Source organism: Cucumis melo, chromosome 1, assembly GCF_025177605.1.
Source record: "Cucumis melo cultivar AY chromosome 1, USDA_Cmelo_AY_1.0, whole genome shotgun sequence".
Classification (NCBI taxonomy): Eukaryota; Viridiplantae; Streptophyta; class Magnoliopsida; order Cucurbitales; family Cucurbitaceae; genus Cucumis; species Cucumis melo.
The window spans coordinates 9,312,237-9,384,325 of NC_066857.1; the positions used below are offsets into that span (position 1 = coordinate 9,312,237).

General features: G+C 33.4%; 2 protein-coding genes and 3 long non-coding RNA genes across 13 annotated transcripts in view; 1 reads left to right on the forward strand and 4 right to left on the reverse strand.

Moving 5' to 3' along the window:
• Positions 1 to 13,358: 13,358 nt before the first annotated feature.
• On the reverse strand, positions 13,359 to 15,796 carry LOC103500415 (F-box protein CPR1-like). Its single transcript, XM_008463710.3, has 2 exons — positions 15,604 to 15,796; positions 13,359 to 14,774 (listed from the first exon to the last, which is right to left on the reverse strand). Exon 2 carries the CDS (start codon positions 14,741 to 14,743, stop codon positions 13,502 to 13,504), a length of 1,242 nt encoding a protein of 413 aa, XP_008461932.2. The 5' UTR covers positions 14,744 to 14,774; positions 15,604 to 15,796; the 3' UTR covers positions 13,359 to 13,501.
• Positions 15,797 to 25,008: 9,212 nt separating this feature from the next.
• Positions 25,009 to 44,936, forward strand: LOC103500418 (uncharacterized). Of its 5 annotated transcripts, none has more exons than XM_008463712.3 (10): positions 25,009 to 25,160; positions 25,233 to 25,360; positions 27,523 to 27,667; positions 27,750 to 27,877; positions 29,022 to 29,093; positions 34,737 to 34,854; positions 34,929 to 35,035; positions 35,470 to 35,511; positions 35,613 to 35,825; positions 44,379 to 44,936. In XM_008463712.3, the coding sequence occupies exons 2-10, from the start codon at positions 25,241 to 25,243 to the stop codon at positions 44,421 to 44,423; spliced, it is 990 nt and encodes a 329-aa protein (XP_008461934.1). In that variant the 5' UTR covers positions 25,009 to 25,160; positions 25,233 to 25,240; the 3' UTR covers positions 44,424 to 44,936. The 5 variants fall into 5 exon arrangements, with proteins under 5 accessions (XP_008461934.1, XP_050946153.1, XP_050945654.1 ...); XM_051090196.1 differs by having other exon boundaries at positions 44,392 to 44,936; XM_051089697.1 differs by lacking the exon at positions 44,379 to 44,936 and adding an exon at positions 41,494 to 41,790.
• Positions 44,937 to 49,496: 4,560 nt separating this feature from the next.
• LOC107991889 (uncharacterized) lies at positions 49,497 to 52,546 on the reverse strand. Of its 3 annotated transcripts, XR_007824416.1 has the most exons (6): positions 52,265 to 52,546; positions 52,097 to 52,143; positions 51,705 to 51,771; positions 50,872 to 50,923; positions 50,063 to 50,515; positions 49,497 to 49,873 (listed from the first exon to the last, which is right to left on the reverse strand). It is a non-coding gene; the product is annotated as an uncharacterized LOC107991889 (long non-coding RNA). The 3 variants fall into 3 exon arrangements; XR_007824448.1 differs by lacking the exon at positions 49,497 to 49,873 and having other exon boundaries at positions 49,884 to 50,492; XR_007824381.1 differs by lacking the exon at positions 49,497 to 49,873 and having other exon boundaries at positions 49,884 to 50,515.
• Positions 52,547 to 66,563: 14,017 nt separating this feature from the next.
• LOC127151493 (uncharacterized) lies at positions 66,564 to 67,646 on the reverse strand. Of its 2 annotated transcripts, none has more exons than XR_007824850.1 (2): positions 67,519 to 67,646; positions 66,564 to 66,913 (listed from the first exon to the last, which is right to left on the reverse strand). It is a non-coding gene; the product is annotated as an uncharacterized LOC127151493 (long non-coding RNA). The 2 variants fall into 2 exon arrangements; XR_007824746.1 differs by having other exon boundaries at positions 67,468 to 67,640.
• A 3,175-nt stretch (positions 67,647 to 70,821) lies between these two features.
• The window catches only part of LOC103500416 (uncharacterized), a 2,627-nt gene continuing 1,359 nt past the window's right edge, over positions 70,822 to 72,089 (reverse strand). Inside the window, exon 4 of one of the 2 annotated variants that reach the window (XR_540057.2) lies at positions 70,822 to 71,371. This is a non-coding gene — a long non-coding RNA (uncharacterized LOC103500416). The other variant, XR_540055.2, reaches the window with a different exon arrangement.

The following is a 72,089-nucleotide window of genomic DNA, read 5'->3' on the forward strand; positions in this document are numbered from 1 at the left end:
AAAAGACAGATTTATTCCTGGGTCTGTGCTAACCTTCGTAATGCTTTTTTTTTATTTTTTAATGCTTTCTTTGCTCTATTTTTTTTTTTTTTTTGTTATGTATTGCTTTGTTCCATTTTTTTGTTTGTTTTATGTTTTATGTTCTACATGCATTTTTTTTTTGTTGTAAGGTTCTTTTTTATGTGTTTTTTTTCCTGTTCTGCATGCATTTCTTTGTTCTAAGGTTCTTTTTTTTTCTGTGTTTTTTCTGTAATGCATGCATTTCTTTGTTGTAAGGTTCTTTTTTTCTGTGTTTTTCTGTAATGCATGCATTTCTTTGTCGTAAGGTTCTTTTTTCTGTGTTTTTTCTGTAATGCATGCATTTTTTTTGTTGTAAGGTTCTTTTTTCTATGTTTTTTTTCTGTTATGTATTGCAAGATACACTTTTTGTTTTTTTTTTTTAATTTTTTTTACTTTTTTAAATCAAAGTTTGTAAATGATTTATACAGTTCTTAGTTTGTGTAGTCATAGAAGTTGAAGTTTATTCTAGTCAACGCCCATTCAAATCTCATTACCAGTTCTGTTAGAAATTCAAATTTCGGTTTAGTACTAAAACTATCATATTAAAAGAATCTTTGGCATTGGCATTGATTAATGAGACCATCCTTCAAAGGTGACAAGTTAACTTGGATGCTCATGAATATATTAAAAAAAATTAAAGTGATATATCGTTCATACTATAACTCTCCATGGCAGTGTTTTGTATGTATTAGATAATCTAGACATTGCTTCAATTCTCTTATTCTCACTTACTTTCTTATTATTATTGAAAAGCTTACTTCTTCTGGGGAAAAAAACAAGTTGGAATTGGAGTTACTATTGTTTTTAATTCATTTTTTTAGAGCGACATGAATTAAAAACATGAACCATTCCATTGGCTCAAATTTCATTAAGTAGTTTGCACTAGATAGGATACTGCCCATGCGTTGTGAATTTTTTATGAACCATGCTCATAATTGTTGCATCAGGTGAGAAAGGTGGATATGCTTGATGGAGTTTTCATTACCCGATCTGAAAAAGTGAAGGATAAGTAGTTTTGGATGGAAATGATATTGAACTTGTGTCGCAGTCCTGTGCCTTTATTAACCAAGTTTGTCTTCTTCACACTCACATACAAAGTTCGTTGCACACTCAAATCATTCAGTGGCTTATTCTTCTTTGCCTTATTTTCCAGAAATGTCATGTCAAGAACAAGGATATACGGAAGTTCCTTGATGGTATCTATGTCAGCAAGAAGGGAACCATAGTTGGAGCAGATGAGTGATCAATACAATTGTAGGTTATATTTGCACTTAGTTTCAAGAGTTTGTTCTCTTTCGGAATTGTTTCACGACTAATAGCTTAATTTTGTGAGTTTTATGACAGTTATTAGTTAAGGCACAAAAACAATGCTCAGTAACCCCTTTTTCACTCAATTTCTGCTTACGAATCTAATAATAATGATATAAGGTAGGTTATAATATTAGTTTGTTTTTATGGTATTTGTGAATATTGCATGAAACAATCCATGTATACATCATGCATAGTTTAAATGTTTGAGAATGTAATATTTTATACCTATTGCATGTTGTAATTTTACATATTACGTTTACATGGTTATTGTTTGTTAAAAAATATTTTTAGTCCATGATAAGATTATGATTTAGTTCATCTTTAATTTCTTATGATTTCTGTGATTGTTTATGTTTGGTTCTAGCTTATATCAATTATTTTAAGATTTATGTATAGTTTATGGGTTATTTATAATTTGTGTTTATAATTTGGTTGTTTACTTTCTATTAGTATAAGTTTTGTAATTGTTTTTATGATCTAAATGCTTTTATCAATTTACTTAAATATGTTGTTTTAACATATTATGTATAAGTATGTTGTAAAATTAACATTTTTGGTGTGTATTGTTATTAATTTTCCATAATATGTATATGTAATTTTTATTTGTAATTTTAATTATTGTACATTAACATGCATGTTTTGAATAATTATATATGGGTTCCATTGATTTTTGTATCATGTGCATAATATGATATTTATCTAAGTTGTCTTAGAATGCATGTTTGACATGTTTATTAAATTTCTAATATAAGTTAGTTTATTTGTTCTTTGTTATAGTTTTACCATGTCAAGTCTTACCAAATTCGAATTTCTAGCTCTTGATATCAATGGTGATAATTATTTATCATGGGTGCTTGATGCTGAAATTCATTTGGATGCCATGAATCTTGGAGAAACGATTAAAGAAGGAAACACAAATTCAAGTCAAGAAAAGGCTTCGACATCATCTTCATGAGGGACTAAAGATTGAATATCTTACGATAAAAGATCCCTATGAACTATGGCAAAGTTTAAAAGAAAGGTATGATCATCAAAAAAAAGTGTGATTCTTCCTAAAGCTCGATATGATTGGATGCACTTAAGGTTGCAAGATTGTAAATCAGTAAGTGATTATAATTCCGCATTATTTAAAATTTGTTCAAAATTATTGTTATGCGGAGAAAAAGTTACTGATGAAGATATGTTAGAGAAACCTTTTCAACATTTCATGTCTTGAATATGCTCCTGCAGCAGCAATATCGAGAAAAAGGTTTTAAAAAGTATTCTGAACTCATATCATGTCTTCTTGTGGCTGAACAAAATAATGAGTTATTAATGAAAAATCATGAATCTTGACCAACTGGAGCAACACCATTCCCTGAAACGAATGTTGTATTTTTAAATAATATTAATGGTCGAGGTCGAGGTCGTGGTCGTAATCGTGGCCGAGGTCGTGACCGGGGTAGAGGAAGAAGTAATTATACTTTACGTAGTAATAATCATTTAAATTTCAAGAAAACCACAAATGATGATCATAGAAGGAAGAATCCACAAAATAAGAAAATTAAAAGTGGTGAAAATCAATGCTTCTGTTATGGTATGAATGGTCATTAGACTCGTACTCGTCGTACATCCAAGCATTTAGTCGACCTCTATCAAGCCTCATTGAAGGAAAAAGGGAAGAATGTGGAAGTAAACTTTGCCTATCAAGATGATGTATTTAACCCTTCCAACATGACCCATTTGGATGTGGCGGACTTCTTTGAGTCTCCTAAAGAGAAAAATGATGTTAATGAAACTTATTGAGTTTAAAAGATATACGTTAAAATAGTTATCATGTTGAAACTAACAATAAAAATAATATAGAATATCTTTATATTACATTTATTGTTTCACATGAGAAGCGTATATTGGAAACATTCTCTGCCTTTTTTTCTGGATTATATTATACTCATATACGAGTAATTGAAACATATGCCACCATGAACCCGAAGTTTATGAATTTAAATATGTTTACTGTTTGGCATGATCGATTGGGTCATCCCGGGTCAATAATGATGAGAAGAATTATTGAAAATTCTCACGGACATCCACTAAATAACCAAAAGATTCTTCAATCCAATGAATTATCATGTATTGCTTGCTCTCAAAGAAAATTAATTATTAGGCCATCACCAGCCAAAGTGGGAGTTGAGTTACCTACATTTTTAAAAGGAATTCATGGTGACATATATGGACCCATCAATCCACCAAGTGGACCATTTAGATACTTCATGGTTTTAATTGACGCATCAAGTAGATGGTCACATGTGTGTTTACTATCAAGTCGAAACCTTGCATTTGCAAGATTACTTGCTCAAATAATCAAATTAAGAGCACAGTTTTCTGATTATACAATAAAAAACATTCGACTTGATAATACTTGTGAATTTACATCTCAAGCATTTAATAATTATTGCATGTCAACTGGGATAAATATTGAACATCCTGTAGCTCATATTCATACACAAAATGGTTTGGCAAAATCATTTATCAAGCATTTACAATTGATTGCTAGACCATTACTTATGAGAGCAAAACTTCCATTATCTATATGGGGTCATGCTAGTTTGCATCCAGTGTCACTTATATGCATAAGACCGACATCTTATCATAAGTATTCCCTAACACAATTAACTTATGGCCAGAAACCAAATATTTCTCATTTGCGAATTTTTGGTTGTGCAGTATATGTTCCAATTTCCCCACCACAACGTACTAAAATGGGACCTCAAAGAAGGTTAGGAATATATGTCGGATTTGAATTTCCATCAATTATTAGATATCTTGAACCCTTGATGGGGGATGTATTTACTGCACGATTCGCTGATTGTCATTTTAATGAGACAAATTTTCCAACATTATGGGAAAGAATTAAGAAGTTGGAAAATGAAATTGTCTGGAATGTATCGTTATTGTCTCATTTAGATCCTCGTACAAAGCAATGTGAACTAGAAGTTCAAAAAATAATTCATTTACAAAGTGTAGCAAACCAAATGCCAGATGCATTTACAGATACTAAGAAAGTGACCAAGTCATATATTCCAGCTGCAAATACTCCATCTAGAATTGAAATCCCAACTCAGCAAGTTGATACAATTAATGAATCAGAGCTGCGCCAAAAGCGTGGTAGACTAATGGGTTCAAAGGATAAAAATCCTCGAAAAAGAAAAGTAACCAATAGTCGGAATGACTTAATTGACAATAGAAACATTCAAGAAAAAGTCATGGACATGACTAGTGGTAAAAATGTTGAAAAGACTCTAGTATATAAAGATAACAATGATATCTCGATAAATTATACAATGACAGAAAAAATGTGGAATAGAATTAATGTAGTTGTAGACAACATTTTTGCGTATAATGTTGCACATAATATCATTCATGAAAATGAGGATTATGAACCTAAATCTGTTGACGAATGGCATAATAGAAAAGATTGGCCCAAGTGAAAAGAAGCCATCCAAGCAGAACTAAACTCACTCACGAAACGTAAAGTTTTTAGACCTGTAGTTCATACACCTAAAGGTGTAAAACCTGTGGGATTTAAATGGGTATTTGTGTGTAAACGAAATGAAAATAATGAGGTCACTAGATATAAAGCATGACTTGTTACACAAGGATTTTCTCAAAGACCAGACATTGATTATGAGGAAACAGATTCTTCTGTGGTGGATGCTATTACATTAAGATATTTAATTAGTCTGACTGTATGTGAAAATCTTGATATGCATCTTATGGATGTAGTTATAGCATACTTGTATGGATCTTTGGAAAAATGAAATCTATTTGAAAATTCCTAAAGGATTTAAGATACTTAAATCATATAATTCGAACTCTAGAGAATTATGTTCAATCAAATTACAAAGATCATTGTATGGATTGAAACAATCAGGACGAATGTGGTACAATCGCTTAAGTGAATATTTATTGAAAGAATGTTATCAAAATAATCTAATTTTTCCATGTGTTTTTATTAAGAAATCATAGTCAGGATTTGCGATTATAGCTGTATATGTTGATGATTTACATATAATTGGAACTCCTGAAGAGCTTTCAAAAGCAATAGAATATCTCAAAAAGGAATTTGAAATGAAAGATCTTGGTAAGACAAAATTTTGCCTTGGCTTACAAACCGAGCATTTAGTTGATGAAATTTTTATTCATCAATCGACATATACAGAAAAGATTTTAAAAAAATTCTACATGGACAAAGCACACCCATTGAACATTCCAATGGTGGTTCGATCACTAGATGTAAAAAGGAATATCTTTCGACCTCGAGAAAATAATAAAGAATTACTTGGTCCTAAAGTACCGTACCTTAGTGCAATAGGTGCACTAATGTATCTTGCTAATAACACAAGACCAGATATAGCATTTTCAGTAAATTTGTTAGCAAGATATAGTTCTTCTCCAACAAAAAGACATTGGAATGGAGTTAAGCATGTACTTCATTATCTTCGAGGGACAATTGATATGAGTTTGTTTTATTCAAATAAATCAAATTTTGATATAGTTGGTTATGCGGATGCTGGATATTTATCTGATTCACACAAAACAAGATCTCAAACAGGTTATCTGTTTACATGTGGAGGAACTGCTATATCTTGGCGGTCTGTAAAGCAAACCATGACGACCACTTCATCGAATCATGCAGAAATTCTTACAATTCATGAAGCTAGTAGAGAATGTGTATGGTTGGGATCAATGACTCATCATATTCGAGAAACATGTGGTTTGTCTTTCAGTAAAAATTTACCAACAATATTATTTGAAGATAATACCGCATGTATAGTACAAATCAAATGAGGGTATATAAAAGGAGATAAAACAAAGCATATCTCACCAAAACTCTTCTATACGCATGCCTTGAAGAAAATGGTGACATCAGTGTTCAACAAATTTCTTCAAAAGACAACTTGGCGGACTTATTCACAAAAGTATTACCCACATCAACATTTGAAAAGCTAGTGCACAACATTGGAATGCGACGACTTAGAGAACTCAAGTGATGTATCCATAATTGGGAGTAGAAATATTCCCCTCAAGGAATATGAATACTGCACCCTTTTTCCTTTGACTATGATTTTTCTCATTGGGTTTTTCTAGCAAGGTTTTTAATGAGGTAGTTATTAATGTATAAAAATGATGTACTCTTTTTCCTTCACTAGGATTTTTTTCCATCGGATTTTTTCCTAGTAAGGTTTTAATGAGGCATTTATTTTTATATAATATGGATATCTAAGGGGGAGTATTGTAAATATAATGATATATTATAAATGTAGATATCCATAACCTACATAGGTTACAATTTTCATATAACTCTCACATTCAATTCCATATTGTAACATTCATCCCATTGAATTCCATAATGTAACCTATATCATAATATGTTCTATAAATAGAGGAGTGTGGTGTCTTTGTAAGACATACCACAATTGAGTTCAATTGTCTTCTCTTCTTCCTCTCTTCTCTATTCTTCTTTTTGTTTGTTTCATTATCCTTTATTTCATAACATTATATATATTATTATCTTATTTTTTTTCTTATAATTATCTTCCTCATCAACTAATGCACTTTCTTTTTCCATTGTTCTTTGATATTTTGTTTGGGGTATGTATATTTTGCCTTTTTTTTGTAGGTTTGTCTTGTCTTGCCTTGCATAGACACTCACCATTACGTAATGTGTTCTTTATTTTCCTACATTTGTACATGGACCTTTGTGTTTTTAATTTCTTTGTTAATACATTCATTTTCTGTATATTATGATTATGTTATATTTGTCAGATTATTTGTTTTAACTTTTGAGAATACTTTGTTTGAAATTTAATTTGTAATATTGCTTTTTCTTTTTAAGTTAATTCATATTGTTCTTGTAATAAAAATAAAAGGGCTACAAATGTCTTTTATAAACAAAAAAACTCATTTGAAACCTCTTTTTATGAATAACAATAATCATGATTTTTTTATAGAAATAAATGGGATGAGTGTTACTAACTTTTTTCTTAAAAAAATTGCCTAAAAATAAATATGGTTGATGCGATATTGGCTTGTTATACAAAGAATAATAATATTTACTAAGTACATGAGATTTGTACAAAATTGAATTTTAAAAACGATTGGCTTTAACTTATTTTAAAAAAGCAAAATTAAATTTTAAATTTTAAATTTCATATAAAATTAAGTTTTTAAAATCAGAAAACGGATATGTCGTAAAAAATGACAAAAAAGATTAAAGAAGAAAGCAAATTTCTTCCTAGGATTTTTGTTACTTTGGATTTTAAAATGAAAGATAAATTATTACTAACTTCTTAAAGCGTTGGTAAATTTGCAACAAAGTAATATGTTAAAAGTTTTGTTTTTAAGAGGTAAATTGTAAAAGAAGATAATCTACTTTTTGAAAAGCAATTATAAATTAAAATCAAATAAATTTTACAACTTTTTTTTTTAAAAAAAAGACACCATTGTCTTTTCTAAAATCAACTAAATAAAAAAAAACTCGTTTTACTTCATAACTAAATTATGGGAAGAGTTGCACAAATGAAAAAACAAAAACAATTTCTTAAAACTTTTGTTTTTAAGAAAAAAAATTGTAAAAAAAGATAATCTAGTCCTTTTTTTAAAATTAATTTTAAATTAAAATTAAGTAAGTCTCACAAGTTTTTTAAAAAAAAACACGTCTTTTCTAAAATAAAAACTAAATCAAGAAAAATTTGTTCATGGTTAGATTATGTAGAGGAAAGAGTTACATAATTAAAAAACAAAAACAATTTTTTTAAAACTTTTGTTTTTAAGAAAAAAAAATTGTAAAGAAGATAATATTGTACTTTTTTAAAAGCAATGCTAAATAAAAATCAATTAAGTCTCGCTTTTTTAAAAAAAAAAAAAAAAAAGACACCCTTGTCTTTTCTAAAATCAAAACTAAATCAAGAAAATTTTCAAACTTCATGACTAAATTATATAGAGGAAAGAGTTACATAATTAAAAAAAAAAAAAAAAAGAACTTGAACCATCAAAGTAGATTGTTGTTGTGTTAGGAAACACAATGCTAGGAAACAAACATTATTAGGACTTCAGGAGGTTCGTGTACTACGAACTCAATTGTGTTTGTTTTGTTAGGAATCTATCTTTAATTAAAGTACTAAAATAGCATGGACATAGAACCAAACGAGTTGATTGCAATACTTACTGTCATTTACACAACACAACAATAGATGCTAATGTTCAATATGATTATGAGACTTAGAAACAGAAGAACAAAAAACCAATCACCATACTTAAGACACCAAATTAGGCAACTTAACTTTTTTCGTCTGATTAATGAAAGTGATATAGCTTGTTGAGAGAGTACATGAATGGATCAAAGATGTTTTACTATCTTGTGTACTATGTTAAGAACAAGAGGGGAATTGGAAGCCACTCAATATGTGGACTTTGAAAAGATGGTTGTGATTTTCTTGCATATTGTAGCACACGATGTTAAGAATGAGGTAGCTCGATGACATTTTGCAAGGTCTAGTGAAACAGTGTCAAGGCACTTCAACACAGTTCTTAGACTCCATGAAATCCTTCTTAAGCAACCTGATTCAGTGACCCATTCATGATCGCACAAGAAGTGGCGATGGTTTCAAGTGTATAATCTCCCACCACTACTTTACATTAGATATGTGCTTCTATGAATTGACAAATAAAATATCTTTTACCCCTTGACAGAATTGTCTAGGTGCATTATATGGTACACACATCAAAATGAATGTAAGTATGAGTGATCTCTAAGGGTCTAGAAAGGGTGACATTACCACAAATGTACTTGGTGTGTGTTCGCAAAATGGTGAGCTTATATTTGTCATGCCTGGATGGGAAAGGTCTGAATCTAATTCGAGGATACTTAGAGATGCAGTGTGACGACCTACTGGTCTAAAAGTCCTAAAGGGTAAGAAGATGCATTCTCTTCTCCCCACACAATGGTGTTAGACCATATGCTCATTTAATATGGCGTACCCTAATAATTCATTATAGGCGCAACATGGGCAGGTTACTACTACTTGTGTAATGTTGGTTATCTGAATGCTGAAGGATTCCTCGCTTCATACCGAGGTCAACGTTACCATCTAACTGAATGGTGTGGAGGAAATCCACCAAAATGCCCGAAAGAGCTATTTAACATGAGGCATTCCTCTACTAGAAATGTTATTGAAAGAGCATTTGGATCATTGAAGGGTCGGTCGGCCATTCTACGAGGGAGATCCTATTACCCCGTTGACATACAATGTAAAATAATAACGGCATGTTGCTTCTTACATAACTTGATACATAGAGAAATGGGTTCAGAGGCAACATTTGAGGAGCCACATTGGTGAAGGTGATTCAAGCAAGATGAACATTGAGAATATAAACTGTGTGGAAATGATTAATGCCTGGACTGAATGGAGGGATAATCTTGCAAACCAAATGTTTGAGGATTGGAATAATGTATGACTAGTATATGTAGTTTAGTTTCCTATATAATTTTGTTGTTTTATCATGATATGTACTTGAACTATTTTTTGTGTATAATTGGAGTCAGAAATATATGTGGGTTCATTCTAAATTATGAGAACTAAGTAATCTATATGTCAATCTATAGATTTTGTATCCATTGACTTCTATAAAATTCATGTGCTAATTTATATGGCATTGAAAAATTCAAAAGTCACTGAGTATCGATGGACAACCGTTGAGGATGAGATATTAGTTGAGTGCTTACTACAACTAGTGGAGGAAGGTGGCTGGAGGGCTGATAATGGAACATTCAAACCGGGATATTTGGTACAAGTACAAAAACTAATGAAAGAAAAAATTCCTGGAAGCAACATACAAGTGATTCCAAATCTAGAGTCGAGAGTAAAAATTTTAAAAAAGCACTACATTGCCATAGCAGAGATGATGAGACCAATGTGTAGTGGGTTTGGCTGGAATGAGAAACGAAAGTGCATTGAGGCAGAGAAATCTGTGTTCGATAACTGGGTTAAGGTAAGAAGATGAATATAATTCATACGTTCTATAAAAGTAAAATATAATATACTTACATATGTTAACTTCATGTATAGACACCCCAATGCTCGAGACTTACTAAACAAACTATTTCCTTACTTCTATGACTTGGAAATTGTGTTTGGTAGAGATAGGGCTACTGGTGGTAGATGTAAGACACCCGTTGAAATGGGCCTACAGACTACAAGAAATACTGAGAAAGATGACATGGACATTAATCTTGAAGACTTTGATATTCCAAATCCACATGGACTCGAGTCACTTTCGGGGGAGGACATGCTATCCACTCCAACAAGTATGACACATGATGCAGGATCATCTAGGCTAAGTAAGAAAAGACGGTCATATTCAAGGGACCTCATGGACACATTTCGCGCAAGTATACGAGAAACTTCCAAAGAAATTGAAAAAATTGTTGCATGGCAGAGAGAAAAAATGGAAATAGAATCATTCCTATACAAACAATTATATGCTGAATTACAGAATATTCCTGGAATAGATGTGGACAATTGTTTAATTGTAACCGAGTCTCTATCACTTGATCCCACAATGTTGCACGCATTTCTTGACTACTCAACAGAATGGAAGCATAAAAAAAAATGTTTGTGTATCTTAGGAAGGCAACCATAACCATAGCTAAATATAACTTTACTTGACTTTCACTTTTGTTTGACCCTTTGGTTATGCTTACTTTTGAAACAAACTAGACCCCTTGCTTAACTAAAACTTTTGTAAACCCCATCAAATTAAATGATTTGTTATATTTTGTAAAAGGATTGTAAAATTACTAATTAGAACAATCATGTTAATGCAACTTAGATCAAAATTATTGTTATTGAATGTTAAAATTTCTCATTTTTTTATTATTGTCATGAAAAATCGGTAGAGTAAAGAAATTGAATTAGAAGTACAAAATTTGAAAAGAAAAATTTAATTCAATAATTGATACATGATAAAATTTAGGATGTACAATTTGCAAAAAAAAAATAAGCAAGTTAAATCAAATCTTGCACAAACCCAGATTTTCAAATCCTGCACTCCAAACACAGACATTTCTCTCAAGCATCAAAACCCCATCAGATAAGTCCAGAGTCATTTAATTTCGAACCTGCACACCAAACAGCAGCTAAAGGAAAAATTGAGTGTTCTAGGGACAATAACGAGGTTTGGTCTTTGATGCGAGTTCATGTGTCCCTTTGAACTTTGTTTGTTAAAATGAAATGTTGTAAATACTTCTAGATACTTATTGTATGTCAAATGTTTTGTTTGAGGTGAATTATGGTAATTTATTCTGCCTAGACAAAAAAGTGACAGCGATAAACTTTAGAACAAGCGAATTTGGATGAATGGGGTTGGCTGATGCTCACGAGGCTTTCAGTATGTGTTAGGGTGGTTCAGGAGGACAATAAATCAGTGAAGTGTCCATTTTCACCGGTAAAATTCATCTACCAATTTTCTTAAAGGGTATTTTTAGACAAAGCACAAAGTTTAGGGATATTTTATATATTTTAACATTCTTAAATTATAGCTAACCTGAGAACAAGGTTTGAAATATTGATGTTGATAAAAATATTGAGATCCCGATTTTATGAAAATATCTGTATATTGATGGAAAGTTTGGAAAACTCTATAGAAATAGATAGAAATGATTATAACTAGTTAACAACTTTGAAAGATTGTTGCATATGTAAACTATAATTGACCATTTTAATCATCACTTTATGTAAAGTAAGACTATATTTAGATGTCTATTATAAATGTGTATATACGTTGATGCGAGAACATAAATTCAAAAAAGAAATGGAAAAACAATTACGACATAATATAAATTTTATAGAAAATAAATTACATAGGTGAGGTTTGCTAAAAAACAAAATAACCAATAACCCACCTTATTAAGAATTTAAATAATTTTCTTTATATATATATATTATATAAAGACAATATATTTGAGGGGACAACCCCTTGACCTATTCTAAATCCACTGATGGCTGTGATACTAGAGTGCTCGTGTGACATCTATGGGTATAAACCCCTTTTGACACCTGGCTTCTTGGTGAGCTCTTTCACATTCAAAATTCTTTGCTCTTTCACATTCAAAATTCTTTTGTAATTGCAACATCTTAGCGGTGTTTGAGACGAGGACTATGTGAAATTATAATAACCACCTCTTGCTACAGTAAATATTATTTAAAAATCTCCAATTAGATCTAGTAAACATTATTTCAAAACCTCCAATTAACTAACATTTGTACTCTTCTGCATTCATCTTATTTTTGTTATTTACTATAGTATTTACTATTTTCTTCTAAAATTAAAATAGCTTACACCACAAACACATATTATTACAACCCAAATTAAAATAATCTACACTTTAAATACAAACTATTATAACCCAACTATGATAACCTAGGACTTATTCCAAACGTCCCCTTGGTGATTATTGAAGATTAAAAAGCTCTTCTCATGCAGTTACCTTTTCACGGGGCTTCTCTACCTCTAGCCCCAAGGCTATTTTAGCTTTTAATTACATATCCTACACACTTATTTCTTTTCTTTTTCAGGTCCCACAACTGATTGGTTCCAACATGATGTAAAAATCGAGAAAAAAAATGCTATATGTAGATACAACGTAAAAAATAGGAAGTGTTTAGCATCTTAAAGCAGATTCATAACAGAGAAGAAAATGGATTATTGACGCCCAAAGACAGACATGGAAGAATTGAAGCCAAACAGAACTGGAAGAGGTGCTTCTTACCAAGTTTATCTTCCAATTTTATTTGGCTTCAAACGAAACACTTGACTAAACCAGTTGGATCGCCTAACTCGTCTATTACGAGTTAAGGAAAGCATGATCAGCTTGTCTCTGCTCATATTTTGGGCCAAAATATTGTTAATACAGAAACAAGTGAAAGAAAGGGACAACAAATTGGTGATCAGAAAGAATAATTTTTAAACTCATCTCAAAGTCTCATATACAGAACCTAAAAAAGAACAAGACATGCTTAATCAGATTAATATAGTAAATAATAATATCTCCCAAGATGCATCTTCAATGCAAACTGACTTTAGATTTCTAACTGCTACTCCAAGAGACCATGCTGTTGACATGAGGAAAAAGGAAATCTGATGACAAGCGGAGTCGTTTTTTATTCTCAACTTTAGTAATTGATCGCAATTCAAAGTCGTAGATGTAAAAAAAACCATCTTTTGATTTGAAAATGAGGTCTCCTCTTATTCTGAAACTCAAAAGTGGAACCATATCCATTCTGCAACCTATGTTGATGCTATGCTGTTTTATCCATACTTCCCCAGACAAGCCCTTCAAGATCCAAATATCTGTGTGGGTCTCCTTATGTGTGACATAGCTTAGAGAAGAGCCAATTTCAACAATTCCATCATACCTATTGCAACTGTTTGGAAGTGGTATCGTTTGAAACTTTTCATTCTCGATTTCCAATGATACGATGCAATTGCTGTGGTTAACTTGTGGGATCCAGTGGAGGGCTCCTATGGCTTCAACAGGTTTATATCCAAACCAACCAAAGAGACCAAAAGGAGGTCCATCTACAGCTCTCCACTTTTCAGTACCAAGAATAAATATCTCACAACTGATATACAATAATGCATCGCGAAACAAGTGAACGACCTTGTATCTGCCTGAAACATAGTCATACGCAAATCCATAAGATTCATTATGTGATGAATTCAAAGTTCCTGGAGGAAGAGCAGTCAGCTTCCTGGTCACTGGATTAATAACTATCAATCCCCCTATCTTCAATTTGTTATCAAGCAATATCAAACCATTGCAGGTCGCTCGAATCTGTCCAAAGCAACTTAAGCTGTACTCTCCTACATTGCTAATTCCATCTTGAAATTCTAAAAACTGAATGAATGTCTTTGAAGTGGGCTCCAAGTTATGGAACAAAGAGAGAGATTCAGAAGACTGCATATACTTTGCTTCAATTGAGAAGGTGTTTGATTTTCTAGAATGTGGGAGTGATGGAGTAAAATGGGGGGAAGTTTCTTCATAACGAGTTGGTGCATTGAAGATTAAAACTGATTCAGAACAACGGAAATGAGTCTCAACAAATGTCGGGCTGCATATGATATTGAACCAGTGCTTACAAACAAACATTGATCTATGAAGTGAGTCAAGTGGGAGTCTAATGAGGATATTTGAAACGCAGTCTTCATGAACATAGGGAATCAGAGACTCTTGCTGCTTCCTTTTCTCTTCTACATTCCTAACCAATTCACTTTTTTTAGCTGATCTTGACATACTTGCAATTCTTTTACAATTTGACTCCTCTTTCATACTTGATGTTTGCACACCTGAGAAATGTGGCCTGAGAACAAAGGAAAGAAGAACAACCTTTTTCATTATCATTACCCCCTAGTTTGCAAAACAACTTTTCTATCTGTACAATTTATACACCATGTTTCTAAAAGAACAAGAACTTTGAAACACGTGTACAACGACAAAAGATTAAATATACCATAACCTACCAGTATAGAAGTATAAGCTTTTGGGTTCATAATGGTATCAAAGTAGGATCCTAGATCCTAACCACTTTATTGTCATTCTTTTTCATTAATTAGCATCAATAGTCAAATGTTTAGTCTTATGCTAAAGATTAAAGATACCATAACCTACTAGGATAAGCTTTTGAGTTTACAACGGTGTCGAGGTAGCGTCTTAGCTCCGAACCAATTTAATGTCATTCTTTTTCATTAATAGTATCAATAAGTCACATGTTGAGTATTATACTGAAAATCAAATACGCTATAATCTATCCAATTGATTGTGGAGGTGATTTAAGTAGCACTGAACAGGAAAGTAACACATTGAACCTTGACTTGCTCCTTTTCCGGCTCACAGTTCTAAACAACAACAAAGGGAATCAAAACCGCTACAAATTACAGTTAAATTCCGATCCATCACAAAACGTTTTCTGAAGAACAACACAAGGGCAGGGAATTGGAACACAAGAGAAACAATTAATCCAAAATTCACCCCGATGACACACACCCACATCAGAGAAAAGGAAGAATCGGAAGGAAAATTCAGAAAGTAGAAAAAATTCCAGTCAAACGGCCGAAATCAAAACAACGAGTCAATGATCGAGAAAAAAATATCAAGAACCACCCAGTAAGAGAAATGAGGAGTATATTCACCTGAAAATAGAGGAATAGAAGAAGAAAGGCGTCGAGAAGAGGGTCTGATAAGGATGAACGAGTGAGAAGATCAATTCGTGCTGCCCAGTTGCTTTTATTGGAAGTTCGTCATAGATGTCCTCATGCGAATGAATATTATAATATTTAGGAATTGACTTGCAACGACCGATGATTTCACCTATTTCCTATTTCCTTTTTGGAAGAGAGAAAAAAAATAAAGAAAAAACAAGTCGGGTCCAAAATTGATAACCTTATCTTTCACTTCTTTTTTTTTTTTTTCCAGAGTTTAGTTGATAATAATTATTAAAGTTTGGTGCAAAATCCGAAAAGAAAAATTTTAAAACAATGTATTCTACTCAAGAAAGATGTATTTTATGCTTCTTTTTTTTTATATATTTATAAATTATAAAACAAATCCTTTTATCTACTAAAATTTAGTTGATAAAAAATTATTATCAATTTATTTATAAATATAATTTATATTTAAAAAATTAGTTAAATCATAAATGTAATCCATATGGTTTAGAGAAAGTAGGATTATAGTGGGCGTTTGAAGTGATGAGTAACTTATAATAGTTTGGGAATTATAATAGTATGCATTTGGATGAAGATTATTATAATTTGTGTTATTATAAGTTGTATTTGGGCAAAGACTATTATAATCTGGGTTTTTTATATATATACCGTACATGAAATACACATTTTTCTTCAATTGATTTTATTAAATCTTGTTAATTATGATGTTCATTCAATAAGCTTCAAACTTAGTTTTTTAGTTTTTTTTTATTCTTTTTTTTCTTTTTTATCATACTATCATTCTTTTATAACACAAATTGTCTTCTTAAAAAATATGCATTATGATGCATCTTTTCTTTGATACAAATTTGGTTCTTCATTCAAATTTTATTTTCTGTTGAATCTGTAGATTTTCAATAAAAAAAAAACAAATAGAATTAGATTTTTTATTTTTTTATTTTGGAAAATTATTCTGATTTATTTAGAAATAAAAGCTCAAAAAATTAAATTTTGATTCAATGGAAATACAAGTATAGTTTCATTTTACCCACTACACAACCAATTAATTATCAATACTTATTTTTATTATGTTTATTTATTTCTGTAGCAAGTATTGTCGGAAGTTGTTGATTATCCATTTTGTTTTTTTTTATTTTTGAAAACTTGAAATAAATTGATAAAATTTTGAATGGCCATTTTTTCTAAGTTTAGACAATTGATTTTTCATATTACGTTTAAGCGCATTAATCATTTAACACAAATTTTCTAAATTTTTGGAAAGAAAATTTTTCTAAAATATTTTTTCTAATTTATTTTTCATATGTAATTTTTACTAGGTTATTTTTGCAAATGTATTTTTTGTAATTTATTTTTCCTAACTATTTTTCCTACGTTAATTTTTCAAAGTGGATTTTCTTCTAATTTATTTTTCCTAACAAAATTCATTAGATGATTTTTCTTGTCGCATAGTTAAAATTTGTAAAATATATAATAACCCTTAAGTGAGTGAGAAATAGTGACAGAGGAGAAATTGAGGAGTAAGGAATAGTGACAAAGGAGAAAGGGAGAGGGAGAAATAGTAACAAAGGAGAAATAGAAGAAGAAGTAGAATAGTCTTAACCCTAATCTTAGGGATATAATTGATGGAAAAACGAGACATGCGCAGTAGAAGAACAGATCACAAATTACTCTGGATGCATCTAAACTAATTTAGAAGTTAACATGCTTAAAAAAGACTTAATTCAAACTAAATTACGGTTAAGGAACAAACTTACCTTTGTAGCTTTCCAATCCTCAAAATCACCTCATGATCACGAACCGAGACCACCATTAGTGTTGACTCGCTATTCTCCAGACTTAGAATCGAGTTGTGGGACCTATTAAGTGAAGGAATATTGAAAGAGGTGGAATTTTGAGGTGGAAATTAGGTTGAGATTGGGAGAAAAGTTTGGCAAAGTTTTGTAAAAACTAAAAAAATAAATTTTGACAAAAAATTCTCAAAATTTTGAAACTTGACTTGTAAATAAGTTTTGCATGTAATTAATTTATTAAATCTCAACATCTAATAATCCACTAATCATCAGTAGAACTTAGTGGACTAGATGTCTACATCTCATGTAATCACTTATCCCACTAAGTGTTGGTGGGATTATCCAACAAAATGTTGAATTTTTCCACTAACTTAGTCCAAGGGCATTTTGGTCATTTGACCATTAAAATCAAAGTCAAACTTTGACTTTTTCAAGTCAAAAGTCAATATTTTGACTTTTTATCATTTTCTCCGTTTTGACTAATTTCGACCTCCCGAGCATGAATCCACATTCATATCACATTTGAATATAAAACAGGTCAAAGTTTGACTTTTCAAAGTCAAAAGTCAACATTTTGACTTTTTACAACTTTGACCATTTATATCATTTTCGAGCTTTCGAATATGAATCAGTATTCGTATTTTTAATATTTAAATTGCATTTAAACTTAACATTCTATAATCGACGATTATATCACATATATTCATTGGTTTCTCTCTCTACCTAATTCGAACAATTCGAATTGTTCCTACATATTGTTCTAAGTTAATTCCATATGAGCTAGCAGAGGAACCTAATGGACCTACATACCATGGGCTCCAACGATTCGAGATTAGCTGGCTAAACCCTTTTAGATCGAGCTAATCAATGTTCGTTAACTAACGGATCATTCCACTAAAGTTTCATAATTACACTCCCCTCACTATAAATATATTTGTGTCCATTTGATATAACCATGATCAGTAAGTTAATCCTTCACAAGTTGTTTGTAACCTTGATTGGGTCAAAATACCGTTTTACCCCTGAAACTACATCTTGTTCCTTAAGTCCCACTGATCCACTATTAAACATTTGGTTTAAGGTCAAACCTTTTACACCGAATCCCTCTCGAGCCAATGAGAGGGTGGGATCCCTTGTTCAAGACTTGGATTCAGTCCTTAAGGAAATAATCTATCTACTAACCCTAAAGCAGGTAAGAGTGAATTTCGTCTTGCATCCTATGTCCCTAGCCATTCATCCGGTCTTACCCTTAAAATGGAAGGCTTATTGGGACAACATTGTTGAGCTGCCCTCACCTATGCAGATTTAAGGATAATAACGTTTGAATAGAAATTCATAGTTAGCTCAAGATTAAGATTAAGTTATCTAGGTCATCATAATCGAAATAGTCAGTTTATATAGTTAACAGTGTTATAACTTAAAAGTGATTATTTCACGGTTTGAGTCTTATGTAAACTCTTTACATAGGATGCCTCATCCCATGCTTTTACATGAACGATTCAGAATCACTTCGTTTATACTAACTACAGAGCAGGCTGCATCCATAGTGGTCTCGAAATAACGCGCTCAATCTTATTCATACAAGATAAACCGTTTGGGCTATAAACTCGAACTTGATCCACATTTATGTCTTTACGTAAAGTTCAAGTCTACACTAGATAATCTCGAGACCTTAGTTTATTGGATTCAAGATTATAGTATTCTATTTTCACTAATAAGTTATCAATAACCACTTTATTGAATAGAATATAATTTTAACTATAAACTACGAGTTTTAGGACACAAATTCCAACAATAATAACCCTTGGGCAAAACATGGAGCACTCCACTTGTAAGACCCGCACCTAAATTAATAACAAAGAAGTAAAATTTTGGCTAAGTGATTTGAACTAAGCGTTTTGAAGTAAGGTTAGGCAATAAGAAGTAGAGGACTAAGGTAGTTCACGAGGAAGACTTTTGAAGTTTAAGTACTACTATGCGATTAAGGCATTATGTGAGAAGAAGGACTAGGCAAGAAGAAGTAAGGAAACTTCTAAAAAATTTCTTAAGTTACTTAATGGGCCATGTGTAAAGATTAAGTTAAGCATGTTTAGGTTAAACCTTAAGCTTACACGTGCACCACTAAGGGTAGTAGCTGACGAGAGGACAAGGATTTAAGGAAGACTAAGCTCGGTTAAGAAGTAGTATAAATAGGGGTTAAGATCAAACCTTTAACTGTTGTTTTTCTACTCAATTTAAGAGGAAATCTAAGGAGTTGAAGTGCTGCCATTTTGTTTACATGAGAAGATGAAAGTAGAAGCAATTTAGGTTTAAGGTTTAGTTTGGTGAGTGTTTTCTTCAAGTATTTAAATGATTTTAAGCCTTATTTATTAAAGTGTTTATTGATTTGAAGTGATGATTTCAATACAAATGTTTCTAAAGAGATTTTTAAGTAAAGTCTATTCTATGTTTAAAGCATGTTTATTATGTTTTAAAGCATGCTTTGTGTTTCAATGATTATGAAATGGTGTTCAAACCATCAGGTACTTCCTGTTAATGAGCTAACTATTATGTGCACATAATTAATCAAGGCAACCATGGGATGAAAGGGGCTACATGGTGATGACAGGTCGGCTAATACGTTGAAAGGAGCCTATTAAGCTTAACGACCTGAGCAACAAGGACGAATCTATATATTCTCGAATGTTGTTGTTACAGTAATCTAAACTCGAATTTATGTGACCTAGCATAAATAATGGTCCGAGATCCTTGGCAAGAGGATTGTATGGTAACTAATGTGTGTTATGCAAAATGAAATGTTATTATTAATTGATGTTTCTATTTTATATGAAGTGGTATTCTCCCTGGTATAACGAAAAGGATTTCCTAAAACCTCACTGAGTGTTTAGACTTACGTTTTTAGATGTCATCTTCCAGGAGTTAGGTGTTAATTAAGAGGAGTTTGAAGGGCTTGCTAGGTGAGAAGGCTGCCAAGACGTTTTACCCTTTTAAATTTTAAGAGATGTGTGTATGTATTTGTTGTAAAAGTTGTTGTAAAACGCTTATCAAAGTAAGTTTTAGTTAGGTTCACTTCTTTTTGTTAAGAATGAATATCGCCTAAAAGTATTCGTAAAGCTAGGTTAAGACAGAGGAAAGTAATGAGGCGATTAAGTAAAGCTTAAGGACCTAAAGATTGAGTGTCTTTGGCGTTTAATGCGTTAGAGATACTCAAGTCACGTCGTGTCTCGCATGATGAGTTAGAAGGCTCGCGGGCGAGGTGTGACACCACTCCTTCATAATCTGAGGGCCAAACAACCCCCTAATCTTTACAGTTTGAAACCTCGTATATAATCCTTATTATTTGAAAAACCTTCGTAAATAGTTCATGTCAACATGATTGTTTTCTATGACTCCATCAAATCAAGGGAACTAAACTCTAATTATAAACCATATAGACTAAAATCTATATTTTTAAAATCATAGAGATCAATCTTGTAATTTAACTGAACATATTTATACAATAATATATTTTATAATACAATACATAATAGGGAAATTTTTGTAAATGTCAAAAAACACCAAACTATTTATGACCCGTATAACAAAACTCATAAAGTTAGTCATTTTTTAAATATTTTAGGTTTTCCCTTCCATATTTCTTCGATTCTTCTTCCTTCTGTTATTTCTTTCATCGTCCTGCGATTTCGTCTTTCTTTTTTCCTATTTTTTTCTGCAATTTCTTTCCATCATTTTTCTTATTTTTCAATTCTTTATTTACGTCGTTTAATCTTTCCATCGTTTTTCATATTTTCCTCTTTTTTTTTGCTTTTCCATCGTCTTTCTACTTTTCCTCTTCTTTTTTTAGTTGCGATTTTTTTCCATCATCTTTCTTCTTTTTCTTTTTTTACAGTATGTACAAAAAATAGCAAAATCTAAAAGATCGTGTATAAAGAATCTTGAAAAAAAATAATTTAGATTGGAGTAGCCAAATGCAAACGATCCAGTATAAAGAATCTTGAAAAAAAATCATTTGGATTGGAGTAGCCAAATGTAAACGATTGTGTAAAAAAAAGTAAACAATCGTGTAAAAAAGTAAACGGTCGTGCAAAGAAATCTAAATAATCGTGTACCAAAATTTGAAAAAAAAATCATTTAGATTTGGGTCCCCAAATCTAAATGATCAAATCTAAACAATCGTGTAACCAAATTTAAACGTAACCAAATTAAACGACCGTGTAACAAAATTAAACGATGGAATTGAAAAGATAAATTGTAGTCATATCTAAATGATCGCGTATCAAACAATAATCAAATCTAAACGATTGCAAATATATTACGCGTGCGTGGTTGACGGGACATTTTTGATATTTTACACGGTGGGCCTATAGGTTTTTTTCGTTTTGGAAATTATTTTATAGAGTGTAAATATTTGGGGAATCTGTGAAAATGGCAAATATAAGAATAGAAAATAGAAAATAGCAAATTGTTATTTTTTTTATTTATGGCAAAACTTTGCCTTGAATATTTTTCCACTTTTTTTTTTTGCCCGAAATTACCCTTTCACGGATGACAATTGTCCATATATAAATACAGTCTATTTTGTGAGATCAAAAAATCAAATAAAATATCACATATCACGATTACAGTGTATTTGTAAACACATCCACTTATGATAATTATTAACTAAATCAAAAAATTATTATATTTCTTGAGAGATCCCTAAACATATTCAATTGGTTTCAATATCCCCTAATTATCCTGATTTTTACCTTCAAATTAATCAAAAATAACTTCACGTATTTAATATTTTATCCAAAGTATTATAGATTCAAAATTATATAATGCAATAATTAATTATTATGATAAAAAAAATAAGAAATTAACGAAAAAGAGTTTTAAGTATTCATTTTTTTCCTTTTTGGGATTATACATTCAAAAGTGAATCCCTCCCTAAAATCATGGCAAAGATAATGAAATAATTAATTATTAACAAAAATATTAAAAAATTAACGAAAATTAATTTAAAAGATTCAAATTTTAAACGCACTTAGATACCGATCATTCTCTAAAATCATGACAAATTTAATGCAAATAATTATCTTTATTAAATTAGTTAAGTTTATATTCAAAATAATATTAACAAAAAATAATTTCAAATATTCAATATTTTCCTTTTTGGAATTATACATTCAAAAGTGAATCCTTCCGTAAAATCATGGCAAAGATAATGCAATAATTAATTAGTATGATGAAAAAGAATTTAAAAGATTCAATTTTTTACTCACCACATACCAATCCTTCCCTAAAATCATGGCAAATATAATGGAAATAATTATATTTAAATAATTATATTTGGTAAATGAGTTAACTTTAAATTCAAAATTCAAAATTCAACTCCTACCTAAAATCATGCCAAAATTCAACCTTCCACTCTCATTATTTTTTATTTTCTAAATTACTTACCAAAAAAACACACATAATAAATTAAGTTTACATTCTCTTAATTTTAACATTTCTATTTTCTAAATTATTTATGAAAAATCATTAATTTTGCATTGCTAACATTAGATTCCTAAGATTCTGCCATGTCAGTGTATTTGTTGAGATAAAAAAAATCAAACAAAATATCACATATCACGTATTTGTAAACAATAATTCTTAACTAAATAAAAAAATATTATATTGTTTGAACAATCCCTAAAGATATGTCATTAGTTAACATTCTCTAATTATTAGGATACAAAATATAGTGTATTAATTTTAGATTCTTAAGTTGAATTCCTAAAATTATGCCAAAGATAATGTACAATCCATTAATTTTAGATAATTTATTTTGTTGGGTGTTAAAGTTATTTAAGTTTGAAATGGTAAAGAAAAAAGAAAAAATATATATATATTTTATAATATTATAATATATATATAATATGAACTATATTATTATTATTATATATTTTTTTAAAACCCTAAATTCATCATCATCTTTTTCATCTCAGTCGCAGCCCCCCCACCCCCACATTCTCATCTTCTTCTTCTTCGAAATCACCTGGCTGCCGCCGCCCCTGCCTCTCTTCTCTCCATCGAGATCTCAGGTGACAATCTCCCTCCGTCCGTCGAAGCCGCCACCGTCACCTTAGTTCTCCGTCAAGCTTCTGTTCATCGTTAGCCCAAGCCGCACATCCCGAGTTGCTCCCCTTTTTGTCAGCCATCTCCTCTACGTCGCAACATTCGAATCTGAAGCGAGTGGATTGTGTCTGCTCCAACCGGTGTTTGTCCACGAAGCTCCGATCACTGTTGTCGCATCTCCACGAACGCAGCCGCCACCGTCACGATCTCCCATTCGCATGGAGCTTGTTGCACCATCCATTCTTCTCCGTAGCACGCAGCCGCACCAGGGCGTGCTCTCCTCGCCGTTGAAGAAGCCTCCGTCCTTGAGTAGTCATGCCCTAAGTGTGGGTGCATAGTTTGTATTAATTATAGGGTATTTGTGGATGTGAGTGCATAGTTTGTATTAATTACAAGGTATTTGTGGATTCTGTTACAAATGTATTTAGAAATCACATTTGTCAATTAGGTAGGGGCATTTAAGGCATTGTTCTCCCATTTATTATTTAAAAATTTTCTGTTTTGCTATTTTGTCAATTTAAAAATAAAATTGTCATTTATCCAAAGTAAATCTCTAATTTTGCTATTCTTCTTGTCGGCCCTAAATATTTTGCTGTTTTTTTATATTTTTTCAAAAGACCCCTACATAATACATATTATATTAAAAAATGAACCGAATTTATAACATTAATTACATATTGTATTCCTAAATGTTTCGATATGTATCTAATAAAATTAAGCATTTTAAATTTTAAAACTCAAATTTTGATATAATAAAAACATAAAAATAGATTTATTTGACAAACACATATTTGTTGAACCATGCAAATCTTGAAATATGAAACAAAATCTGGATCTACCAAACTGATTCTAAGGTAATTACCAATCTTGATTATAATTATGGGTTTGGGTTAGTTAAATCGGTAATAGTTCTTTTAACTTACAAAAGTGTGCATTTATTTTTTGGGGTTTTTTCTTGGTTTTTGTTTGTTTTTTATTTTTCTTAACATTTTGTTTTACCATTTAACTATCTATGTACTTTTCCAAAATTTTAACTATGTTTTACAAACATACATTTTAAATTATTTTAATAAAAATTGAATTTTTCTCTTAAAAAAGAAAAATACCCATTTTTATTTAATCATAACTTAGTATAAGAGTTTTGGTGGTTACTAACAACAATAATTATAATGATTAATTGTGTTTGTAATCTATCATAGTGTTGATATTCAATAAATTTAAGACGGTAGTTTTAATTTAAATTTTATATTTTTATTTTGGTTGGTAAAAAATTGATGCAAATTTTAGATATATATTTTTTAATTCTTTTTAAGCTTACGAGTATTTATGAAACTTTTTCGATAGTTAGAAAAGTATTTTTGAAATAAGACTTCAACATTTTTATCCAAAACTAACTTAGGGATATTTTTAAAACAAAAACTTTACTTTCATCAGAATATTTTAAAACCAAATTTATTAAAGTTTAAATGGGTTACTTTTTACCCAAACTAAGTCGGGTATTATTATTATTAATTTTTTTTTTTTAATTTAACCCCCCGTTTATTTTGTACAAATTTTATTCTATCCCAACCAAAAACTTGAAGAAGCTGATCGTGAAGCACAATAGTCACAAAGTCTACTGCTGTTCTTGTAAGTTGTGGTGACGAGTTTTCTTTCTTCTCTTCATTAACCTTTTAGCTGATTCCTATTCATTTCTCGTAGTGTTGAAGATGGAAAGAACACATGAGGATAGCAGCAAGGGTTTAATCCGTGTTCTCTTTTGTGGGTCTCATTTTCCCAGTTCTCATAATTATACCAGTGAATACTTGCTCAACTATCCATTTGTTCAGGTACGATGAATATTTTCCTTTCAATTTCTTTCTCTCTGTATACAAGTGATGTTCTTCTAATCAACCGATGGTTAATCAACTCATGTTTGGATTTTGAATCTTCTCTTCAGACGGTTCAACTTAGGTAATTGGGCAACAATATTTTAGAACTGGACTCCATTTTCAGTATTTTTTTTCGTAATTCTCTTCCTATGGTTTTTTTTTTGGATAATCCAGTGTTTTACATGTAGATTGCATATTCCTTTTATAATTCTCTAAAGAAGATTCGTTTTGTTGTTCGTGTAATTCTAGTGTTTGAACATTTTGCTATGATCCGCTTTTTTTATTCTTTGTATAGGAAGATTTTGGTTTGTTGCAGAAGCTATTATCTAAACGTTTGTTTTGTTTTTATATTTATATTTGCTCTTTTACTTGTTTTTAAGATTTATTATTGAATCAATTGTAAAGGTTTAACGTTAATTAACATTGTTATTTATATTGAAATCGTGGTTTATAAATATGTGGTGCTGGAAGAATAAGGAATTTAACGTTATTGTGGGTTCTTAGTTCTAATAGTTTTTAATTACTCTTTGATATCCAGACCAATTGGACAATTTATGCAACGCTTTGCTCCTCTTGTTCTTTTTAAGTTCTCAATGGAAAGTGCACGTTTCTTAAGGGAAAAAGGACATGTGAAAATACTTGAAAAGATTTTAGAGAATAGTCAATCAAACATCTTTTCATTAGAACATAGAAATATATTTTCAAAACGTTTCTCAAACTCCTATAGGGAGTTAAAAAGAAAAGAAAAGAAAAGAAAAGAAAAGAAAAGAAAAGAAAAGAAAAGAACAACCAACCCAACTGAACTTAACAAGCTCTCCAAACCTTAGGGAGCAACCAGAGATTCAGAACAAATCCAGCAAAAAATAAAAAAAAGAGTAAAAACTGCTTAGTACAAGATCCAACTCAGAACACCAATACAAAGGTACAGCAACATGAGAATCCACAAAGAAAGCTTCTCAATAACTAAGGTGAATCCTTATGTTTTATTTCATATAGATGATTCTAAAATCTTCAAAATGTAAAGATCTTCCTTATCTGAGGCAATAGAGGCAGGACAAAAGAATTTCATTATCCATAGGATGCACCTTAGCAAGCTTACTGTCTTCCGAATTGGAATGCTCATTTATTTATTTATTTTATATCTGTGAGTATTTGGACCAACTTACTAGCCTTGTGATTAATCTTGCGGGACAACCCACTTGACCCTACAATATTTGGTGTAAAGGAAATTTGTAGGAAATTAATTCCTAGGTAGATGACAACCATGGATTGAATCATTCGCCTCTTAGTCATTGGAATGCTCGTTATTAGAAAGAAGAAAGTAAGAAACATAACATCTCCAAAAGACTCTTCATCAACTCTCAAGCTTGGATGGCCATCATATTAACGAAGTTAGAATAAAAACAACTAACAGCAACATCGTCCTCTTTGAAAATCTCATCAGCATCTTTTTTCAGAGGTTTTTTAATGGAGTTATCATTTGGGGGGGAAGGGGGACCGAGCCCGAGCGTTTCTCGAGTGAAATGGAATGATGTAAAGTCCAACAAGAAAGAGATACCCAGACAAACTAAACGTAAAAACTATAATTCAGTGAAATCATATGTAGAGTGAATTATACCATGAGAAAGAGGAGGATTAACCTTTGAAATAAGAAGATTCACTTAGCTTTTGGAATCGAAAAGACCTAGTCGCAATCGCAACATAATTTAGATGTTGAGATAATCAAATTTATGTTGTATACACATTATAATTTGTAAAAATAAGAATGCTGCCACAATCTTTTGTTAATCATCTTTATTTATTTAGAAAGCAAGCATTCCTTGAGAGAAATGGAATGATGTGAAGTCCAACAATAAAGAGAGACGCAGACCAACTAAAAATAAAAACTATAGTTCAGTAAAATCATCTGGACAGTGAATTATACCATGAGAAAGAGGAGGATTAACCTTTGAATTACGAAGATCAGTTTTTGGAATCAAAAAGACCTAGTCGCAATCACAACATAGTTTAGATGATGAGATAATCAGATTTATGTTTATGTATATGTATTATAATTTGTAAGAATAAGAATGATGCCCTAATCTTTTGTTACATCATCTTCATTTTGTTAAAAATGGTAGGTTGATGTCGTTCCATGTGAAGATGTACCTAAAGTTATTAGCAACTACCACATTTGTGTTACTAAAATGATGAAGTTCGATTTTGATTTGATCTCTCGAGCAAGTCAGATGAAGCTCATAGTGCAGTTTGGTGTTGGCCTTGATGGTTGTTACCATGTCCTTTTCTTTTCAGCATTTATGTCCTTTGTTTTAAAAAATGAAATATTTCGTGAACTGGATAATTGAAGGTGTGGACGTTGATGCTGCCACAAAACTTGGAATAAAAGTTGCAAGGATACCAAGTGGAGTGACTGGAAATGCAATGTCGTGTGCAGAAATGGCTATATACCTAATGTTAGGCCTTCTTCGCAAGCAGGTAAAATTATATTTATTCTGGTAAATATCTTTTGCTAGATGTTATTAGTTAGTCTAGGAGAGTTGCTTGCTGTAATGTGAAAATCCCTTGTATTAGTCACTAACCTGAACTTTCTCAAAGTATATCAATAAGCTGTATAAACAGTTTCTCATTAATTCGATTTGTCATAAGCTAAGGTATAATCCCCTATTTAGAGAGTTAGTGGAAGCCGTAAGGTTTAGACTAGAGCCCCATCTCGAAAAGAAAGGGAAGGTGTTCACTGTGTTCCATGAGAGGGGTATGTTAGGCCCCCTGTTATTCATACTTACAGATGCAGGGGTAAAAAGGGGAATAATCAGATGACAACATGGCCAATGATGATAAGTGAGGGGAATAACCATTGAGGGACCCACCAGGTGGAATTGAGGTATTTAAGGAATGTTTTGGGATTGCTGAAGGTTACATTACATTTTGGGAAAACCTGCTGAATGCTTGTGGGAGAAGAACCAGCCTTCTCGAATTTGATGGGGAGTCTTTTCTTTGCTTTCCATAGATAATAGCTTACTGTTCTTATTTCTTTGCTCTTGAGTAAACACTGTGAACATTATCTTTTATTTCCATTTCAATATATTATCACAGAGTACTTGTGGCTGTTTCTCTATTCTTGTTGGGATTTTCTGAGTGGTAGGTGGAGTCCTAACGGGGGTACTATTGATTTTAGTTATAGGTATAAAAAATAAAGCAATACTTGGATGCATCCTGGGATGCACCAATCTTAGTGCATCTCAATCTAATCACTCACATTAAAAAAATTAAAAACTATTTAAAAGAAGACGTAAGAAAAAGTTTATCATATGGAAAATTATGATTGGATAATTAGATTGGATGCACAAATATGGCTGTAGCCTTTGGATTTTTCCTTTACTATTTTTTTCAAAAATAATAAAACAAAAAATCTAGTAGGTTTCTTGTTTGAATAATGGTTGGTCTGTTAATCGAGTTTATTTTAAATTGGGGGTTGTCTTCGTTTGCATAATCTATTTTGAGAATTGTGAATTTTACCTCTTCCTCTATGTCATGCTATTATCACTTTTCATTAAATGATTATTTTTTTAAAAAAATTACTCTTTAATTTCATTATATGTGTGTATGATGTGTTCCTCAGAAAGAGATGCAGATTGCAGTTGATCATAAAAAGCTTGGAGAGCCAACTGGAGATACACTCCTTGGAAAAACAGTAACTCTCACTCTCTCGTTCTCACTTTTCAGTCAACCAGAGAAGCTACAAATTCATAAATTTCCTGAATAATCTAAATTGATTAGTGGTAAAGCCTTTACGTTGTTATTATTGGAATTCCAAGGCCTTCATACTTTAGGCATAGGTTTAGGATGTCGAAAATTGTTGCAGTGACTACTCCCACAGTAAAACAAACTAATCAAGCTAACTACTGAGAGACTATTTAGCCTAAACTCAATAATCAACTCACTAATTCATTAATTAAGTCATGAAATAATTACAAAGATGCTCCAAATGAGCTTACTTCAATTCACCTTTCCCCACAAAAGTAGAAGGAAAAACTCAACGACAGAGTTTTCATTTAAAATTTGGACAACTAAACTTACAACCAAATTCTGTAGGTATGCATATACTGAAATCTATCTCATGATGCAAAATTTGGGAAAACTTTAGCAATAATAATAAACCGTTTTTAGTTTAACTATTTGAAATAACTCAATGACAGTATAGCGCATCTAAAAAATATCAGTCAAACTAGTTACAGGAACAAACAAAACCAAACTATTTATGGTACATACGAGCTTTCACATAATTACTGGACAAACTTATGACAGATGGTGTGTGTCTGCAGTACGCTTTTTTGAAAGTCAAGTTTTGCCTATATGAATAATAAAGGAAATAATGAGCTAATAATCCAAGTGATTTGTATTTATTATTGAAAGTAGAGAAAAATAACACATAAATTTAGTACCGGGGAGAAAAACCACAATATTTTTGTTATTATTTTCTGATAATAACAAATGATACAAAGGGAAACAAATAGATTATTACAGCTTTCACCCAAAATTCAGACCTAGTTTTCATACCCAAAACATTCCTTATTTATATCACATCTCTAGTAGGCCCTTAGGTGTTTCTTTACCTTTTTCCTTAGCTCTCCCTTGGCATATTCCGTTAGTTTCCCTTTTTACCCTTTCTTATATATATAGCCAGAGTGCCATTGACTATACCCTAGGGACTTGACAAAGGTAGTAAACCTATCAAACCATGCTATAAGTAACTGTTTCAGACCATATAAAGATTTTTTAAGTTTACACACCTAATGACTGAACTGAGCTTCAAACCCTAGGGGGCTCATGTAGACATCCTCCTCTAGGTCCCCATTAAGGAACACATTCTTAACATTCAGCTGATAAAGAGGCTAGTCTTTGTTTATAGCAACAGATAGCAGGACTCTGACAGTATTTAGTTTGGCAACTGGTGAAAAAGTTTCTGAATAACCAACACCATAGGTTTGAGTAAATCGTTTTGCAACTAACCTCACCTTGTGTCTGTCAAGGGTTCCATCTACCTTGTATTTAAGAGTAAACACTCATTTGCATCCTACAGTTTTACGTCCCTTACGTAGAGTGCAAGTCTCCCAAGTCTTGTTCTTCTCAAGGGCCCACATCTCTTCCATGACAACGTTTTTCCACTCGGAACATTCTAAAGCAATGTGGATATTTTTGGTATCACGGTAGAGTCAAGGCTGGCTGTGAAGGCTCTGAACTAAGGAGATAGGTTCTCACAAGAAACATAGTTAGCAATAGAGTGCTTAGTGCAGGACCTAGTACCCTTCCTTAGTGCAATAGGCACTTATTGATATTTTATGAACGTTCCTCCCTAATTTCATTTTCTTTCAACAACTCTTGCACTAACCTCATTTTCATCATTTATTGCCCTTTCCATCTAGGATGACCTCAGTATTAACAAGGTACATTACCTTGTTCACCTATATTTTAAGGAACAACTGTCTCAGACTTGTCACTTTCACTCATTTTGCTGTCAATATGTGAGTCAATAGAATTAGTCATACTTTGATCTCGTAGAGGTTCAGAATCTGGACCGGAGCTTGGCTGATTAGTAGGAGACCCAACTTCCTTTCTAAGATTCCTCCTATAGTAGGTTTTCCAAGGAACTTGGTTCGTAGGTAGGACTGTGTAGTGAGAATATGGGCTTGGTATGGTAACAAGAGTAGGACTAGTAGACTCTAAGGATATCACCCAGTTAGAGTTACTCTTTACTCTCACTCTCCCTTTGAAAAGGCTTACGGGAAAGAAAGGACGATTCTCAAGAAAGGTAACATCCATGGAGACAAAGTACTTACGAGAAGACGGATGAAAACATTTCTAGCCTCGTTGGTGCAAAGGGTAACCAACAAAAACACATGCCTGAGCCCGATAGGTAAAGTTAGATGGGTTAGGGCCATGGTTATGAACATAGGCGGTGCACTCGAATGCTCGGAGAGGAACATAAAAAATGAGGTGGGTACAGGGATAGAACTCTTAAGACATTCTAAGGGGGTTTGGAGATGTAGGACACGAGAAGACATTTGGTTGATAAGATGGATTGCAGTGAGAGCAACATCGTCCTCGCTCCAGAGATAGGAAGGAAAGGAAGTAGACAACATAAGAGAACGAGTGACTTCTAAAAGGTGACGGTTTTTACGCTTGGCTACCCCTTTTTGTTGTGAGGTGTAGGCATAGGAACTTTGGTGGACAATACCTTTGGAGGACAAAAACTTATTGAGGGTGTGGTTTTGGAACTCACGACCATTGTCACTTCGCAAAATAGCAATCTTTGTATTGAACTGCGTTTCTACGGTGTTATAGAAGTCCCTGAAGATAGAGGTATCTCAGATTTGTCGGAGACGAGAAAGACTCAGGTAAGACGGGTATGGTCGTCAATAAAAGTTACGAACCAGTGTTTCCTAGATGAGGTAGTTATCCTGGATTGTCTTCGATCATCATTGTGAACAAGTGTGAAAGAGTGGGTTGGTTTGTATGATTGTGAAGGAAAAGTAACCCGATGTTATTTAGCTCGAATACATACGTCACAAGATAAGGTAGACACATCAATTTTAGAAAAAAGACGAGGAAATAAATGTTTCATATATTGGAAAATAGGGTGGCTTAAAAGAAAATGCCACAACATGCTATCTTATTCAAAAGTAGTAAAATAGGAAGATAAATGACTAGTCCTAGAAATGCTACTAGAATAGGTGCCATCATCAAGGAGGTAGAGTCCCCTACTATGCCTGACAGTGCCAATCATCTTCCCCGAGCTCAAGTTCTAAAAAGAGATAGAATCAGGTAAGAATATTGCTTTGGAGTTTAACTTATGAGTAATCTTACTTATAAATAGCATATTATAAGAAATTATCGGCATGCAAAATATTACGTAAGGAGAGCCCTGCATAGGTAAAAATCTTTCCCTTTCTAGCAATGGGGGCTAAGGAGCCATTTGCAATTCTAATTGTTTCGTTGCAGCGCATGGAATATAGGACACAAATGTTCAAAGGAACCAATCAAATGATCACTGGCACCAGAATCCAGAATCCAGGGGTTCTTCCCATCAACATTAATAAGACCGAAAGACTAAGGTATACCTGATAGGACAATGACACCTAAAGTAGTGGGACTGGGATCGGTCTGGTTCCCTGTGGATTAGGTGGTTGAGAAGGTGAAGCAGACTTGCTCACATATGCTAGTCTTGTATTCTGTTTGTCGTTGGGAGAGCGTTTCTTACCTTGTAGGGGACGACCATGTAACTACCAACTTTGTTTTTTGGGTATGCCATTGTTTTTTCGTATGTCATTGTTTTTTGCAATGCTCACAAACAGGAACTGGTTTTCCATTGTGCTTGTCACTTCCACAGGTAGAAGACCTCACATTTAAAAGCAGTGGAGACAATAGTAGGAGTTGCCGAAATACTCATAGCACTTGTGCAACCCTCTTCGAGACAGATTTCAGCACAGACTTCCATCAAGGAGGGAATCGGTCTATGGCTTAGTATATACCCTCGAACTACATCAAACTTAGGCTTAAGGCAGGAAGAAAGTCATAAATCCTGTGAATCTCTTCAATTCTAGAGTATTGCAAACCATCACTAGGACTGCTCCAGACTGCATAGGTTCATTTCCTGCCAGGTAAGAGAAAGCTTATTAAAAAAGGATATGATATCCATGGTTCCTCGCATTCATGAACCTGCTTCCGCTTCCTTAGCGTGTATAGGTGAGAGGCATTCTGACGTTTGACTTATAGTTTCTGGGCTTAGTCCCAAATATCCTTAGCAATTGTACCATACGGTAAGGGTTTGTCGATCTGTGGCTTCATACTATTTATCAATGTGGATCGAGGAGAGAGTCCTCTCCCTTCCCGTACCGTTCCTGTGGGTCTCCCAGTGGAGGACGAGGCATTTATCCTGTCAGAAGACCAAATTTATGTTGTCCTTCAAGGACCACTTTTAGTGACTGAGACCATGAGAAATAGTTGCCATTTAATTTTTCCTTAGAAAAATATCCTGTAGATTGTGCCATTGTATTAGTCACATAAGAAGAGGATAAAGTGGAGAACGAGGCTACTGGATTCTCATAATATATCGGTACAAGAATGTTGGATGTCGTCCTTAAGGTAGCCTCAATTGCTGCAATTTGTTTTTGAAGCCCTTCCAATTGTTGAGCTATTCCCGAAGAAGAAAAGGAAGCTTGCACATTAGGGTTGGAATATGTTGAAGATTCACCAACCTCAAATGTTGAGTGAATTTGAGGATTCCTAACATTGGGGTGATAACTAAGGTCAGTGGGTGGCAGTGCATATAGATTCGATGGTAGAAGCGGTGGTGGCCGGCTAGAATTAGGTTGGTACATGAATCGGGGCGTAGGGAGCAATATAGGCCGCGGATGAAGAAGAGGGTTGCACAGAAGGGATGGTTGGCGATGTCTAATGAGGATGGACCGGCGCGTGGGCTGAGCGTGGGAGGTGTTTGGATGTGCGGACGACGGCAGAATTGATGGAATTACATTGGCCAACATTGTCTAAAGGTGGCGGAACCATTCGTCCATGGCAGCATTGATTCGAGCATCGACGGTGGCGCTAAAACCGCCGGCTGTCTCATCTGTTTGATTTCCATCACTATGTGTTGTATAGTGTTTGTTCAATGTCCCTCTCTGATACCATATTGAAGGTAGAGATAAAGAACACATAAATTTACGTGGAAATCTGAGTACCGGGAGAAAAACCACAATATTTTTGTTCTTATTACTTTTTGCTAATAACAAATGATACAAGGGGAAATAAATAGACTACAATAAGAAATAAAAAAAGGAAACAAATATTAGAATCATATCTTCCCCTTGGCCAAGCCCACTAAGCCTTACATTTATATGTAAAATATTATAAAGATACCCAACATCAAAAAATATCATTACTCAAAAGACCTTGCAAATGATGGAGGTGGAGTCATTAAGTTGAGCTACTAACTCCTACAAAAGTGGATAAAAATTGCTAATACTTTTGTAATTATCTGCATTTCAGAATTTGGGGTAAACCTTTACCTTAATCTGTACTTCAGGGAGATTGTTGGAACTATTTGGTGAAGTCAGTAGCACTAGTCAATGGCCCTCTCCAGTTGGTCAACATGACTTGTACTAAGGAAATAGTCGACTTTCAATGACTTTTATTGCATTGGGAGCATGAAGGATTCTTCTGTCTCGTCATAGATTTGAGTCCATCGCACCAGCGGCAGTGGCATAATATTGTCAATAAATTTTATTGAACTCATTTTTCTGTCAACCTTAAAAGAAATAAATTTCTATTTTTGTAGGTTTTCATCTTGGGCTTTGGGAACATTGGTCTGGAATTGGCTAAGCGCTTGCGCCCGTTTGGTGTAAGAATTATTGCCACAAAACGCAGTTGGCCAGAAAATTCTAGCCAGTTGAATGGTAATCATAGCAAAAGATGATACTTTCACCTTTTCATTTCTTACTCATTCTGGGGTCAATTCCATTTCATAAAGGTGCAAGTGAGGATCTTGTCGATCAGAAAGGTGCTCACGAGGACATTAAAAAATTTGCGAGCATTGCAGACATTGTTGTTTGTTGTTTGTGTCTCAATAGCGAAACTGTAAGACTGCATCTTTGGTTACTTTCTTCTTGCCTCTGCAGAAATGACCATTTGAGAAGCTATGTTTTTGGCATCATTAGATATAGATTGTCATTCTCCTTAATTATTTTCTGGTTCCCATCCCTTTAGATTGAATATCTATATGCTTCACTTCCATATAAAATAGCTGGATGCCCCCTCCCCTTTCACTCGATGACTTTTGTCAAATGATATTTGCATCTTTGGCCTTCTAAAAGCTTTCTGAGGTTTCCGTTTTGTTTTATTTTCTGGACGTTCTTTTACTGCAATTTTATGTTTGTTATATGGTTAAATTAAATCATTGTGGGATGTCAAGTACCAAGTTTTGTGACAACTCAACTTTCTAGTAGTGATTGTTCTGTTAATACCTTCCAGAAACAAAAGTGACTGATTCCCTCTAGTGATTCTACTTTCAGGTCGGTGTTGTGAACAAGTCATTCTTATCTTCGATGAGAAAGGTTTGTGGTTAAAGTAGTAAAATGAATGAACTACCAGAAACTCTCAATTGTAATGTTTACTTCATGTATTCATTATGCTTTAATTTAGTGTTTAATTACAGGGTTCACTTTTGGTAAATGTTGCTAGAGGTCGTCTTCTAGACTATCAGTCCACTCTACATTCCCTTGAGTCTGGTCACCTAGGAGGTTTGGGCATTGATGTTGCTTGGACTGAGCCATTTGACCCTGATGACCCTATTTTGAAGTTCAATAATGTGATCTTCACTCCTCATGTTGCTGGAGTTACTGAACACTCTTATCGGTCTATGGCTAAGGTATTCAATTGATATTTTTCTTAATAGTGCGGTGATAGGTTTGGTTCTTTATAATACATCATTTAAGCCTTTCCATAAGTTCCTTTACGTTAATATTATAAAGTTGATGCCTTTACGTTAATATTATAAAGTTGATGTAGTTCATGATGGAACATGAGATATGTGCAGTAGAAATACCGATCAATTTTTACCCTAATTGCATTTAAACTATTTAGAAATTAATATGCATAAAATTACCCAAATTAAATGAAATTAGGGTTAAAGAAAAACTATACCTTGGAAGCTTTCTAATCTTCGTAATCTCATTACGAACACGAACCCGGGACCACCACTAGTGTTGACCCGCTATTCTCTGGACATAAAATCGAGTTGTGGGACCTGATAAGTGAAGGAAATTGACAGAGATGGAAATTGGAAGTGAGAATTAGGTTTAAGATTTGGGAGAAAAATATCGATTTGGTATTTTTTTAAAAAAATAAATATTACCAAAATTTTCTCAAAAGTCTTCAAATATTTGAGAAAAATTCTTTAAATAACCTAATTACATGCAAAATCGCATGCAATTAGTTTATCAAATCTCAACACCTAATATTCCACTAACCATCCGTGGAACTTAGTGGCCTAGGTGTTTACATCTCATGTAGTCACTTATCCTACTAAGTGTTAGAGGAATAATCCAACAAAAGTTGGATTTTTTCATCAACTTTAGTCCAAGGGCAATATGGTTATTTGATCAATCAAGTCAAAGTCAAACTTTGATTGTTTCAAGTTAAAAGTCAACTTTTTGACTTTTTATCATTTTGTCTATCTTGACTAATACCTTTTGAGCATGAATCCACGTTTATTTTTCTGAATTCAAATCACATTTGAATATAAAGTCTGTCAGAGTTTGACTTTTCAGACTTTTCAAAGTCAAAAGTCAACATTTTGACTTTTTCCAACTTTGATCATTTTCATCAATTATGAGCTTCCAAATATGAATCCACATTTGTATTTTTAATATTTAAATCACATTTAAACATAAAGCTCTTTCTCAAATTGATAACCAACAGTTATATCATATATATTTGTCGATTTCTCTCTCTGTACCTTATTCAAACGATTCAAATTATTCCATCATATTATTCTAAGTTAATTTCGTATGAGCTAGTAGGGGAATCTAATGGATTTATAGATCATGGGCTCCAACAATCCAAGATTAACTGGCTAAACCCTTTTAGACTAAGCTAATTAACATTCGTTAATTAATGGTTCTAGTTTGATGTAAACTCTTTACATAGGATGCCCTCATTTTCATGTCTCTACATGAACGATTCAGGATCACATCGTTTGTACTAACTATAAAGCGGGCCACATCTATAGTGTCTCTGGAATAAGGCGTCCAACCTTATTCATATACTATAGACCATTTAGGATATATATTCGAATTTGATCCACGTTTATGTCTCTGCATAAAGTTCAAATCTACACTAGATAGCCTCAGGACCTTAGTTTATGATGAGTTTTGCTTTTTGATACTCAAGAAAATAAGGAATTTGTATCGACAAATGTCAAATTCTTAGAGAAAAACCACATAAGGAATCATCAAAGCAAGACTATGTGTTTTTTTTCTAAGAATGTGACATTTGTCAATATAAAGTCCTTAGTTTTTTTAGGATCAACAAGCAAAGCTCATCATAAAGCGAACCATGTCCAACAAGACTCAGTTTCTTCTTTTTGACTCACCGTTCTGCTTACGTGTACTATATGCAGAGAGTTGTGATTGAATTCTGTGCTTTATTAAATAGTCTTGGAATCTTAAGTTTACATACTCTCCACCTTGATCTGATCGGAGTTTTTTCATAGTTTTATCTAATTGATTCTCAACTTCAGTCTTATATTCTTTAAACTATTCAAGAGAATCAAACTTGTGATGCAATAGATAAATATGATCAATCCTTGAATGATTATCAACAAAATTGATGAAATATTTATACCCTCCTTGAACTTTGACATTCATTGGTCTAAAGAGGTTTGAATGTACGAGCTCTGAAGGTATTTTGGCTTTGAGACCTTTTCTAGTAAAAGATCTTTTGGTCGTTTTTTCTTTTTAAGACAAGACTCATATAAAGGTAAAGAGTTATCATCTAACTAATTTAGAAGTCTACTCTTAACCAATCCCCCAATCGTTTTGTGATTTACGTGACCAAATCTTAAGTACCATATATAGGTGTTAGAAGAAACCTTTTTGTCTTTTATGCTCAACATTTCAGTATTACAGACAAATTTTGCTCAAATTGGTCTTAACTTATATAAGTTGTTTATAAGTATTGTAGAACAAAATTGAATACCTTTTCTAGAAAGACGAACCCTTCATTAATTTCAAAAAATATTTTATACATTTGTTCTGAAATACAAGGGATAGCTATTAAAATTCTCAACTTTTGAGAAGCATACAAAACATCTTTAAGTATGATATATCTATCAAAACAACTCCTGATCTCCCATTGTTTCAGTCGAAACAACCTCTTCTGTTCTAAATTTTGAAGATGATCTCGCCTTCTACAAGCTTTCCAAGAACTAGTTTCTTGAAATAACAAGCAAATATGATTAGTGGCTTCTGAATCTAGTATGCAGGTTGAAGTATCATATTCTATTATGCACGTTTCAACAGCTAGTAAATCCCATTTACCTTGTGCTTCCTTTTCAGCTTTCTTCTCAGCAAGATACTTTGAGGAATTGCTTAACCAACGCTCGTTCTAGTTGTAGTGGTAACATTTATCTTTCACAATTTTCATTCCCTTTCTATTCTTGGGAGTCTTCTCCTTTCCCTTCTTCTTCATTTGTATAGGCTTGACTTTAGTTTTAGAGGACGATCCTCTTATAAACTCTTTTTCTGTGGTAGCAACGTTTGCTTCCACTTCCTTCCCCTTACCCATGGAAAAATTCTGGAATTTCTGGAGCTCATTTAGAAGGGTAGGAAATGATCAAAACAGAAGATTCCGACCACTTTTTAATGATAGAAAAAGGGAGCTGGTAGAATATAAAATGGAGATAGATCTTCCTAGTTATGACGAATCTGTAGAGAAGATCAATGAACTAAGCTCAAGGAAGAATACAAGAAGAAGCTCGTGGAATGTCAACACCAGCAATAAAACTAGCGCTGCACACTCTTCTTTTACTCAGTCCACTAAAGAGCAAGAGAAAGACAAGACTAGTGATCCAAATGGGAAGAAGACTGAAGTAATTCCCAAGAAACAAGCAAAGAATGTGTATCAAAGACCTAATCTGAGTAAATGTTTCCGTTGTGGACAAATCGACCATCTCTCAACTCTTGCCCTAAAAGAAAGACCATAGCCATCCTAGAAGAAGAAGACCTTGTTGAAGAGCAAAAAGAAGATAGTGATCAAGATGAAGAGATTCCAAAACCTGACGAAGGAGAAAGATTGTCTTGTGTACTTCAAAGAGTACTGATTGCTCCAAAAAATGACATTTCCAACCAGTAAAGGTAGTCTTTTCAAGACCCGTTGCACTATCCAAAGTAAGGTGTGCAACATGATTATTGATAGTGGCAATGGTGAGAACTTTGTTTTGTAAGAAGCTAGTTATTGCACTTAAACTGAAAATAGAGCCTCATTCTAATCCTTAGAAGATTGGATGGATCAAGAAAGGTGGAGATGCTCAGATTAATGAAATTTGCTCAGTTCCTTTATCAATTAAAGGAAGTTATAAGGATTAAATCGTGTGTGACATTTTAGATATGGATGTTTGCGATATCTTGCTTGGATGGCCATTGCAGTATGATGTTCAATCAATCCATAGAGGAAGGGAGAATACCTATAAATTCCAATGGATGAACAAGGAACTTGTCTTAATGACCCTTAGCAAGAAAAATGAAGGAGTCAATCCAATGAAGACCAATAGTCATCTCTTCATCATTGTAAGTGGAAAGAACTTAATTTATTAAAGATAGAGAATCTGACATATTAGGCCTTATTGTTGCAGGCCATCCTTCCACAGATTACTTTAATCATATACCACCAAGAGTGCAAAGATTTATTGAACTAGTTTCCAAGCATCAAAGAAGAGCCATCTGAATTGCCTCCTCTTCGAGACATTTGGCATATTATTGACTTGATTTTGGGCTCTTACCTTCCTAACCTTTCTCACTACAGGACGAGTCCAAAAGAATATGAAACCTTGCACCAGCACATCGAAGAGCTACTAAAAAAGGGACATATTCAGCCAAGTATCAACCCTTGTGCAGTCTTAGCCCTATTGACTCTAAAGAAAGATGGCAGCTGGAGAACGTGTCTTGACAGCGAACCACTTTCGCAACCCACTTCAAAAACCCTTCTTGATTTAGTCCTCGCCTTTTCATGCTCACAATGGGCCTTGACCCCATTCATCCCAACACCTTTAAGATAATTCAAATTGATCACGTGACTTCCTTTTTCCTACTCTGACCTATCGTAGAATGACTGACCAAGGAGTCGTTGATTTTGTACCATCTTCTGATGGTTTTTGAACCACGCCTTCCTCTCTCTAGCCGAAGAATGAAAACTCTTGGTAATTCACGATGCAACACACCGGAGTGAAGCCATTCTCCTTGCCTAAGGCCTTTGAAGCACACTTCCCTTGTCGAATTTTCTTTAAAGAAAGGGTCTTCTTCTTCTTCAAGACCACCACACCATGCCGCCAATGATTCTATAATCTCCCTCATTCGTAAGAAAGGGGAAACGTCAAGGGCTGTAACCCACCCCCCACCGAACACCTGCTTCCTCTCCTCTTCAATCACACCAAAGTCCCAGGGGTGAAAAGAGAAACCATCAGTTCTCCAAGCCAGATGAGTTTTTTGGCCTCTGAAATAGACCCACAATCTGATGAAGCTCTCAATTTCTTAATTATGATCGTCGATTGCCAGTCAAACAATCTAATGAAATTGAATAATGAGCTGCTTGGGTGCAGTTTGACGCCATGCTTACATAGTTTGACGCCATATTGATTAAATAACCTGGTGGGCTGCACAAAAAAGGGTGAAAAAATGTGTGCATGTAACAAATATTGATCGGATGTGTGTGTGTGTGTATATATAACATTTGCCATTTGACAAATATTGATTAGATAACTTGGTTGGTTGCACAAAATGGATGCAGTTTGACAAGCACCCAAGTATTTTTCTATAAAATATATACATAAATAAAGAATGGAATTGAAACTTTAACTCATAAATTAAGGACTAAAGTACTAAATTATATGTTTAACCTAGATTAAATATATTATAGCTTGAGAACATCCCATGTACCTTTAATTGTTTAGGATTTTTAAGTTCTCACACAGGAAGGAGTTTTTATTAATTCTGACCTGTTTGCTTTGTGCATTTTGATTGTGATAGGAATCTACTGTTTATTTATGAATGTGATGGTATGGTAAACTGGTTCAATGTAAAAGTTTTGGTTTTAAGGAATGCTGAAAGTATCACATAACAGTATCTTTAACACCAATTCTGATACAAGTTGTTATCACTTATGTAGTATATACTTCTAAATTCGTAGTCTTGTAGTCAATCTCATTAGATATTATAGACCTCGTCAACATTTCTTTGTATTATTGAATGAAGATGATGGAGTAGCATATAGTCGTATAACCAATTAACAGAGGATTGATATGCTCTCTACGCGAACGGCAGGTTATAGGGGATGTTGCCCTTCAGATCCATGCTGGATCTCCCATGACAGGGATCGAGTTTGTCAATTAATTTGTTCCACCGGACCACCAGCCAGTTCAGAATAAAATGTTGTCCTTTGTAACAACTTTCATCTGATTACATAATAATAAAATGTTAATTCCGTTCCCGTTGATGAGTTGTCAAGTGTGTATATACTAATATCGTGATGCCGTGTTGAACACCACAATCACTGCTGCTCCTAGCCTCGTAGCCCTGTGATCACATAATGACTTGCATTGTCGTCTCTGTTATTTTTCATTTTTCCTTTGCCATCCACATTCATAGAGAACTGCTACTGTATCCCGTTTCTTGATCGCCTTTTTCTTAGAATCAGATATCTTCTCCTACGGTATATGTTATGTTTGAGAAAGTCAGGAATATAACCCAACAAAGAAAACGCCTACAACTAAGTGAGGTGCACTAGTCCACCAAACAAGAAAGGTGGATCGAAATGTCGTGAGATTATGCTGGAACAACGGGGGGTGCTCAGGATTTATAAGTAGGATTTTGTAGGCAAAAATAAGAGAAATGAGATTGATAGGAATGAATTTCTAGATTTCAAAACTGTAGGCTGAAATTTCCTTTCCTAATTAATATGCAGTTTACTTTTGGCATAATAATTCTAGGAATATGGTATTTTGGTTCAAATTGTATTTTATATTGTGAGGTAATTGGGATGTCAATGGATGACGATGTGGACTCTTTTGAAATGTTTAGAAACCTTAAGGATTAGATTGACTCAGAGACTTAAAATGAATATATGGATAATACTCCAAAGGATTTTGTATTTATTGTTATAAATATATATTACTATCTCATAATTAATACGATAAAATATAGGATTGCCTACTTTAGGAGCCTATTTAAATAGGCCCAGTTACGGCAATAGCTTAAAACCGACTGTTTTCTTTTTACAAATGGTTGGAATATTAAACTCCTACATAATTATGATTTTTTTTAATATATGTGCACACATATAACGCCACATGTGGAATAAAAAGTGTATTAGAAAGACGCCACATATGGAAGTATTTTATTCTAAAATCTTTTCTTTTCAAACAACCACGAAAGGTAGTTCCAACCTTTAAGGATTCCATTTGTGCCTACAACTTTTGTGTAGGTCAGAAACAGAAATGGTATTGCATGTTGAGTCGAGCTCCTTCCCAAATCATCACCTGGTTGATGAGGTGCTTTCTGCATATACAATTGATTGACCTGAAATTGAAAAACACTACTAATTTTAGATTTTAGTGTAGTTTCCATTAAAATCACCCTATGTAGGGCTTTTGTTCATTAGGTGGATTCTTCATTGCATAGTGGATTTCTCATTTAATCCAACCTCATATGTGACATTCATCTAAAATAGTTCATTATAAGTAAATATGTTTTTAGAATGAAGTTTTGTAGTTCATATATATCCCTCTATACACTTATTGTATTGCTATGTATATACTAATGTGTGTATATTGTATGAGGTTATATGGACAGAGGTGTAGTAAGAAACATGGTTCTTAATGTATATATACCTGGAGTGAAATAATGTGAAAATAAAATGTGATAAATAAAACAAAGTTAATAATGGAACACTAAAATCTGTTGAAATATACTCAATATATGTTTATTATCTACATGAAGGGTTCTATTGGTTGAATATAGTAGGCAACATATATACTCATATATCTAAGTAATACGATATTACGGTGAACACAACATAGTATATCTTGAAAAAGTCAAAATCATGTAAAATAAATATAGGAAATATATATTTTAACTACATAAAAGAACATAACTAGCCTACTACTTAGCTGTGCCATGACATTGCCATGTGCATCAGAATAAATCCAAAATAACCTCTATGAACTAAAACATGCATGACATTCGACCATTGCCAAGAACTTCATTTTTTGTCTAGAAAACATGATCCGACTTTGAAAAAGTATAACTTTAAATCCATAACTCTTTTGAAGCAAACTCTAAAAGACGAGCTATGTAGAAGCAAACTCTAAAAGACGAGCTATGTAGCCTTCGGGAATCACACCTTGCTCAGTTTCTTTTTTAGAATGACCTTCTTGCCTTCTTTTGATCAAAATAGTAACCTTCTTTCCTTTAAATTTCTCAACAACTATTCTTAATAAACTAGACACAATTTTGGAAATTTTGGAAGTAATCTGAAAGAAATGGCACAAGTGAGTTGTGAGAATTCATTGAGTGAAGTTTTCTATTTATAGGAATCCTTACATGAAAATGAATTGACACCTCCTCCTTGCTTAATTCACCTCTTAATCTCCTTATTACACCTCCTGCTTACATTCTACCTCTTTGGTTGCAAAAATGCATGTAATTCAATTAGGACATCTAGATTAGCTTTAAATCGATTTCCATAAGCTTGTCACATAGTCGTCCAAAACGCCTAGCCTTGTCAAACACCTAGATAACCTCTATGATCTTTCTCTTGTAGCCTTGACCGCCTAACCAAAATGCCCAATGTCATCTCATCTCGCCTACTAACCTCTTAGTCCATTATCTTGCCTACTAACCTCTTAGTCCATCATCTTGCAATCAAGCCTTCTTTACATAGCCTTGCTGCCCAACTCATGCTTGCTAACCTTATAATGCCTTCTCACCTAACACATGATAACCTCTATATCCTTTCTTGACATGGCCGTAGGCTCCCAAACGCATGCTAATAACTTGTAGAAATACAAGTTATTGTAGTCTCTTGTATAGAATAACGAGACCAAAGCGTAGAAGAAGTGTATCAAAACGCCATGATTATGTTGAAAAAGCATAAGTATTTAGAAATACACTTTACATAAGTATCTATGCTTGTTTTATCGCATTTTCAGTGTCTTAATGCAGGAATAGAAATAGAAGAGACTAGTGAATCGTAGAGGATTTCGTGCAAGAGCTACACGAGAAGAGCCTGTTTAGCGAAGACAACCTAGGTGAGGATCCACATAATCACACGAGGACGATTCACTGGAAGACAAGAATGGTAGTTGGAGCTAATGTGACTTGACAAAGGCTGCAATCGCCGTTGACATGTTCAAAAGAATAGAAGTTTTCCTCTGAAAGTTGCCTACATAAAATATCCTTCTAGCTCAAGAGAAAGTTTGAATGGACCTACAAAGGCACTTGAATGGGCAAAACCCTAGAGAGTGGTGGAAATGATTCCTTTCCACGGGCTGTAAAGAGATTTATTCTTCTTATTCGATCATGCTGCGAGTGAGAGTTTGAAGTTTGAAAGGAGGGAAGTCCATTTCCATTTTCCCCCAACTTTTAATCACTTTCCATTCTCTTTTCTTTCCATTTTTGTATTCTTCGTAAAATATGTTGTTCATACTGTACAATGGTCGAAGACCTATATTCTTATAAGTATATATTACATGTTTATACCTCTTCAATCCATCCATCTATTTACTTTTCATTTGTTAATGTGTTATTCGTAGTTTAGGATATATGAGAGATTCTTGATAAGTTGTGCCTGTAACTCTTATCGCATTAGTTGAGCTATTTTCATCACGTGACTAGTGTATATTGCTAACTGCCCGAGAGGGCAAGTACCAAGGATATGGCTAACGTGCGCAAGGAGGAGTTTGGAGATAAACTTCATCTTGGCGAGATAACTCCATCATTTGTACCCCGGCAGAAGGAAAAGTGTGAGCAATAGGCGCTGAGAGGTTGTTGTCCTTAAACTCGAAGCTCTATACGTTTTATAAGTGAAATCTTCTAGATAAATCTCGCCTAACATGTTGAGTCATTTGTATCCCAGTAGGAGGACAAGTGTGGCATTTAAAGACTTCGAGAGGAGCTCGCCGTAATCATAGACTAGTTATGAAAGATATATCGCATTAAGGCTTTCATGGCCTAATCACCTAGTAATATATAGATATTCCTTCACCCCATTCTCAAAACAAGTTAGTTTGCATATTCATTTCACATCCATATAATTCCTCTTTACAGAATCTCTAGTGTACATAAGTAGTTACAGTTCTGGTTACATTTATTTATTTATTTATTCTTTATTCTTTATACTGGCTAAATGATGAGTGAATTCTAGAACTAACCTTTGATATCAATTTCCTGTGTTCGACTCTGAATCATCCAAATAAGTCTATTGTTTCACTTATACTTGGGCAAGTAATAGATAAACTTGTACTTAACGAGGATTTAGCTCTTATGCGATAAAGAGATACATAGTGAGTACTTCGTATACAATGATCATGACCAATGACTTATCGTATAGAATTAATTACGCATATAAACAACTCTAAGTCCAAGCATAAGAACAAATTTCTTAACACATGCCCATGCCACACTAACTCTAATCAATCTTTCTTGCCAAACCTAAACGCCCAACTAACCTCTTGATCAACCATTTTGCCTAGCAACCCTGCATCCTTAAATGCATATGTCTTCTCTTTAGAGGTTATTTCTCAATGTTGGTCGCCCAATATGTGTTTGCTAACCTCTCGATTCATCTTGCCAAGCATATCATTCCACTACTAACCTCTAAATCATCCTTCACACCTAGCAAGTCCAATGTTGTCAAGCTATCCAAAATGGCTAGACATGTTCTTGGAGGTTATTTTCCATCTACTTGGTCGCCCTAAACGCCTAGCTTTTTTTTTTTTTTACACTTAGCTAAATTTTCCAATTCTTCTTATCTTGACTTAACCATAGAACCTTGTCATTTGAAATTGTTCCAGAGGTGGATGGTTTCGATTGGCATCACACCACCTCCCAGGCCTGAGCAGGTGATCCCGGAGGCGGTGTGACAATACATCTCTTCTATGGACTTGAATGTATTCTAGTTATAAAACTTAGAGTGCTTTTGAAATATATTCTCAAGTGTTTAATTTAAAATACAAGTCATTTTGTAAAACTTTAGAGTGTTAGACAACTAGTTGAAATAATCAGCTATGAAGTGTATTTCAAACAATTTTTTTTCTTCAAAAGAGTTCAGATAAAAATGTGTTTTCTGAAAAAACATTTTTTAAAAATAAATCCAAATAATCTCTTAGTGTACAAAGTCATATTTGACTATTTTTTTTAAAAACCAATCCGCTCATATCAAATGAAAATTTGGATTTAAACTAATTAAACTCATGCTCGATCCAAACATGCTATTAATTTCTCATTTCCAAGTTTGTAAATCAATACCTACTATCTAATTGAACACCAAATGGTGCTCAATCCAATTGTAGTTAAAAATGACATAAAGATATTGCTATCATTATCATTACTATTACAATGAGAGAATTGTGACAATGTCATAATTATTGTATCATTACTTTAAATGTAAATTATACAACAACTATGAGTAATTAGGAGTAATTACATCACTTTCCTTATTTAGTACTAGTATTGGTTTGTATATTTATCTTCACATTCTTTTCAAGTAAAATATAGAATATTCAATCAATAAAGTATTCACAACATGGTATCAGAGCCCAAGTTTTGACCTAGCCACCACTCCTCCATCTTCTCCAAGTCTGATCGGCCAGATATCACTACCACCCTATTGAAAAACGAACTACGGCTAGATGCAGCAGAATTAACATAAAAATTTTATCTCGACCCTAGAACGTAAACATATCGTACATAAACAATTAAATCACGAATAAACATACCTTTATACCGAACTTATCCAAATTAAATTGCTTATGTTCTTGATAAGAACGATCTTCTAATTCATATCACCAAAACGCTGTGAAATCACAAGCGTTTTCTAACAGTATTCACACACGAACTGGGAATTCGACTCATCGAATTTGGCTTTGCTAGAACCTTACAAAGTGAGAATTTCAACTCCCTCTATTCTCTCTCTGTGTAGAACGAATTTTATGTCTGTGCTTGGATGAAAAATAAGACGCTTAGTCTTATATATAGGCTTCCTAAAATTTTCTAATAAGCTTAGGATTCATAATAAATTTCCAATTCGCTTATTGGGCTTATTAATTTTCCAACCTAAGTACATATTCGACCCAATTCTTTTGTGTGTGACCTGTTAGGTTAAATTTAATATGACAATGGGTCCTTAACTCACTTTATGACCCATAAGTCATAATTGGTCTCTAACAAGACATTAAGGCTACCCATATTAAATTAAGTCGGTGATCCAACATAACCTAATATAATTATTGCTTTAATCCTTTTATTAAGCAATATTTATAATTGAATATAAGACATGGACAAAGTCACTTTATCTAATTCAATTGCTTTCTCGATCAATAAACATACTAAAATAATCAATGACATTAGCACGACCATGCATTTCCAGAGTCACTCTTACTCTCCATAACAAGAGGGATAAATTGTATCTTGATTAATAATTGTAAACTACATAATTCATAACATATTCAAGTACAACCTTTATAATTATCCGATTAAAGATAACGTTTGATTTCATCAGAATAGATCAATTCTTATATTTGGCACCAGGTATAAGAATAAAAAAAATCAATTATTTGAGATTATTTGACACATGTCCATGTAATAATCTCAAAAGAGGTTTGTCCAATTCTTATTCTCTAATAAGAAAATATGATTGTAATTTATGTCTCTACATATACAATCATCCTATGATTATCAATTATAACTCTTACTAATCTTAATTTATTATTGTTCCCACAATAATAATCTATTAGGGGCATTTAGAATATAATAATATATTCATGAATATTATTATACAATAACATGCAATTGAATAGTAATGAGATAATAACTTTCATTAAATAATTAAACAATAAACCAATTATCCATAAAATTATTATAGAGCACAATAAAAAATCAACACCTTTGCAACCGAGATCCGTACTAGACCACATCGATGAATCACAAACTTTACTCAAATTGCTATGAGAACTTGCTCCGAGAACTTGCTCAGAGACTCAAACTTTCCCAGATTCGCTCTACTTCAGTGGCACCTTGCTCCAAGATCTTGCAACTGAGATCCGCTCCACTCCGACTTCATTCACTAAGATTCGCTCGCCCTAGCTTCATTCGCCTAGATTTGCTCTGCTTTTAGTGACACCTTGCTCCAAGATCTACCTTAAGATCCGCTACGAGATCTACTCCATTGCTCAACTCGCAAACTTTAGTGGGATTCGCTTTGTCTCAGTCTGCTCTACCCTAAGATCGGCCTCAGGATCCACTTTGAGATCTAGATCTGTACTGTTTTGGTCTTCTCTACCTTGAGATCTACCTTGTTTTGGTCTTCTCTGTCCTGAGATCTGCTTCGTTTTTGTCTCCTCTACCCCGAGATCTACCTTATTTTTGTCTTCTTTGCCCGAAATATTCTTCGATTTTGTCTTCTCTACCCCTAGATCTACTTCATTTTTTGTCTTCTTTTTTAGCATAATAGAAAATACCATATTATTCGACCCATTAGCACAGTACTTGACAGGACCACTTATTCACCTAATGGAGCGACAACCACGTTTTGTAAAAATTGCAAGCTTTCTGGTCATAAGTTTATTGATTGCGTTAAAATAAGTGAAGGTACTGCCATAAGCATGGTCATATTCTGGATAATTGTCCTACAAGACCACCTCGACCTCCAGCTTATCCTACAAAAGCAAGAAACATTAATAGACCCAGTTTCTCCTTTATTGTTGCTGCTACTGCTTCAGATAATTCCTCCTCCCCCGAACTTCATATAAGTGACCTTTAGAGGTTATTAAATTAGTTAATTTCATCATATTCTTTTGCTCTTACTCTCTCATCAGACAATTGATGACTTCTTGACTCTATCTGTTGGAACCATATGACATTTGATTTTTCTCTTATGACTACTTCTAGTGTTATAAAATCTTTACCTCCAATTTATGTTTTGATGGTAATTGTATGAACATATCTCATATTGGCACAATTGATATTTCACACCCCGTTCTAAGTTTTCCCCTCTAACTTAGATTGTGGTGTGAATTTACTCCCTTAAACAATCCTTCTCAAAGATAAGATTTATAAAACACCTTTAAAAAAAATTCATTAAAAATTTCGGCAGCATCTCCCCTAAAATATGAGTTAGTCAAACCTAAAAAGGAGAGATTTTGCACTTCTATATGTAACTTAACTTCAAAACTCCACAACGCCGCAAGTGTGTCTCACCACACACTTATCCAAACAGTTTCAGAGTTTCAGTAAAGTTCACAATCAGCTTAAAAGTTACATACACATGATTTCGTTCTAAGAGGAAAATTCAACACAAGTTCTTAACCTCACTCTCATCACATCTAACTACTCCATGATGCAAAAATTTACTATAAGCATACAAGCATAATGGAGATCTACGACTGATGACGAGCGTTAAATCAACACTTGGCCTTTGGTTCACAACCTGGGGGGGGGGGGGGGCAGAAAACATTGAAAACGTGAGTTGAAACTCAGTGAGTGGCAATTTTGTTTATTTTTTTTAAAAAAAAACTTATAAAACATACATTTAACGGTTTAGGTACAAAATCAACAGCGAAATGATAATTAAAATATTAGATCATATTACCATAAACCATAAGTAACGCCAACAAACCTGTATCCAAACCAACCATGGCAAGACATCTAAATATACGGCCAAAGAAATCTCGCACATGACTAAAAATCATGCGGCCAAAACTAACTCACGCATATTTAGTACCCGCCACGATAACAACCTCCATCCAATCCGATCTAACCAATCCAATCCAACCATGATAGCGTACTAAGCATACAACCCAAGGATAGCTCACACGTGATCCAATCCACAAGGAAACACGCGGCCAAACGGAGCTCACGCATACTTAGCACCTACCACGGTAACAACATACCGCTCCTATGTGCACATAGAGCCACCCAACCATGGGTTAAGCAGGCCCGAAGCCATATCACAATTCTTCATCCACGTCCTCACCTAGGCTCAGGTTCTCGGATCTCCGGTCACGACCTCTTTCAGCCACGGAATCCCCTGACAACCGTAGGTGGCGCTACAGAAACACATTCTCGTAGCCTTAAGGGTAATCACCAACATCCATAATGTTACACAGTTCAAGTTTGAAAACAAATCAAACATGGTTAGAAACACGTTTTCACATATTTGGATCCTTAGCCATCAATACATACTTTTAGAACTCCTTCAAATCTAGTTATAAATCAATGAATGTTTAGAAACAAGTTGTCATCTAAACTTACTTAATAAGTTTGGGTTCAACCACAGTTTCGAAATACAAGAGTTCATGGAAAACCGAAAATCACATTTGAAAACCTTTATAACACATAAATCATAAGGCAATCATATTCTAAATTTTCATACTAGAATAATTATACTAGATTTATAATGAAAATACTTGAATTTAAGCCACTCACAATCAATTACTCGATCCCTCGGGATTTTACGCCTTTCCCACTTCGATCTAGCCTGAAACAAGATTAAGGTTTATCAATTAACTTTACAAAACAAGACGACACAATAATCTTCAACATACTTTATAAAGCCAACTCAAACTATTTTATGCTCCAAAGACTCCAATTTCTCTCTTCCAAGACTTAAATTGAATTATCCCTTCATGCTTTAATCTATTCTAAAAAATTCCAACTTTGGACCCTTAGCATCACATCAATCTCTTAATGCCACAAGCACCCAAACATGAGAGAACCCACTAAAATTTATCTAAAACCATATCAAAATCACCTCGACAACACATTTCTCAAAATTTTCCAGATTCGCAACATGAACTTCAAATGATCATAACTCTTCCAATACTTAACCAAAATGAGTTTTCTTTATGTCAAAATCTTTATTTGGATGTTCTCTATAATTTACCTGAAGGAAGGACAATACGATTCTTAACAGATTGCTACAGTATTGGCCCGAAACAGAGAGTGTTCAAAAACGAAATCTTCTGCTATTCTCTGACTTCTTTATGAAATTAAACTTACTTTCAATCATATTTAGCTCACAAATTCTTCATAAAAGTTTTAGTACATTGAATAAGCTTTCCAACCATACTAAATAGAGATCCTAACTTCATTGGTACACTCTAAAATACTAAAAATAACAGAGATCTTCTGATTTCGCGTGAAAACACTTGCTCTATATTTTGTGTGAGAATTCACCCAATAAACCTTAGAATTTGGTTAGGCTTCCTTCATAAAATTTGTGCAAAAATGAATTAGATTTCAGAAAATTTAAATCTCACCTGTTAATTCTTTTTGTGTAGCTCAAACCGATGAGAACATCAGAGTTGGTCTGTGTTTACCACACTTCTGTTATATTAATGTGAGTCAAACAACCTTAAACAATTCTTAATATTACCTAAAACATTTTATGTTCTGAACCTTATAGAAATAACATAAAAATGAACTCCAAAGTTAATGGAAAACTCATTTTCAACCTCTAAACTTCAACTCTAGGACCCAAGTATCATGGATGTTTAATTTTAACAAATAAACTTTACCAAGAAAGCAAAGTACTCAACTTCAATGGACAGCATCCTAACTAAATCAAGTATCCATCATCATGGATTTCTCAATATTATCACTAAAATTAGATGGGTACTCAAGACCTACTCCATAGAGCTTATAATCTTACCCAAGTTGTGCCAAGATGCCTAATTCCGAGCTTTCGCTGGACAGCAGCTAAAATCGTCCAAGAATCCAAATATAACATGAAATGTAATGGGTATTGTGAAAATAAAGCGGAAACTTAATGGGTATTCGAAACTTTTCTAATTAAACAATGAGATGTTACCAAGCTTACCAAATTCCAACCAAAACTTCCAACCTCGAGTTTGACGATGGCAAATGCATCGAACATACTCCGATCAATGGACGGTGATGGTTGATAAGAGAAGAGAGAAATATCGGTGAGACAGAGGGAGAATCGGTGACTTTGGATTTTCGGCCGCGTTGTCGACGACAAGTTGTGCCGTGGCCGGCGTGCGAGAGAGAGAGTGAGTGGAAGAGAAGTTCTAGAGAGAGAAGGGGGCTTCACGATTTTTTTTGGAGAAGAAGAAGAAGAAATGTTGTTCTCTTTTTTTTATTATTATTTTTAAAAAAACCCACTAAGAGGAAAGAAGAAGTAGATAATAATGATAGTAATAGTAAGAAATGACCATAATGCCCCCAACTTAACATTATACTTCTACTTTGACCATTTCTTATAATTTCCATCATTTTAACACTTAATTTCCAAGTCTTGTTCCAAACCAAAATTGTTCCGATTTCCTTATCACAACAATAACTCTGAAGGAGATATTAAATAAATAGATAAAGTAGACGAGAACAGAATGGGGCTTACATGATACTCCCAGTTTGAGTCTTCCCCATACTTACTGTATCCCAAACTTAACCTTTAAACTTGTGTCTGTTGGTCAATTGTGTGATCTTGGCTTAACTGTTTTTTTTCTCCCAATGGTTGTCAGGTTCATAATCCACAGATGGGAGAGACGATTGGCATAGATCGCAAAGTGGGAAGATTGTTTGAGCTTACATCACTCCAGTTTCCTTCTCCTTCATCTATCTCTGCTCCTACCATTAACTCTGATACATATCAAAGACATCTTTGTCTTAGTCATGCTTCTTCTGAAAAACTTTGTTGTTTAATTTTCATTAACAATTTGAATAACATTACTAGTTTATTCCTTTTAGTTTCTTAAATTGCAAACTTGCTAAACAACTTGTTTTGTCTTTTTCTCACTCCAGATCTATATGCGATAAACCTTTTAATTTAATTCATTCTGACATTTAGGGTCTTGCCCCTACTACTACTGTTAATGGTTATCGTTATTATTTTCTATTCATTGATCGTTACTCTTAGTTTACATGGATTTATTTTCTTAAACATCGCTTTGGATTATCTCACACTTATATTGAGTTTGCTAACATGAACCACACTCAATTTTCTTATCCTGTCAAAACCCTCCACACTAATAATGCTTTGGAATATAAAGACTCCACTCTTCTTTCTTTTCTCTTCCAGCAAGGCACTCTCATTCAACACTCATGTCCCCACATCTCTCAACAAAATGGGCATGTTGAGTGTAAACATCACCACATTCTTGACTTGGTTCATGCCATACTTCTTTCTACCTTTTGTCTTGAGAAATTTTTGGGTGAGGCTACTCTCACATCCGTCTATACTATCAACCGTCTTTCTTCTTCTGTTCTTTAGAACATCTCTCCATTCAAAAGACTATATGGTACTCCTCCCCTCTCTAACCTTACAGTTTTTTGTTGTGCATGCTTTGTTCTTCTTCATTCTCACGAACACACTAAACTTGAACCATGTGCTTGCCTCTTTTGCTTTCTTGACTATGACATAAAACATAAAGGTTTTCATTGTTGGGATCCTCTTTCCAACCAAATTTGTATATCTCGCCATGTCACTTTTTGCGAGATATTATGTTCTCTCGTTTGTCCTCATTCCACACCTCTTTCTCAAGTCCCCATCTTTTTTTCATTGATACATCTGTTGAACTCTTTCCTCTCTCTAAGTCCACTTCTGATATTGAGCTTGCTCAATCTGCACTTGCTCCTATAAACCTAAACCAACTATCTGTCTCTAATAATATTCCTAAGCCTACTCCAGATACTCCTCTTTGTCGTTCTACTCGGGTGAGGGTCATTCATCTCTAATATTATCACTGTTTTTTTACTATTGTTTCCCTTATTGAACCTACCTCTTATGAAGAGGTCAGTGCTGACCCTTTATGGTAGAAAGCGATGAATGTGAATTATAGAGTCTTGAAAAGACGCACACTTGGGACTATGTTGATTTACCTTATGGTAAAAGACCTATCAAATGCAAGTGGATTTACAAAATAAAGACTCACTTTGATGGCATTATTGAGCGTTATAAGACTCGTCTTGTTGCAAAATAATACTTCCAACAATATGGTTTGACTATGAAGAAACATTTGCTCCTGTGACTCGAATGACATCTGTTCAAAGTCTGTTAGCAGTTGCTTCTACGAAGCAGTGGCCTTTACTTCAGATGGATGTCAAAAATGATTTCCTGAGTGGGACCCTGTTTGAAGAAGTCTATATAAAGTCACCTCACTGTACTTCTCCTCCTTTTCACAAGGTGTGCCTCATTTGTCGAGCATTATATGGTCTGAAATAGCCCCTACGAGTTTGGTTTGTAACGTTTTGCTCTATCATTACTCAGCTTGGATTTGCCTCTAGCACTTATGTGCTACGCTCTTTACATGCTAGACACCTCATGGTATTGATTTTCTTCTTCTCTATGTTGATGATATGATTATTACTAATAATGATCCACATGCTATATTCGACCTCCAACATTACCTTGGTCAACATTTTCAGATGAAAGACCTTGGATCTCTCAACTACTTTTAAACAAAATATGCATCTGAATTTTAGTCTACTCAGGAATCAAATGACTCTAACACTGCTTCGACATCGTTAGATCCCAATGTCCACTTGACCCCTTTTGATGGTGTTCCTTTTGGAAGATGTGAGTTTGTATTGGTAACTTTTCGGCAGTTGTTGGGGCAAAACTTGACCAAGTTTTATATGTTTAATTTCTTTACATAGCATGCATATATTCATTTCTTTTATATTTCAATGCAAATTATAAACTAGGCTCCGTTACTAACCCAACACTACACAAATCACTTTAAACGGAGTCCGAACAAAGAAAAACGAGTAAAATAAAGTTCGAAGGCAAGATGGTAACTAAATGGAAGAAATTTTGAAAGATCGGGTCGTTTGTAGTTGTGTGTCGTCCATCCATCCGCGCTCAACTTGAAGGTCATGAGTTCCCCAGCCGCACAAATTATTTTCACGATTTCGTTTCCCATGTCATGTGTTTGAAACTCATCAACTACGAAATGAATTCCACAATTTTCTCGAATGGAAAAGTCATACTATCTTTAAACTCTACGTGACACGCGTCACCTTCTACTCATACGCGCCAGCCCAAGGTCGTGACTTCGAATCTCCTCGTCTGCAGAATTAATTCAGAATTTCCAATATGAAAACTTCTGTTGCATGCCCGTCTTTCACCCACCACGTGTCAACCATTTGTGTTGTGCGCGTCCTTAACATCCAGTTTTCGAATCCCTCCGGCCACATTTTAATTTCATTTGTATTACTTTTAATGGCATTTTTGTAATTATTTTTCAACAATCCAAAAATTATCGTCGTTCGCGCCTTCCCACTTCGTGCGCGCGTCTTCAAAGTCTATAATTCAAACCTTCGTGATAGTGATTTTCATATTTTTTTTTTATAAATATTCTTCTTTCCTCTAATTCTTCATCAATTCATCACAGTTCAACCTCATTTTTCACTTTAATTCTCAACTGTACCCAAATTCTCTCTAGAAATAAATTTCTAGAAATATTTCTTCTGCATTTTGTTATTTTTCCTTTCAATTCCAATAGATTTCTTTAATCAAAATGGAGGGGTAAATACTTTGTGAGGTAAGGGGCATCCGGATTATTAAGCTTTTGAGTGTTTTTAATTGATTTTGTTTCTTGAATTGTTGCACAATTACTTTAATTTCTTTCGAGAATTTTAATTCAATTTTTATGTATTTTTGTTTCCAAATTAATTGATCGAATTTGTTTCTTGAATTCTTGAAGAATCGATCTTGTGTTTTTTGTATGCAATATACATTTCTTTTGAGAAATTAATGTTGATATTTATTGAATTACGTTCATAATTCTTGTTAGAATTTTAATGACAATTCTTGAATATAAGTTTGATTTGAGATCTTGCTAGAATTACTTCATTTTCATGCATAATCACTATAAGAAATTCATTATTCAGTGACAATTTTTTTGTGGTGTAAGTAATTTTTGGCATTAAGGATCGTTTATAGCAACGAAATGAAAGTGTCAGAAAATATTACTATTAGCAACATTTTTTTAATCCACGCCATTAAAAGAATTATTAACTCAACAACAATGTCACTAAATATTAAATAGTTTTAGCAACAAACATGTTTGTTGCTAAAACATTACCAAATTCCCAAATATTTTCCCTTTATTTTTAATTTTCCTCCCACCTTTTTTCATTAAATATTTAATAGAACAAAAAACCACTCTCTACCTACTTTCTCTCCATCTCTACGAGCATACAAATCCACCCTCTACCTCCATGTTTCGATCGAAAACAATAAAATTCCTATTTCTCGACGACAGACAGTGACCCACAACGAATGGACAATGACCCACGGTGAATGAACAACGACAATTTCCTTAGTGACCCACTCCAACGTCGACCCACACCCACCTAAATTGCCCATGAAAATGACTATTAGTGATCCACGGTGAACGACGGTCAGTGTTCCACGATGAACGAACGACGACCCACGTACACCTAAACTGCCTATGCAAACAACTTCATCCGACGATGAGCTACACAGTCTCTCTACCTACGGTGACCTATTCCACATGATGGCTCCATGAAGGTTTGCTTCTCTTTTATTTTTTATTTGTAATTTTGTGTTTCCATTACATACCATTTCATTGTTATTTTTCTTGATGTGCCAATTGTTGTTGGGTGTGTTTCCTCCATGTTGGTGTTTTTGTCAAAAAGAATTAAGGAGATTCTTTTTATTATTTAGTCATTTTTAAATTCAAAAAGATAAAATATTTTTCATATTTTTAGAAATCTTTTATTAATATCTTTTTGAGATTTTATTAAGGAAGATATATATATATTTGGCAGTTGAAGCTTTGTGAATTAATCAGAAAAATTAATTATCCTTCGACAAAAAGAAAAGTGCTAAATGGTTTGATTATGAATGCTATAGGGTGATCGACTCATAAAATATGTGATAATTAATATGAATGAAGACTCGTTTATACAGTATAGACATTGAACTCAGGGGGAACTTTAGTTTGTTCTTAAGAAGATTCATCCATGAATTCAGAAGGAGCTTGAATCCTTTAAGTTCCTTTTTGTATTGATCTGTATTGATGTCTTTGAATCTTAATAATATTACTTATATGAGCTAAGAAAGCTCCCCAGACGTAGGTGACATTCACCGAACTGGGTTACCAAAGCTTCATGTGTTATTTACTTCTACTGAATATTTAACTATTACTTCAGATATTCACTTTAGAATCAGCTAAAGGATATTTTGATTATCTCACGCCTTTTTCAATTGGTATTAGAGCAAGGTTTCAAGACAATGGAGATAATCAAGGAAAGTCCTTCCATCGCTCGTCCTCTAATACTTAATGGCAAAAATTACTCAATTGGAAGCCTCGTATGATCTTCTTCCTCAAATCACATGATGGTAAGGCTTGGAGAGCTGTTGCAGCTAGAGGGGAACCATTGATGATCACAGTAGATGGTAGATTAGTTCTGAAAACTGAAATTGACTAGACAGATGTAGAAGAAGAAGCTTCTATGGGAAATTCAAGGGCTCTTAATGCCATCTTTAATGGAGTGTATTTAAATGAGCTTAAATTGATAAATTCTTGTAGTTTAGCCAAAAATGCATGAAAAGTTTTGGACGTTTCTTATAAAGGCACTTCAAAAGTTAATCTCTAGACTACAATTTGTGACATTGAAATTTGAAGCATTAAAAATGACTGAAGAGGAAACTATTGTTGAGTACAATGTTAGAGTCCTGGAAATTGCAAAGGAATCCTTCAATCTTGGAGAAAAGATACCTGAATCCAAGTTAGTAATAAAAGTTTTGCGTTCTTTACCCAAAAAATTTGATATGAAGGTGATTGCTATAGAGGAAGCACATAATATAACTACATTGAAACTAGATGAGTTATTTGGATCCATACTTACATTTGAGATGACCATATCAGATAGAGAAGATAAAAAGGAAAAAGGCATCGCATTCAAATCTGTTTATGAGGAAGAATCAACTAATAATAAATCCTCAAATGAAGCTAATAAGAATGAGTCAATTGCTGTCCTGACGAAACAATCTTTTAAAGTAATAAAGAAATTTAGAAATATGAATACAACTGGATCAAATTTTAGAAACCAAAATAATTTTCGAAGGAGGGATGGTGAAAATTTCAACAGAAGACAAGAAAGAAGAACTTTCAAATATAGAGAGTGTAGTAGCATTGATCACCATCAAGTTGAATGCTCTACGTTTTTAAGAAAACAAAAAAAGAGTTTTAGTGATACTCTGTCTGATGAAGAAATGATGAAAGTGAGGAAGATGATGAATATACTAATGCGTTTATCAGCAAATTGACAGAAGATGGCTTTATAGTTGTAAATGTGGATTTGGCAGAAGAAGAAGAAAATCTTCTTTCATATAAATAGTTGCAATTAAAATGGGAGGAAGATTCTACAGCTCGAACTGTTCAAAAAGAAAAATACAAGATCTTCTAGAAGAAAATCAACAGTTGCTATCTATCATATCCACTTTGAAACAAAGATAAGGAGATTCAAACTAAATATGACCAGGATATGAAGTCTGTAAAAATGTTGAATTCAGGTTCAGAAAATCTAGATCAAATTCTGAGTTTAGAACAATTTAGTTCAAATAGATATGGTCTTGGATATTATTCATCTGAAAACTGTAGTAGTTAAAAGAATTCAACAAAAAATATTACTGCAACTATTGATGCAAATAGTATCAAACCAGTTGGGACTGAAACTATCGTTGCATCATAAAAAATAACAAGTTGAATTTGTCATTACTGTGGAAAGAAATGACATATTAGACCTTTCTGTTATTCATTGCAGAGAGACAGATTTCATCATCAAAAGAAGAATTATAGATCATAGAAGCATAACTCTAATTCTTCCACTCATTATGGAAAGAGGGGTTATAAGGTTTGGAGAGTAAAGCAATCTTCAGAAAAATGTAGTATTGCTTTCACAACGATTTAATCCTCAACATATGAATGATATTTTTATAGTGGTTGTTCTAGACATATGACGGAGAATCATTCTTTCTTCTATGAGTTAAAAGAATGTTCATTTGGACATGTTACGTTTGGGGATGGTGCAAAAGGCAGAAATTTTTCAAAAGAAAATATTGTAAAATAAGATCTTCCATATGTGAATGGTGTTAGATATGTTGAAGGGCTCAAGGCTAACCTGATTATTGTTAGTCAACTTTGTGATCAAGACTATACTGTTAATTTTAGCAAGAAAGATTGCATTTGTGATTGATATAAATAAAAATGTTCTTCTGAGTGGCACCAGACAGATTGGTAACTATTATCATTGGGTGTCAAATAGTAATCATTCATGTCATTTATCTAAAAATGACCATACGCAACTGTGGCATAGAAAACTTGGACATGCTTGTCTAAATATTATCTGTAAGGCTAAAAATGGAGTTGTGTTGGAAATTCCTGATATTGATGCAAATAACAAAATTTTTTGTGGTGACTACTACTGCCAGCTTGGTAAACAAATCAAGTCGTCACACAAAAGTGTAAAAGAATGTTATACAAATAGAGTTCTTGAACTACTTCATATGGATCTAATGGATCCTATGCAAACTGAAAACCTTGGAGGAAAGAAGTGTGTCTTTGTATGTATTGATGACTTTTCTCGGTTCACCTGGGGTGAGATTTTTAGGGGAAAATCAGATATTGCTAAAATATGTATCAGTTTGTGTCTAAATCTTTAACGTGAGCAAGGAAAGAATATCATTTGCATTAGAAGTGATCATGGTAAGGAGTTTGAGAATGAAGAATTAAATAGTTTCTGTGAAGCAAAAGGTATTCATTACGAATATTCAGCTCCTTTAACAATTCGACAAAATGGGGTGGTGGAGAGAAAAAATCGAACTCTACAGGAGATGGCTAGAGTTATGTTGCATGCTAAAAATATTTCACTTCAATTCTGGGCTGAAGCTATAAATACTGCTTGTCACATTCATAACTGAATAACTACTCGTTCTGGAACTTCTTTGACTTTATATGAATTATGAAGACGCAGGAAACCAAATGTTAAATATTTTCATGTGTTTGGAAGCACCTACTATATTCTTGCAGATAGAGAGTATCGTAGAAAATGGGATGCTAAATCTAATATAGGTTTTTTTCCTAGGATACTCTTAAAATAGTCGTGCCTACAGAGTATTTAATACTAGAACAAAAATTGTCATGGAGACTATAAATGTGGTTGTGAATGATAATAAGAAGTCATTGCTTAGAAAAATGGATGATGAGGAAGAATGACTATTTCAACTATCTGTTACTATTGTATCTCTTGAACAACCTATTGTTGTTGTTCCTTTAGTTGATTCTGATGTTATAAATAGTGATAATAGCTCTAGTTATGCTCAGGAAGGGGTAATTTCTAATGAAGGTAGAAATGCTCAATCTTCACATGTTCAGAAGAATCGTCCTTCAAGCTTCATCATTGGTGATCCAAATGCTATCACTACCAGAAAGAAGGATAATATATATTATGCTAAATTGATTGTTAATATTTGTTACACGTCATCCATTGAGCCTACATCTATAAATGAAGCTCTCAAAGATGAATTCTGGATAAATGACATGCAAGATGAACTGTTACAATTTTAACGAAATAAGGTGTGGACCTTGGTTTCTAAACCTGAAGAAGCAAATATCATAGGAACCAAATGAACATTAAAAAAACAAGAGATAAGAAGGAATCAGTAACTAAAAACAAAGCTAGGTTGGTTGCGCAAGGCTATTCTCAGGTTGAAGGGTGGATTTTATGAAACCTTCGCACCTGTAGCTAGACTTAAAGCTGTATGCCTCCTACTTAGCATATCATGTATTAGAAATTTCAAGCTTTATCAGATGGATGTTAAAAGTGCCTTTCTAAATGGGTACTTAAATGAAGAAGTATATGTTGCTCAACCTAATGGTTTTATTGATCTAGTTTATCCTCAGTATGTGTGTAAATTTAATAAAGCCTTATATGGGCTCATGCAAGCTCCTAGAGCATGGTATGAACGTGTCACTATCTACCTTAGTCACAAAGGGTATTTTAGAGGAGGTGCTTATAAGACTCTATTTATTAATAAATCTAAAATAGATATGATTGTTGCACAAATATATGTTGATGATATCATATTTGGTGGATTTCCAAAAAAGTTATTTAATAACTTTATTGATATTATGCAATCTGAATTTGAAATGAGCATAATTGGGGAGCTGTCTTGTTTCCTTGGAATTTTTATATCACACAAGAAATATGCTAAGAATATTGTTAAAAAGTTCGAACTTGATAAATCACAACAAAAGCGAACTCCAGCTGTGACACATGTTAAAATTACCAAAGATAGTGATGGAGACATTGTTGATAATAAACTATACAGAAGCATGATTGGTAGCTTGCTTTACTTAACTACCAGTAGACGTGACGTTGCTTATATTGTGGGAGTATGTGCTCGTATTCAATCTAATCCCCGAGTTTCTCATCTTGTTGCTATTAAAAGAATCATCAAATATGTTAATGGTACCAGTGACTTTGGAGTTCTCTACTTCTATAATATGAACTCTATTCTAGTTGACTATTATGATGCAGATTGGGCAGGTTGCTTAGAGGTCAGGAAAAGTACTTCAAAAGGATGTTTCTTCCTTGGTAACAACATGATTTTCTGGTTCAATAAAAAGAAAATTTGTGTTTCTTTATCTACAACAGAAGCTAAATATATAGCAGTTGGAAGTGGATGCACTCAGCTAATGTGGATGAAATAGATGCTTAATGAATATGGTATTCAGTAGGAAACAATGACTCTCTATTGTGATAATATGAGTGTAATTGATATTTCGAAAAATCCTGTTCAACACAGTAGAACCAAAAACATTGATATTAGGCATCATTTTATCAAGAAACTTATTGAAGGAAAAGTTATTACATTTGATTATTTTTGTTCAAATCTTCAGCTAGCTGATATTTTTACTAAACCACTGGATGCAATCTCATTTGAATATTTGAAAGCTGGATTAGGTGTTTGCAAGATTTAATATTTATTTTTCTTTTATAAATAATAAAAATAAATGAGTTGTGGAGCATTAGTTATGGCCCAATATTTGTGGCCACGTCTGCGCAAATTTACTTTATATGGCCCATTTATTTAAAGCGTACGTTTAAGTAGGAAGTATTTTTTCGTTGAAGTTCCCTCAACTTCAAGAAATAATCCCTTCATCTTCACAGGTCGTAGCTTACATTCTTGAGGTTCTTCTTGATTGAAAATGGTGAATACTCGTACAGGCATGTATCAAGCTCGTTCGACTAAAATTGTTGCTGAAGGTACTAGCTCTAGAACGAACATGCATGGAGTTTGAATGAGAGGACATCAGTTCAAGAGTGTTCTTTATCGTCATCCATATCGGGTACCTTCTGAAAAAAGTCAAGAATCTTCTTTTGATAGTTCGAGTGTGTCTTGCATGATGATAATGTTCCCAAAACTTTTGAGTCTGAGCGTGTGCCCTCTGAGTCTCATTTATCTGATATGGATTCTAATGAGAGGGATGATGTACCTTTAGCTAGATTATTAAAACATGGTTTGACTAGAAAATCTTCCCATCCATCTGTAAATGATCCTATTGCGATTGATGCTCCTTGTTCTTCTGATCCTTCGGTGCATTCTTCTAGTAGTTCATCATTGAATGTCTTTATTCCTACCCCTCGACAGTCTCTAACTAATAATGAGAACCATTTTCCTGTACAAACTGATCACTCCTCTGCTGGTTCAAATTCCTTAACATTCCTAAAAAATCTGTTCCTAAAATTGAACCTGTCAGTCAACCTATTGATGTGCATATTGAAAATATCGAGCTTGATGTTAATAATCCACCTACTGATAATAATCCTAATGTTGGTATTCCTGCTTCTAAGTCAGACCTACCTCCTGCAGACCCTAAACAAAAGTCCAAGAAATCTAAAAAGGGACCTCGTGTAGTCACCACCAAAACTGGCCAAAGAAAAGTACCTCTAAATATTTCCTGTGTGCCCATTGATGGAATCTTGTTCTAATTTAGAAGAGAGTGTTTAGAGATGAAAATTTATTGTTGAGAGATGAATTGATGATTAAGTGAATGTGTCAGGCAAGCATCACTTGTGTTTGAGTATAATGGACTTGGTTGTTAAAGGCATGCCTTTCTAAGACAATTTTCGATGTTGGACCTTTTTATCCACAGCTAATTAAGGAGTTCATTGTGAATTTGCCTTCAGAGTTCAATGGTCTAAGTAGTCCTGACTATCAGAATGTTCATATTCGAGGCTCTATGTTTAAAATCCCTCATGCTATTATAAATGGCTTTCTTGGAAACTATGTGGTGTCTGGCTCTCAGTCTTCGCATCCATCTAATGATGAATTGGCATCCGTATTGTCTGGAGGTACATTGTCAATATGGGCTATACATGGAATTCCTGTTGTACCTTTTAGTGTTAAATATGACATACTCCATAAGATTGGCATTGCGAGCTGGTTTTCCTCATTGCATGCATCTAGTGTTTTTGTGGCTTTAGGAACATTTCTTTATCAAATTTGTAATAATGAATCTATTGATGCTGGCCTTTTTATATATAATTAGTTATTATGGCATGTTGGTACATTTGGAGTAAAAATTCCTATTCCTCTACCTCGTTTTTTCTCAAGCTTGTTGATCCACCTGAACTCTAATATTTTGACTGCTAATGATGCTCCTGGTTCTAATCTAAAAACCTTGTACTTGAGTTATAGACTATTTCAAGGCAGTCATGTTCCTGATTTAGAACATGACATGCGACTCTTCAGGAACCCTCGTGCATTTGATATAAATGATGTAAATGTGTCTACTGAAGGACTTTTTGTTCCTCGTGATTTAGCCTCAAGAATTATCAATACTCTTACTACTGAATCTCGAGCTCTCTCAACATCTATCAATTTATTATCTGCTAGAAGATTGGAGTGGGTGCTCTTGTTCACCATTTGAAGTCTCTTATTCCTTCTTCCAGTGCAGCTGATCAGTCTCAAGAGTAGACATTGCTTTTATGTTCAAAGGTGGAGAAGAGTTTTTTGGCACAGTTTTTGAGCAATAGAAGAAGAAGTTTGTTGTTCTTATTTTTGTGATCCTTATATGTTAGCTAATGATGATTGATTTTGTTATACTTTTGGGAATGTTTTGTTGATTGAATGATGATCCTTTAAAAGTCTCTATTTAATGAAGTAATGATATGTTTTTATGTTAATCTGGTGTGGTGTTATATGGTTGTCCTCTGATAACTGCATTATGAGAAGCACTTGATTGAACATAAAAAGAATTCTCCTCTTTTTGACAAAAAGGGGGAGTTTGTTGGTATTTTTGTCAAAAAGAATTAAGGAGATTCTTTTTATTATTTATTGGTTTTTAAATTAAAAAAGATAAAAGATTTTTCATATTTTTAGGAATCTTTTATTAATATCTTTTTGTGATTTTATTAAGGAAGATATATATATTTTCGACAACTAAAGCTTTCTTTAATCAATCAGGATAATTAATTATCCTTTGACAAAAAGAAAGGTGTTGAACGATTTGCAGTGAATTCTATATGGTGATCGACTGATGAAATACGTGATAAGTAATATGAATGAAGACTCGTTTATACAATATAGACATTGATCTCAGGGGGAGCTTGAGTTTGTTCTCAAGAAGATTCTCCATAAATTCAAAGGGAGTCTGAATCCTTTAAGTTCTATTTTACTTAAAGATAGAACTTTTGGTTGAAGATATTTTAATTATCTCACACCTTTTTCACTCCATGTTTTCTTCATATTGAAATTTCATACTTTACAAATTTTTATTTTTCACCAAGTTCAAATTGACTAGTCAATTTCATTGAACATAAATATAAGGAAAACTAGATAAATCGCTATGAACCTTACCCAATCTCCATAAACGTGTTTACTCTTTCCTTGCATTGCTATTTTTCTTGATGAGACAATGGTTGTAATATGCTCTGAAATTTTGGGACTGAAATGCACATATTTAATGGAATGTCTAAATGATTAGACTTGAATTTTTGTTTCTATTGATTGAAAATAAGTTTCTAAATTTTGATGGAGAGTTTATTTTTCAATCTTCTTTGTTTGCAACAATAATTCACTCTTGTTAATATAAATTTCATTTAGTTGCAATTTCTTATCATAAAACAACCTTATTGAGCATTAATTTTTGCTATACATTTTTGTCTGTCAGCAATCTCATCTATCTAATAGTGACTCGTTTCAATATTTCATATGCCCTTCATATTGTTAGTCAGTTTATGGTTGCTCCTCGAACTATCCATTTTACTATTGTTTTCTGCATCCTTTGCTATATCAAGGGAACTTTGAGGCATGCACTTTAGTTTTCTTCTCAGTCGTCTCTCGTGTTATCTGGCTACTCTGATGCAGATTGGGCTGGGGATACTACTAATCGACGATCTACAACAGATTACAGTTTCTACTTAGGAGATTCCCTTATTTCTTGGTGCAGTAAGAAACAAAGAAGATTGTTGATGCTACAGCATAACTCCTACTGGCTTAGTTGGCTCCTTGCTGATATGGGTGTCCCTTAACAGGGTCCCACCTTTCTTCATTGTGACAATTGTAGTGCCACCCAGATTGCTCACAACGATGTTTCTTATGAGCATACGAAGCACATAGAAAATGACTATCACTTTGTTCGTCATCATCTCTTTAGCAACACCCTCCTTTTACGCTCTCTTTCCATTACTGAGCAACCAACATATATCTTCACCAAATCCTTACCATCTGGTTGCTTTAGTCAGTTACTTACTAAACTTAACTGACAGCTACTCTACCACCTTGAGTTCTTGAGGGAGGGTATAAATGTAAATTATACAGCAATTAGGAGTAATTATGTCATGTCTCATCTAGTAAACCACTTGTCGCTTGTAGGAGGAGGTGTGTTGCCTTGACACCCAAAGTGTATCTCTTCGTGAGATAACGAATTGAACGCCTAGTAAGTAGAACTTCTAAAAAACTTACTCCATTTTCCAACTTTGGACTTGGAATATCTTTTAGCTCATCACAACAAAAAACACTAGACTAAAAAGTCTAGCTTAAACGCCTAGCTTTCAATTCTTAACTCAACTTCTAAGCGATAAGCATCAAGGAATTCAAACGTAACACAGAGGAAAAATAATAGAAAACACGCTATGATTTGTTACTTGGTTTAAAACTTTACAAATACATCTCTTCCTCGCAAGCCACTTAGATGAAACCTAAATCCTAAGCTTCATGTCTTCCTTTGCTCACTGGATTCTCACTCTTCATGCCAAGGTGTTTAGGAGTATAAGCACCCCTTTCTTATCCTTCTTCTTGCTCGCCTAGCAATCTATCTCCAGACAAGACTCAGCCTATGCACAAAGTTGTGCTGCAATGCCCCTTAGACATAATAACTTTAAACCGTCTAAAGGCGGATAACTTGATCAACTTTCATGTCCCACAACCCATCCTACCTCTTCTTACTTGACCTCAACACCTGATGACCTTAGGAAGGAAAACTTAAATACATAAGTCGAATGCATAGTGAGTGAGGGTTTTAGAAAAACCTTTTTAGGAATATAAGTCTAGCACAAATCATTTTCTTTTCTCAAATGCATATTCTAACGCCTCATTTCGTAAATCACATAAATCTCACATTAGCTCCTCTTATTCCTTTTCACCAAAACATGAATCCTTCCCATTGCCAAGTCTACTACGATTCACTCTCGCCAGTATCTTGCGATGAAGCCACTATGATGTTCACTCCATCCACACGATACCATTCATATTATGCACACACCACATAAGCACTACTCACTTGATAGGAATAAGGCTAATGGTTTGCATGTATTCATCACAATCAACACATAGAAAGCAATCATTTTCTCTTTTCAAATGATAACAACAATCATAACACAAGGATATAGAATGTGTTATGCATAACTCAAACTCAGAAGAATCAATTAAGAAAACATTTACAAAATATTAGTTGCAAATCACCATCGCATGAGTTAATAAGATCACCCACGCAAGAGTGTATAGTTAAGAATGTCACTTACAGAAGAGTATACAGTTTAAGAAAGTCACCCGGGTTTAAGAAAGTCACTCACAAAAGCTTTTGGTCATTTCCTTCCTCGAATACTTCTCCTCGTCTAGAACTCTCTCAGTAGTAACTCAACTCTTTACACTCTCTTAACGAATAAAAAAAAATCTTTTAGGTCTTTTGTAACGGCCCAAAAATAAGGTAATTTAATTGTAATTATCTTAGGGTAATTTTATTGATGTTGGAATTATTTGAGGTGTTAATTTGAGATAATTGGTTGATTTTTGTGGAAATTAAGATTAATTAAATATTTATTTGGAAGAATATTTAATTAATTATTAGAATTTAGAATTTTTGGTGTTGTAAAGTTTTGATTTAGGTTGTTTGATATTGGTTGATTTATATTGATGAGTTTACGGGTTGTGAAGGTTAAGAATAATTATATTAGGGAGATAATATAATTATTTAAGAAAATATATTGTGTTTTGGGAAGAGGATGAAAAGATGATTTGATAAGGTATTAAATAAGAAAGAGAAAATGATTTATTATTATTTTTGGAAAAAGAAAAAGTTAATTTGATTGGATTAAGCGAGGAAAGAGAAGATTTTATTTTATTTGAAAAGTAAAAGGAAACATTAAAAGTAAAAGTAAAATAATAATAATAATAATAATATTATTATTATTATTTTAAATAGGACACTATTCATCATCTTCTTCAACCTTCCTTCTTCTTTATTGGTAAGCCCTAGCCGCCGTCGCCCTTTGTTCACCGTCAACCTCTCTCTGTCGTCGTCAGTCTTCTCCGTTTCCAGCAAGTCCATCACTGTAGTGTCTCTGTTCAGTGCGATGTTCGCTTGTCTCCGCCCATCTCTGTTCGGCCTTCACTATCCCAGCCGCACGACCTCTTTCCGTCTTCGTTCGTTCTGCCAAGTTTCTAGCGGCTGCCGATCACCTATTTTTGGTGAGTTTGGAAGATTTGGTTTGGATTTTAATGTGGGTTTTACCATTAAAGCTCAATTTTTTGTTCTAAAATAAAGTAAATTTTGGGTTTTCTTTACAGGAATAAATTAAGGCTATTGGGACAACATTTGGAATAATTTATCTCCCATCAAAGATTAATTTTAGACTCTAAATAAATTATTGTTGCAAGTAACATTAGTTTTGGATTAAGTTGGATTACTTTCTTAAAGTTTGATTATTTTCTTGAATGATCTTTTGGCTAAATTTTGGAGTAGTTATCTGAGAGATTCTGCCTCAACGGTTGAATTGGTCTCAACCTCATTTGTTGGTAAGTTTGGAAACATTAATTAAATATTTGAAGGATATTGGTTAACAAAATTATTAATTTAACTTTGTTTATGTTTAGGACTTAATAAATTGGAGATTTACTGTCAACCAAAAAATTACTATCTGTTTGCTAATCTCGAGGTAAGAGATTCTCCTACTAAACCTTCAAACTTGAGTTAAGAGCTTACATGTAATTTCTCCATTATGCATTAATGTAGCTAAGATGCATAATGGATTGATGTTGATGACTGATATTTATGATAGGTATTATGATTGATGATGACTTATTTAATTTGATGATGATGCATGATATATTAATCACATGATTGAGGACGTTATGATTAATATTCATGTCATGTTTATAATATTTATAATGTGTTATATGTTATGAATGAGTGTTTTGTTAACTTTATCTATTAGGATCGTACCCATATGGGTGTCTTTCAAGATCACCACCTTTTTATGACTGTGTGGTTCGACGAGACCACTAGTCTGTCATGATATGTTATGTATATGAGTGGTCTGACGAGGTCACTTGCAGCTCGATTGTCTTAAGTGTTCCTTCGGGTTCACTGAAGACCAAATTGTCTTAGGTGTTCCTTCGAGTTCACCGAAAACTAGTTTTTGTCCTAGACGTTCCTTTGGGTTCATTAAAGACCAGATGTGTTCCTACAGGATTATTATATTGCGTGTTTTCGAGAGCGCACCAGTTTAGAGGTACTTCTTTACAGGATCCTAATAAGAAGTTAACAGACACCTAGCGAGACTAATAGTAGGTCCCTCACTGAGTATATGTTTATACCTCTTTTATGTTTAATTTTTCAGACAGAGGTAGAGGTAGAGGTAGAAGGAAGCTGGCGAATGACAAGAAATGATCTCGACTTGCCATATGGAATCTTTTTGTTGCTTCCGCTTTTACTTTTACAGTTTTGATCTTAGTATTTTGTATTATTGCATTTATCAAACTCATGAGTTATTTCTATATTATTTTTCTTTAAAAATTAGATAGGACCCGGACTAGGATCTTATTTTCTAGATTTTATTTCTAGATACTTTTATTTACTATTATTACTATTATTGTTCTTAATTGTTATTGTTATTGTTACTATTATTATTATTACTATTACTATTACTATTATTGTTGTTGTTATTGTTATTATTACTACTACTATTATTGTTGTTGTTGTTATTTACAAACAATGTAAATTTTCTTCTTTAATAAATTCGTAGTTGAATTGACATAAAACTTGTAATATTATCTATAAAGCTAGAAGTTTCACTTCTTTCTTTTGTATCATAGAAAACGAAAACAAATAAACAAATAAGTTTCATTTCCTTATTAAAACAAAACGATAGCTTTTTATTGTCTTTGGCTAAGGAGTTCGAAAATAAATCAAATGTAAATCTTTCTATCGTGGAGGAATTCAACTGCCTTGAAAGGAAAACGTGATTTCATTGTTAAATAGGAAGAAGTCAGATGATTTTCAAGATTAACACACATCCCATTGTGAACACACTTCTCAAAATAAGGACTAGAATGAAATAAAAAATAGTTTTTAAAAAATAACCCTACAAAAATTAAAAAAGATGAAAAAGATGAAGAAATTAGATCTATGTATGGATGTTTGTAAAAATAGTAAAATAATATATGATAATAGAGTCGATGTTACTATATTTTCTAAATTGCAAAAATAATAAATTTAAAAGCGGATAACCATGTGATAGCTCACTGATATCATTAATTACTTATCATACTTACTATATTCGCAATATGCAAAAAATAGGTGCTATTGGTTGCTTTTTTTCAAATTTGCAATTTCTCTTTATGTATTTTGTGTACCCAAATAAAAGTACAGACTATATAGAGATGGAAAACATTGATTTTAGATTTAAGAATGAATGTTAATAATTAATTCCAAAAAACCATTAAATTATAGAACATTTTCATTAATTGATTTTGAAATTAGAAACAAAATGCAATAAGTTTTGATGAAAAAAAAAAAGAAAAAGAATATTATATTTTTATGTCACGTCCTATTCCAAAATACTTAAGTAAAGCTTAACTAAAAACCACGAAGCAAAAAGTAAATTAGTAAACTTCTCTTATTCATTTCAACCCAACAGTTCCTACAACAGAACATGACATGATAAAAAATTTCTCAACAAGAATTAAACATAAAAATGGTCAAAAGTCTTCAACCTTCAACAATCATTTAGGTTTCCACAAAACATAGACTCACATCATAAGTTAGTCTACAGAACTTAAAACTTAGGCTCTAATACCAACTGTAACGACCCAACCTTTCGGACTAAGCTGAGATTACTACCTACTGCTAAGACTCGACAGTAAAACACACAAACTTATAAAAAGACTTGTTAACGATTCATTAAAAACCTTTAATACATAAGAAAAGCAATTTCGGGCCCTATTTTAAGTCGCTTTCCAAAAGTTTCAAAACATAATCCATGAAGTCATTAAAACAAAACAGAAGAACAGTTGTTCTAACCATGACTCCATTTAATAATTAAAAAGAAACAGAAATGACAAATACGTTCAGCGGAAGCAATCAGACATGTCTATATGGCCTTCATGAATCCTTCTTGCCTCTCGCCAGTCTGTTCCTCGTGTTACCTTTGCTTGAAAAAGTTAAATAGTAAAGGGTGAGTATAAAAATATACCCAGTAAGAGACCCACTACTGGACCCGTTAGGGTAATAACAGTTAGCTTCCTATTAAAGAGTACTCTACATAAAACAGTCTAATGGTTCCGTAAAACGCACACATCAATCAATCTAGGAATCCCGAAGGATACACGTATCAGTCTAATGATTCCGTTGAATTCATATATTAGTCTAGTGATCCCGAATGATGCACATATCAGTCTAGGGATCCCGAAGGATGCACATATCAGTCTAGAGATCCCGAATGATGCACATATCAATCTAAGAATCCCGAAGGACACCGTGTCTTCAAGGTACACTACCCCATAAATAATGCTAACCATTACCCCTCAGTCCATACTAAACCGTCTACAACAGTCACATCACAATATCGTTCAACTAGCAGTTCATTTTATAACCTTAGTCAGTCAGACAATTTAGGTTTAGTCAACAGTCTCATCTGTCACTATACATATATCCAATCCACACAATACTGTTACATTACCTAAATCTAGTCAACGAATCAAATCATCACTTTGTAAATTCACCGAACAATCACTTCGTCTCAGTCCAAACCCTAGCACAACTACAAGTAATCTATATTGTGCATAACATTCATATTATGCATAACGTCCATATTATGCATAACGTCCATATTCAGTCTACAGCACAGTCCATCAGCGAATACAC

Bases quoted from the DNA above. Each gene is read 5' to 3' on its own strand.
- LOC103500415 (XM_008463710.3), bottom strand. From the start codon at position 14,743: ATGAAAGAGGAGTCAAATTGTAAAAGAATTGCAAGTATGTCAAGATCA.
- LOC103500418 (XM_051089697.1), top strand. From the start codon at position 25,241: ATGGAAAGAACACATGAGGATAGCAGCAAGGGTTTAATCCGTGTTCTC. The intron at 34,855-34,928 runs GTAATCATAGCA...CATTTCATAAAG, and splicing joins AAATTCTAGCCAGTTGAATG to GTGCAAGTGAGGATCTTGTC. The intron at 35,036-35,469 runs GTAAGACTGCAT...TTCTACTTTCAG, and splicing joins TGTGTCTCAATAGCGAAACT to GTCGGTGTTGTGAACAAGTC.